Source organism: Rhea pennata, chromosome 9 (genome assembly GCF_028389875.1).
Source record: "Rhea pennata isolate bPtePen1 chromosome 9, bPtePen1.pri, whole genome shotgun sequence".
NCBI classification, from domain to species: domain Eukaryota; kingdom Metazoa; phylum Chordata; class Aves; order Rheiformes; family Rheidae; genus Rhea; species Rhea pennata.
Genome location: NC_084671.1, coordinates 9,248,737 through 9,320,825, shown reverse-complemented (window position 1 = coordinate 9,320,825; position 72,089 = coordinate 9,248,737). Strand labels below are relative to the sequence as shown.

At 37.1% G+C, this 72,089-nt stretch overlaps 2 protein-coding genes across 3 annotated transcripts; one reads left to right on the top strand and one right to left on the bottom strand.

Annotated features, from left to right (window-relative positions):
• The first annotated feature begins 32,082 nt into the window (after nt 1–32,082).
• CCDC39 (coiled-coil domain 39 molecular ruler complex subunit) lies at nt 32,083–55,974 on the top strand. The gene is made up of 20 exons (XM_062583029.1): nt 32,083–32,193; nt 32,609–32,728; nt 33,690–33,836; nt 34,888–35,046; nt 35,679–35,771; nt 35,863–35,991; nt 37,707–37,898; nt 39,625–39,728; nt 40,047–40,179; nt 43,498–43,692; nt 44,403–44,567; nt 45,897–46,034; nt 47,499–47,707; nt 49,251–49,374; nt 51,018–51,177; nt 52,917–53,023; nt 54,434–54,574; nt 54,713–54,892; nt 55,135–55,223; nt 55,854–55,974. The coding sequence occupies exons 1-20, from the start codon at nt 32,083–32,085 to the stop codon at nt 55,972–55,974; spliced, it is 2,817 nt and encodes a 938-aa protein (XP_062439013.1).
• A 1,211-nt stretch (nt 55,975–57,185) lies between these two features.
• TTC14 (tetratricopeptide repeat domain 14) lies at nt 57,186–67,105 on the bottom strand. Of its 2 annotated transcripts, XM_062582528.1 has the most exons (12): nt 66,925–67,105; nt 66,700–66,821; nt 66,233–66,432; nt 65,571–65,655; nt 65,352–65,481; nt 64,552–64,704; nt 63,781–63,852; nt 62,727–62,846; nt 62,532–62,654; nt 61,743–61,860; nt 59,464–59,573; nt 57,186–58,662 (listed from the first exon to the last, which is right to left on the bottom strand). In XM_062582528.1, exons 1-12 carry the CDS (start codon nt 67,086–67,088, stop codon nt 57,699–57,701), a joined length of 2,361 nt encoding a protein of 786 aa, XP_062438512.1. In that variant the 5' UTR covers nt 67,089–67,105; the 3' UTR covers nt 57,186–57,698. The 2 variants fall into 2 exon arrangements, 1 of the variants encoding a protein (XP_062438512.1); XR_009959258.1 differs by lacking the exon at nt 57,186–58,662 and having other exon boundaries at nt 59,496–59,573; nt 59,737–61,860.
• Nucleotides 67,106–72,089: the final 4,984 nt, after the last annotated feature.

Here is a 72,089-nt window from a genome sequence, read left to right as displayed (position 1 = left end):
CACCATTAAATTTTCATCATGTTAAGAGTAAATTTAGATGAAAGTGGCAATCATAGCATACATTCTTGCTTCTCTAGAAGAAACCACAAAACCTCTAAATATTTATCAGAATTAAGCTTGGATGCCCCTATGGGGCAACTGCTGAGGGCAGCTTTATGGCTGGTACATTCAGGTATCAAAGGCTTAGACAAAAATCTACACTGAATGTAAACCAATGATCATTTTGCAGACAGCAAGAGACAAACAGACCACGATGTTGGCTGTCCCAGGTTTCAGAGCAGATAGTAAGGGATCTAAAGAAAAGGCAGTGAAAAATGCTCAAATTACTGAAGAAGAGAATTTTGCAGGTAGTGAGAACTGTTTGATATTGTTCGAATAAGAAATTGTTTTATGAAAATACAGCTCTACGTGTATGTATACATTATGAATTTTTAAGAATGGCCATCAGCTGGATCAAAAGTCTCTTCTGTAATTTTGTGTCCTGACAGTGGCCAGCAGCAAATACTTAGGGAAACAGTAATGGGGCAAATACAAACAAAGGCAAATTTCCCTAAGAATGTGTTTGGTGACCTATAAAATACACTTGAGAACTTGGAAGAGGGAGGAAATGCACACTCTGCTTACTCATCAAATGCCTGCTCAAAAGAAGGTACTGGAGTGCACACAATTGTCTGTTTACACATCAATGTTAAAGGTAGTAAGATGCCAATGGTAAGTTCATGATAGTAAATCAACAGCCCAATAAGGGTAAACCTTTGCAGATCAGACCTTTAAACTGTAAATTCTTCCAGGTGTCTTGGCTGGAGGATCAGAGTCATCTCTATACAGCAGTCTCTGCACTACATCTCTTTTCCCTCTACCCTGCTTCAGCTACCACCCTCCACTATCCCACAGCATGCTTCACTGGAGCCTTGTGAGCATACACTCAGCCATATCTATGTCTGTCTCAGGGAATAACTGCAACGACACCTTATGGAACAGGTAACATACCTCCCAGCTATTGTCTTCCATAGGATCTCCATGCGATAAAAGCCAGGGACAGCACCTATTCTCTGGGCCACATATTCACCCTGTTTAGAGCCCTTCACTCTCAATACTGTGTTGTCTCATTCTCAATACTGAAACCCAAGTACCACGTTATTGGCAGCATCTGTTTGTGAGAAATAAGAGCTCCTAAAGTTGATGAACTATTACTTAGTCATTTGGGAACAGCTGTCAGTTTCAAGCTTCTACTGAAAGTTATTGCTATAGTAACAATTAGTTGAACCTCATTTTTAAAAATGCAGTAAATAACTGTGTTGTTATTTCAACTATTCACCACTTGACCACTACTTACCTCATTCTTCTCATACCTGAAGAACAACTTCCTCCAAATCTCCTCAGTTAGGGGAATTTTCCATGGAGATTTGTACTTTCCACATATGCAAAGATCTATCTTACTTTCTTTCAATACTCTTTAAAGATTCTTGAATTTGTTTAATATATATGTGCATCATGGGCATTATATTCATGTATCTATGTATATATATATAGACACACATATTGATGCACATGTATACATACGTACATATAAATGCACACAGATTGCCTGAGATGCTCACAAGGGCCATGCACAGTAGCTTGTGTTGATGTATAATGAAGCACCACTAGACAGAACAGTCACTTGTGGCAGGTAGCTAAGAAATTTCAATAAAGTAAACTCTCAGTATTATCAAAATTATACATTTGGGGCTGTTAGCATGGCCTAGAAAAAGATGAGGACAGGCTCATCTCATTAAATGAGAAGAAATAGTGGAATTAGCTTGAATCTAATTACAAGCCACACTATCTAATGTAAAAACATGACTGTTTTTTCACTCCCATTCATTTTGGCTAGTAATTAGTTTTGGCCTCTAAAATGCCACCCTTTAATCATCCAAACACAGATGTGATTTGCCGTGCAATTTAATCTTGCTTTAATGAAGAACTAATGGACGCATCGCAAATTACTTTCCCTGTTGGAGAAAAATTCTATTTCCTGCTTTTCAAAAGATCAAGAGTATCTTGTGATAATAGCCCAAGCGGCCCTGGCAGCCTCGTCGCACAGAGCAAACAAGCTCTTTTACTCAACTCCCAATTCAATGGAGAAAAAGAGGCTACAATTAGCAACAAAGCAGGGGAAACGCGGCATTACAGCCGAATCACTTTCTGCAGCTCAACCCCCAGCAACCACTGCCTTGTTAGAGCCAGGTCTAAAGTGTCAGGAGCGAACAATGTGCTGTGATAAATTACTCTCTTCAAACAGCTGCACTGCTAATTTTCAATTATACACACAAATGGCTCTCAGATTGGAAGAAAATGGAGTGCATGGGGAGAACAGTAGTAGATTTCTATGTTTGTTTGGTGGTGAGTGTGGAGGCGGGAGAGTGACATCCTGAAAAGAAAGCTGTAGCGTGTGGAGTCCGTATTTCAACACCAGATGATGAGCCCTCCCAAATCTTACAGAACCTGGTGGTTTCCTTTTCAAATCTCTGCTAGGCTGATGGAGAAAATGAAACAGAACCTGTCATATCCATTTTTAGCATAAAAAGCTTTGACCGTTAGCCTTAGCATCGGATGCAAAATAGCTGAACAACTTGGACAAGGGTTTAAATCCCAGAAGTGTTGACTCACTTTCTCATCTTTTCACCAGAAAGGCAGTGAGTTTCACATGTTTCTCTAAATGGGAGAAGTACTAAAGTATGTGAACCCAAGACCCTGTGTGGATGCTGGTGTCATTTGGTGGCAGCACAAATTTGTCCCTTGATGAAGGTAAAACTCTTCACTACACAATCAACAGCTGCTGTAGGATTCAGGTAACGACCAATTCTGCAGAGCTTATCCATGGAAAGGTATTAGTGAAAATAATTAGAAGTTTTGTTTAAGTTATGATCCCTATTTTTAAGTGTTTGGGTGAAAAAGCAATATGGAGGTACAACTGGTATTACTGCAAACAAGATACGGCTCAGCTTCAATAAATTTCAAGGAATTAATACAGTCAGTCATTTGTTTTTTTTTTTTTTTTTTTTTACCTAAAGCAACTCCAGTTCCATTGAAGTCAACAGGTATGCCTAAATTTGGCCCAGTATAATGAAGTTTAGATTAACGTATGATCATGATTTTTCTAAAGGATTGGAAAAAAAATATTATAACTCTGCCAAATCAAACAGGTTGCACTAAGTAGAACAATCACTTTAGCACAACATTCACATAAAGGGAAAATGCATTTTCTTTTTACATTATTTTGTTTGACCTTAATTTTGACAAATAGTAGGATTTCGAGAGGTTATAATTCTTACCTGCCCAACCAGAGATAACTTTAAAAATCAGCTTTCTTTAAGATTTGAAACTCAAATATCATGATTTTATATTTGATATCAAATTTGATGCCCACAAAGTAAACATTTCAAATCCTCTTGAAAATTTTGGCCAATTTTTACATTTTGATGAGAGCAGAGAAAAGAAGAAAAAATTGGCTGATGGGAGCTGGGAAACTGTAATTTGAAAACTGCAATATGTTGCCTGAGCCAATGGCAAGGTTGCTAGAATTTTTATTTCCAGTATAATGTTGGCCATTTGCCAAAAATGGCTACTCAGCACAGCTCTCATGAAGGCATAGGAAAGAGAAGAGCACAGTGTACAAAGAGAAACAGGCAAGGCTAGATTCTCAGCAAATTTAAGTTATCGCAGTACCTTTGACTTTATTATGAAACAAAAGCATCACTATGATTTACATCCACCAAATTTCTGGTTCATAATGTCTTCTCTTTGCACATCTTCATTAGCATCATACTAACCTTAAGTTCAGAGTGAGTTTTGAAACAGATTTTATGGTAATTGCGGCCCACACTGTCCCTGAAATAGTCAAATATGATTTCCATTATTAAAATGTTTATGGAAAGGGTTGGCAAAGTCATCAGATTTGTTATATAAATAGCTATCATTTCAAATGAAATGGGCAAAAAAAATCTAGTTGATTTTAATACTTTTCAGCCTAGCTTTTTTTCTACATCCAATAAATGCTAACATTGTGTCTCCTAATTATAAAGCACATTACCATACAAAAAGGATTATTTTTAAATTTAAAAATGCCAGTCACAATTTAAAATTACTTTTCTCAAATATGGCTCCTCAGAGAAGCTAAAGAGAGAAGAGAAAGTAAGGGGGGGTGGAATGAGAGGGGGAGAGAGAGAAGATGCAATATTGAATTGTAACAAGACACTTTTATTTTTTTGCTGAAGTGGGATTTCACTCCCTCTAGTTTATAATCGTTACAGAAATTTAAACCTCAAACCATTTCAGTCCAAGCTTATACTAAGCTTGTTAGTGGTTTCTGATGCTGCATATGATAGTGCTAAAGCATTACCATAAATCAGCAGAATTAACTATGATCTTCAGAAGCATGCCTGAAAGTGGGTGACAGAAGTCTGCAATTTGGTGCTCTGAATATTATGATAACATTCTATATTAAATGTTTATAATCTACTTAGAGCTGAGCTTCAAGTATATTTTATATTTGTGCTTTACCCAATATTAGAAATCATGGGCTATTATGGCCCTCCATGGTTATGTTGTTTGTAACGTCCAAAATTAAAGAAAATACAAAAACACAAGGTGAGCAAGAGTTTGTTTTCTTACCAATGCTATGTTATTAATATTAAGAAGTTAAAGTTCACCTACTGTGGTTTTAAAATTTAGATGTACTTTGGAATAAATATACTTTACTCCTTTCCATTCATATATAAAATAATCTACAGCACTGACCGGATTTTAGAAACTCCAGCCTAATACAATTTACAAACTCTCTGCTGGTGTTGGAGATACAGAGTCAATTTTCCTTCCAGTCTTCATAAAAGTAACATATCTAAATTATTCATCTAAGAGTAAATAATGATGATGATTTGCAGAGAATAAAATCACAAACTCAACAGTTTTGATAGCCAGTACAAAAATCAAGGTTGTCATATTACATACATAAATGTTCTGATCCTAAGCAAGCATGATCCAAAATTTAAAAAATAACATTGCCTGTATTAGGTAGGGGATCCTATTTCTTCCCTGTTCCAATTGCTATCCTCCCAACCTGAAAAAAAAAATAATGGAGTAGCTTGTATTTTCCTATGTATATAGGCATATAACTGTCTGCAGGATAGCAGAAGTAGATGCTCTTTTATCAGAATGACTACTGCTGAATACAATAGTCCCGGTGCATAAACCATCTTGAGAGACAACAAATTATCCTTCACTGATATAAATCAATATATCTTTAAGTATTCTAGCAAAAGTAGGTTGAATTTGCACCAGCTGATCACCTATAGTCACAACTTTTCACGTAATATGAAAATAATGCTATTTTTATTGTGGAAAGCTATGTTTAAGAGCAGCTTGCTTCAGATTTGAAGCACCAGTAACATAGCTGAAATATTAACTAAGCAGGTGAACCAATGTCACCTAAGGATGCCTGACAAATTTTATTGTGTAACAGGATGAGTTAATCCCAATTTCATAAAAGTGTTATAATTAACAGACAAAAAAAAGAGCAGCTAACAAGCCCTTTCCTATTTCTTAGCAAAGGCTCCAAATTGTCTACCATCTACGCAGACAAATGGGCAGCAGAACCAAAACGCAACCTCCACAGCATGCGAGTCCCACGCTCTCGTGTACGCCCGGATTATCAGCACCCTGCCAAGCACACTCTGACCGGCAGCTCTTGGGCAGCTGCACAGACCAAAGGTGACACAAGGACTATGCAATGCTTGGGGCTGCTCCAGAGGTTTCTCCTTCAGAGCAGCACAGACACTGCAACCATAATTCTCAGTGACTCAGTTTCCCTGTAACTGAGCATATTCACTTAACTTACTTCTGTTCAGTGTGCATAGAGATTTTTATGATCTCAGACATGACCTTACATTACTGCTGAAAACATAGAAAGAATTCCAAACACCAAGCAATATTCATATTTGTTGAAATATAGAAAAACAGGAAATAAAAGCAAATATGTCAGAAAATTAAAAAGTAATATTCAATATTTCACATTGATAATTGCAGGAAAGGAAATGATCTTTTGCGAAGACTGCTTCGTAAATTCTAACAAGGCCCCAAGACCTATTGATCTGCTACATAAGTGCCGGTCATGCAAGTTAGAGCTGCCTAGAGACAGCAAAGCAAGCTTGTCCGTCTGTTTCACTTCCCCCCCTTTTTTTTCCCCACACACGAACATCCCACACTTGCCTCTAATGGCTGTGAAATTTTGTTTCAGCTTTTCTGTTACTTGTGCATTTAAGTTCCCCATTCAGTTTCAACTCTGTAATCAAAATATCTAAAGCAGAATAAATCTGTATATCCAGCTGGTACACAAATCTCCGAGGTGCATGGACTATACCTGAAAATAAGGACAAACTGACATAGCAACAGGTACGGGTGAAATTTTCACACAAACATATCAGGAAGTGAAAAAGCAGTGTGCCTAGTCCATCTCCCACAAGAGTGGGGTTTGTAAACACTGTATTTCATATTTTAATTTACTCTGCATGCTCTGTTCCTCTTCCAGCCAAGACTTTTCTTCCCCACTGGAAACCACGCACAGATGCCTATGGGTTCTGCCAAACTGAGCTGACTTTTCTCTTTTTAGATCCAAGCACAGTTAAACTGTGTTGATTCATCCATGGTTCAGAACTTTTATGACTTTTGAGGTGGCAGCACTGTCACAGTTTGAGATGAACCAAACCAACTGGAAGACCACTACACACTCTAAAATATAGCCAGTAAAAGAGAAAGAAAATACAACCTGTTCTTTTATTACTTTTGTTCCCATCCTAGCCTACTTCGAAGGTTCAGTTACATCTTTTTTTCTGTTCAGAATACACTGAAGTCTAGATGAACACTCTAGCAAGCTAGTTGGCTGTAAGTTTTATTAGAGCTTTCAAGTTTCTTTAAGCTGTAGCATTTTCCAAAGTGAAGGATGAGAGCAGGGATTTACCCTCACAACATCCACTGAAATATATTTTTATGCTAGTATGAAGACTATGAATTTGCATTTTGTGATGTTCCTGAAATTAGAAGCCCCATGAACTAACCATTTTATGATATTTATGCTTTGCTTCATAATGCATTTTCCACAGATGAATCAAAGGGCCAAATGCAATTGCCGTTGTGAGATAATAAAGCATGAAGTGGTGTGTTTGGAATTAAATTTACATAAGACGAAGGATGGTGGGAAAGTTTATGATGATAGTAGCAATCAGTGAGCATACCACGGTTCTGGCTTCTCAGAAACTGCTGAACAAAATACCGCATCATCAGCATGAATAATTAAAGCAGTATCTGGGAATTCAATTAATTTAAAAGGCGAGAAGAAAAGTTTTCTTGTATTTTCCTGGGGTTTATGATCAGAGTGATGCCCAGGATCCATAACAGAGTTATTTTCCCCAACAGCCTCATAATATTGTGCAGCTTGCTGCTTCTGCATCTGCTTCTCTCACTGAGATGTGTTTTATACTGAGTAGAAGGTTTCTTCCAGCAAGGCAGAATCCCACATAGTGCTCCTGGATTCGGGTAAGTCTACAGATTCAGCTTTTCATGTTTCACCTCTCTCCCCCACTGGTGAAGCAGCCTCACATCCCTGACCTTTCCCTGCTGCTCCAGGAAGTCACTGGAAGGGAGCAGCCCTCACCCTAAAGAAGGAAGAAACTGCGAGTGTGTCACAGGGCTGCACCGGGACTTCTGCCCCTCCAAACGCCCGGCCCTTTGAGAGCCCACAGAACGGCACAGCACACAGCAGGAATTAGTGCCGTTCACGTACGCAAAGCACCTCACAGATATTAATAAATCAATATCCCTCTCACCCTTGTATCATAGGGTCCATCTCATCCTGCTAGCAGCTGGAGAAAACTGAGGCATGAAGAAGTGAAAATGAAATGTTTCAAAAACAGCTTTTGATTTCCGGAATACAACATGAGATGACTGGTTTCAAAGACTCTGCATGTCTGCAGTTTTAAGCAGAAGTTGTTTTCAGGGCATGTGAATACTCAGGCTCTTTAAAGGCTTCTCTATCTGGGCACAGAAAATCAGACATCACTTTATAAAAAAGGTCCAGATACCTTGCTTGGAGTCTGATGACTCCTTTGTGGCCAAGGCAAGATTGGAATTCTGAACTCTTAAATGTGTTCAGCCACAAAACTTACTTAAAATAGTCACTTTCATCTTACCTAGAAATAATACTTTTCAGTTCTATTCCTGATCACAATATAGTCACATAACAAAAACTGAAAACAGTTTAATGGTGATGCTAGCCATCAGTGGAGGTCAGACCTGACAGTCATTGATTTTTATCTAGTGCATCTACTCCTAAACTGCAGTGTTGCAGATTCTGTAATGTACATTTCTGAATCCAGTAACAAGAGGAGACATCTTGGCAAGCAGTGGCTTCGTCAGCCAATAACAAATTTAAAAGAGTAGGACCAGCAACACTTAACTTTGCAGCAGGACCAAGATGTCATTTGTGGGGTTAGCTCCCAAAGCAGATAGAACCATAAATACCATTGTAAAATATTCCCACAAAGAGAAGTCACCACTATGCAGTGGCCAGTGCAAGGTCAACTCTGTCCCAGAATTTATCAACCTGAAGGGAGTAGCTGGTGACAGTTGTAGAAATCATGAAAAAAATTCAGAAGAAGAAATTCTGAAAAGTTTGAGATAGTACTGGTTAGAACATGCTCAGTTTTGTTTAAGCAAGCAGCACTAAGTTTCTCTAGAAGAGAAGAGCAGGAAAGCAAATGCAAGTACTTGAGACAGTAAGATAACCTTTCTCCCCTCCCTTGAAGGAACTAAACCATGCTGAATCGGGAGAGCATGCAAAGACAGATGAGAAAAGGGGAAGGAGAGAAATTCATACTTCCAAGAAGTCTGAAAATACCACTGTATTCACATCACATATGTGCTCAGTTGTGAGAGGGTTTGTTGCCTGAATGTTATCAACTATTACTTAGTGAGTATTCTCACTGGATGGATGACACCATGAAAGTTGATCAAGACACAACTGATGAAACCTGTAATTATTTAAACAAGAAAGGGAATGGTTTCCTTTGGCTCGTGACAAGGGTTTTTACCATGTCCTGGTTATACAACCTTTAAGACAATGAGAAATCCTCACATTTTATTCAGTGAGGTCTCACTCAGTTTCAGAAAACTCTGAAGTTGGGAAATATCTTCAAATGTGTGTTTCTTAAAGAGATTAGAAAGCAGAACTCTAGTTAGCTTTTGTCTGTCTGTTTTGCTGAGGGTGTTATACTAAGAGCATGCAGGAGATGAATGATCAACACTGAAAACCTTGACGCTTCTTTAAAAGCCTTATTTTAATTTTTTAAAAAATATGACAGCAAGAATTAGTACTGGCTCTTCTATTTCAATAATGGTAGTCATGTTGAAATGACAACAAACATCATTACATTTACAAGCACATTTATGTAGACAAAAATTGTCATTCCTTATTTTGGTGGAACATTTTATAATTTGCCCTATAAACAAATAAAATCAGTTTAAGCTGTTTTTAGCCTTCAGCAGTATGTCAATACAAGCAACTCAGAGCTAGTCTTACTGGTACTTATTGGAAAGTATCTCTTTCCATTTCAAAATGCTTAAGATTAAAAATACAGTATTTATTTTTCAGTTTGTAAGAATACAGTGAAAATACTTAATTTGACTGCTGGCTGTGAATAGAAAGCAGAAGATAAAATACCATAAATGTTGCAAACTTAAATGAAAATGGATGAAAAATAAAGACATATCTGTTTTCCTATTTGACTTTAATGTTTTAAGTAGGAAATAAAATATGACAAAAATAAGATACAAACTTAGAAAAAAGTACACCCTTTTTCGTCCATTTGCAACAAAAAAAAAATTCCAATTTGTTTTCATCCTATGGAAATACACTTTCTCTGTTCTCAATTCCCTCCTTTGTTTACACTTGATCATGGTTAAAATCAACTTAGATATTTTTAGTATCCTACAAAAGATTTACGGTTATGGCTGGAGCACTCAGTATAAATATCTGGTAAGCATCAGTGTAAATACGAATGTTGTACAGGAAAAAGTGTTTCCTAGCACTGAAGGAACTGAACTAACTTTTCGGTTTGAATGTACAGTTAGATAACGCTAGAAGACACAGGAAGTATCTGGGCAGATTATGGAATAGCAGGACAGATCTCCATACTGACTACGCAGGTCTTCAATAACTAAAATTGGATTTTTTTAAAAAAGGAAAAAAGAAGATGGAAATCAGCTGATTAAGACATAGAATAGCATTATTAGTACAAGAACAAACTTGTTGTTACATTCGTTTTGCCATGAAAATTTTCTATAGTTAAGGAAAAAGGTCTTGGAACAGCTTTCCAGTAGAGAAAGTGGGGGAAAAGAACCTAACTGGCTTTAATACGGAATCTGAGGCGTTTATGTTCAGAATTATATGACACATCTGTGACTGCAGGAAACAGATTTAGTGATCTATAAAGGTCCAGAAAGTTTTGTCCTCCTAGGCTTCTATGCCTGGCTATTGGCATTGTATAAAACAGCACTGGTCAAATCATTTGATATACAGAAGTACAAGACAACAGAGAATGGAAAAGAGCTGATCTGGAATGAGAACTTTTTTCCTTATCTCATAGTTGAAATTTCTCCTGTAAGCAAAGGTCAGATCACAGCAGATTTGGTGGCAAAATATCTATGTACCTCCATACTAAAGTTTCAGATTTTGGTATTTCTTCAGTCATTTCCTCTCTCTGTTTTATACATTCACTAACAGTGGCAAGTGATTGCAACGGGGAAGGAGTTTATGAAACAGCACATAGAGTTCTGCAACCTATCTGCTTGACTACTACCATGTGAGTTCTAATCATTAACATTTAATATATTAGCTAAGTCCACATAACAATAGAGACAAATCCTACTCCTGTTTATGCTGAGCAAAGCCTGAAAAAAAAATCTATCAACTCGAGCAAAACTGCTCTGTATTTGCCTCGGCATGGTGTGGACAGCAGCATTTTCAGCTGATGTTACATAGGGTTCTCTTTAATACCAAGTCTGTTTTTAATATTGGTTATACTGGGCCAAAATCTGCTTTTGAAGTAGAACATTATATACTTGGATTAACTTCACTGAATTAAATACAGTCATTTTATATTTATATCCATGCAGTTTACCTACTTCTTACAGCATTTGTAGGAAAGATAGCTCTGTGGAAGTGCTGAATATGGAGGACAATGTAAACTTTGCTATCAGAGTAAACCAAGAAAAAGGTCTTGTAATCCAAGTGTGACACACATGAGTGCTGATCTAAGAAACCGAACAAACAGCTGGAGAACAGCTGGAGCCAGCCACCTTACACGGGTCAGGGTTACAAAAGACTACTATCCCAGTCACATGGCTTGGGTCAGTATTATTGGTTCCAACAACACACTCGTATCTTCCCTCTCTTTTTGAAATTCAAATGTGAACAAAATATATTTGCAACTACAAAGACTCACTACAAGCTAATACAGCCCATTAAAGGGCTAGTTACTACTAACTCCTGGTGGCTGTTATTGCTTCTTGAATTAGAAAGTAAAATAGAATTGAAAGTTTCACTTTCCAACAAACTACATGGCTGTTCTTTCATCCTCATCATGAAATATTAGATAATATTATAAGAGCTATGCATTTATCATAATCTTTTATTCCTTCTCCTTGCCTTAGAGAAAAACTTTGTGTATTACATGCCATTTATTGTTAAGCAAGATGTAACAACGGAAGAAAGTCTTACGTCGGATGTACCTTTGGGTATGAGAATTAACAGAAACTAACCTGTAACACTGAATGTTATGAGTAAAGAAAATGAAAGCTTCATTTGATTAATTCAAAGTGATGTAGTACACTTGTTACTGTCTTAAAAGACATTTGAACAATATGTGCATAAATCACAAATATATTCGTGTTGATGAATAGTGAAAACAAAGCAAGTAGAGAAATATATGGTTTGCTCCTCTTTTCTCATACAGATTAGAATAATGTTTGCATTGCATTATTCAGTTGTTTTCTTCATAAAGATCTAGTCTCTGTCTAGGTGATACAGATGACATAAGACATATACAATAGATCTAGTATCAGTGGGTGAAACAACATGAGAAATAATTTAGATACGAGCTGTTTTAAATCTTGCAGAAGGGTGAGGGAAGTCTAAAACTAGAACACATTCTCATGATGAGAAAAAAATATATACAAAAGCTTGTTATAAATGAAAACAATTTACTTGTGCCAGTATCCTTAAGTGCCACAAACTCTTCTGCTTCTGCTGCTACATTCTCTAATGATATTACTGCATATAGCACATCTCATCTAATCTGTTAGTAAAATCCTAAAGTCACTTATGTCAGTCTCTAATGCAAGCCAAATGAGTCTTCCCAGTAATAAGAAGCTTCACAGAATTAGTTTTCGTTTTGCAGAAAATTGCCATTGGGGCTGGCACTTTTATCTAAAAATTTCACTCGTGCATAAGCAAAAAACTCATATATTATTTGGTTACATTCCATCAGTATGAGAAATAACATTGTGAGAATTCTATGCATGTTAATGATATATAGAAATCCACCTGCTTTCAGATAAAATGAGTTTAATTTTCTGTTGCCCACTGCCTGGTTGGCCTTTCATAAATTACTTATGCACAGCTATTATTAAAATAGAGGGAAAGCAAATTAGAAAGTCCTCATATCTCTCCACTGGATTTAACCAAGGCAGGGCTGTGACAGCTAGAGTCAGCGTTTTTGAAAAAATTCTGCTCTCTTGAAAAATTTTGCATCTCTATACAATTCTATGCCACTGTTGTAAACGTTCTGACCTGCCTTCTTACCAAATTAACCTAAATCCTTTCTATTTTTCAACATTAATGGAATCCTCTAGAGTCCTGCTGATATATATTAAAATATATTTATTGGTTAATTTGAATTCCAGCATTTTGTACCTCATTTCCCAGTACTTCTGTTATATCTGAACAGCTTGGAGCTTTAGCATTAGAAACTTACAAATTAAGATAAATACATCTGACAATTATCAGATCAAAACAACTTAACTTTCATTGGAATATATGATTGCAAATTTCTCTTCCTGATGAAAGAGAAAATGAGGACTGTCTGCTTGAAACAGTTAATTGGATTTGAAAGTACTGTACATTTCAGCAATCGGTGCAGCTTTTGGTTGGTCAATGACTACTTGACCTCCTGGTTTTCCAACAGACAATTGGCTTTCATTTCTTGAGGGTGTTTTAAGTCCATAGTTCATGGTGACTTTAAGTTTAATTTTCTGTTAATGATATTATTTTGCTCTTTTAAGATAAAACTTTCTTGTGATGTGCTGAGCAGCAGTGGCAATCCCATTACAGTGTGAGGAAGGACACCTTCACAAATTGCATTATTTTAATATTGTCTCTACTGGTATGTCACTTTCAAATGTCACTTTAATATTTTAGGTTTATAATTCATGTGTATCTAACCTGGCAACTATTCTGCTCCTTAAAAAATATATACATAATTATCAAAAAATCACAGCCACATTGTGGTCTTCCGCCTAGTCAAAGCTCCCTTTTCAGTAAGTGTGCCCTGATTGTAATCAGCTGCTAGTTTAACGCCTTCCACTTCAGTAGGCTGACTCCTGATTTATAGCGGTACAGGTTAGTTTGGGCCAAGGACATGCCCTACAGGTTTCAGACTCAATCTCTCCATTTTCAAGCCCATTAAATTTGCATCCATACCATATAATAGTGCATTAAGCCCATCCACACAGCAGGCAATTTTCTAATGCTAACAATTTTGTGCAGAGCTGACATCCACAGCGCTTTGCTAAGCCCACCCAATCAATGCTGGCTCTACTAAGAAGCAAGGGGATGCCTCTGCTGCTGTTTTGCAAAATCAGCTTTCCTAACCACTTGAAGCAATTATTTCTGAGGACTTTTTTGACTTAATTTACATAACATGCATATTTCTTTATTGTCTGCTGTAGGTATTATTATTTTATATTGCATTCTCAGAGATGACTACTGATACACAATGCTGGCAAGCTCTTAGGCTGCTCTTTGACATATGAGCTGTACAGATCTAATACCTACCTCCACCAAGAGGGGCAGTCCTGCTCTCCCCTCTACCTCCACTGCACCAGCTCCCACTGAGTCAGTTCACAGGTGTAAACCAGCAGAAAACTAAGCTTTTTTTTTTTTTTTGGGGGGGGGGGTAAGGCTGGTTTCCTGATAGTTTCGCTTCCTTAACTGCCTTAGGAGGGAACTGAATGAACGCCAGAGCTGGGTAGCAGGAACAGAGGGAGCATATGGCTGGGAAAAGGAAGGACAGCAGACAGCTCTGTTAGGCAGCAGGAAGCCATTACACTGTCTTAGGTGTAATGTGAAACCAGTTTTCCTGGTTCTCCTCAACAGATTTAAATTCCAGTGAAGAAAAAATGGTTTGTCATTGGGTATTTTAAGAATCTATCCTTGGAAAGAAGGCTTGGAACAGGTAGGAGACTGAAATATTTTCAGTAGGTGTAAAACTAGACATAGATTGCAAAGAAACTGTAGAGCTCTTAAGAACTGCTGGAACAAAAGATATAAATCTGGAGCTGAGTAAAGCAACAGACAGTTGGTAGAATAGTTTGTTTATGTAAATCTGGTTTCTAGATTTTAATTTCATGTGAACAAAAATGAGTAGGAGTCAAGTCATGGCTCTTTACATGGCTGGGAGGCACAGGTTGTAGTGCCCTGGCTTTGGCAGCTTTCCAGGCTTGACAAACCCACCCTCTGGTGCAGTATCCCCACGGGCCATCGATCAAGATCTTAGCTCAGATTTAAAACCGCTTTTATGCATGTCCACCAGAAGTACTAAGTCTGAGAAGAATGAGAGTGGATTCACCTTTGCAGGCAGATGAAAAAAAAGTGTGACTATATAACCTTAGCTGTAACTGCTACATCACTCGGCTAATCATGTAAGAAACACCAGAGTGCTTGGGATTAGTATGCTCATGAGCAACTTCTCACCTACAGAAATGTATGTGTTTATCATCCCTAAAGAAATTCAGAAATTTTTAATTCTGAAGAATGCTTTCTAAAGCTCAGTAGTTGCTAATGTGGACACTGGTTTTATCCAATAATTCCTCATCCTATGTATGCAGTTTCCATAAATTCAATAGGACTACTTAGGTGATAAGGCAGAGCTCTGTGGACCAGGCTGTAAGAGGATGAAAATCTGTACAGCTAGGCCAGAATTAAGGGAATCCTCCTGACTTACAAACTCTAAACTCTAAAAGGCAAAATGTAGAATTCAAGCTAGGAACTAAGAGTAACAACTTCCGGAGTGCAGTCCTCATTTTCTCACTAAAGAACCTTGTCCCAGTATCTACCCACCATTTCCCACAGTTCTGCTAGCTGTAGAAATGGGTTAGGGCAAACATATTTTGTGCAAGGTATACTACAAATCTTACAAAGTTATTACTTGGATAGAACAGGCAAAACAAATGCAAATTATCAAACATTTTTCCACTGGTTTCCTAGCAAAAAGTTTGGGTTTTTTTTAAACTGCTTGAAATGTTTATAAAATTGGTTTGTATGTACACATCCAAATAACATAGTATACTATAAAAATTTTACAAGTCTTAGAATGCCTCACATAAAATTTTAAAGCCTTTGCAATATGGAATATCCTAAAACTTCTTTCTCCACAGACTATAGAACATACACATTTTGTCTCATTTTTTGCAGTTCTGCTATCCAACCAAGACAACTACGGCTAACTAACACCAGTTTTTAACAATAACAAAAACATTTTAAAAGTCATTATTCATGCTCTCCAAAATCATCCATAGTTATAAATATTGCTAATAGCTATAAATATTATTTCCTTAAATTTGTCTCTGGTTTTCAGACTCTTAGACTGCACTTGTATCAGCACCTCTAGGCTTAAAGCTTTGTATCCATCTGCATTCCACAGTTCAATGAAAACTGAAAATCTCATAAATTCATACAAATCCAGGAATTTTCCTTAATGGAAAAATATGTTGCAAATTTTGTAAGAAAATCATATAAGAATTAGCAAGTAGAGTATAATATCGAGTTTCACGCAGAAAAATGCCAGGATGATATGGTTATATGCCTAAAAAATAATGCAACGCACTAAACATTACAAAACACAGTAAACTTACTCCCATCCAGAGTATCCGATTATTCCCTACAGTTTACTATTCCTCTTGACAATTCAGTACCTGCAATCAGACCATACATTTTGACAGAACTATTACTGCATGCAGTCAAGGCCTCAACAGTTAAATTTTATCTTAAAGTCTTAAATTGAACACACATAATGTAAAGGCATTAAACACAGTTGTAAAAGTCATCTGTGCTGAATTACTATAATTTATTGTTTATAGAATGGGAGCACATAGGAATCCTGATCAGGACTCTGCTATGATAGATGTTAGACAGAGAACAAAAGGTGATCCTTTCTGCCAAAAGTTTGTGATTTAAGTATAAGATATAGACATAAATGTGAGCATAAAGCAAAAAGGTACATGAGTAGCCTGTGAGAAATCCATGCACTGAAATACACTCTAAAACAGCAGCACATAATTTTGAACAGTGACTGATTACCTAAAAATCAATCTCTGTTTGCAAATTATTCTTGAACAAAACAATTAAAATATTCACCTTGTATAACTTACCTAGATGTAGCAAGGAATGAATAAAGGCCTGTCATGATTTTTAAAATGTTCTAAACATAAAGAACTCCAAAAACTATAACTTTTTTCTGTACCCTCTCAAATACAGAATGTCCTGTGCACTAGTAGAGGACATCTTACACTATTAGACTGTTGAAATGTTATAATTAAAGGTCTGTCAGAGTTTCCATTAAATCCCTGATTTTCAGGGTTTAATTAATAACAACAGTGAAAATTAATGTGAGTAGAATTACAGCCACTGTCACAGCCCTACTGCATATTAATTCCTGATTTTAAGTCTGTAAAACATGTGGGACTGATCCAACTTTCCCTCTTCAGGAAAAACTCCCATCAAAGGGGAAAACTGTTTGAAGACAAAATTCTTCATCATAGTCAGTGGGTATCTGTCTGAACATAGACAGTGCAACTGGTCTTGAAAACACCTATACATGTTTATACAGTAAGTTAAATGAACATTTCAGAAAGTCAAGTATTACTGACTTGCAAAGAGTTATTGAGAGAAATTCAAGCCATGAGAGTCAATGTATCGAGCACAGCTCAAACTTGTACGCTTTAAAACCCATGACTAATCATATTTCCTCAATCTTTCCATCAGCCAACTAAGTATAAGAGTATGCATTTATTTTTCCTCAGAATTCCTAGTTACTATCGATTTTCCCCAAGTAAAACCTATGGGATTAGTTCCATAATGGAAGATGTAGAATACAGGTAAATATTGCGAAATGTGCTTTTCCTGGAAGCCTGAGAGCAAATCAGATGTTGCATTACTGAAACAAAGGCAGGTGGCATCATGGATTTGGGTTCAAATAATTTGGAACACAGAACTTGCCATAAGACTATTGCCTGAAAATAGGTACTAGTCTCTCACCATATGACACAAGGAAATTCAATCTTTGGCATAAAACGATCAAATAAAACTATATCATTGTGGAAATCCAGAGGAGGACCTAGTGGAATACTACAGGATATTCCGTTCTCTTAGGGGCAGATAATATTACAGATGAAAATGTGTAAGCATGAAATTTTTCTCAACCCTGCTGTGAGAAACAGATTGAGAGATATCATGGATATGCAAAATATTACAATAAAAGTTGGAAAGAGTGTACTCAGAATTTGCTAAAAATGTTAAGAATACATCGTTTCATATAAAAGTATTTATTGTAAAATGTTCAGTTTTGTCCAGATTCCAAACTAATAGCTGCCATCATTTTCTTCTACATTGCAAATCTATACAATAAATTTATATCACACACATGAAAGCTTTATAGCAAAATAAATAAATAAATAAATAAAAATAAGAGTTCAAAACTATTTGCTGTTAGGACCTGCTAAGCTGGTCGAGTAAGTTCTCAAGCAAGTAAAAAACTTCATGTTATAAAGACGAGTGGTTACTTGTCTGCTTAGTGAAAGCTATGCTGTCTCAGGAAGCAGCATTACTAAAAACAAAGCCCACTCAATTAAAAATTCATATTACATCATAAGCAATAAGCTGAAAGCAAACAGCAGAGAACTTGATCTGTTTTAGTAAAGCTAGATATGTTGGCAGCACAACACAAAAAGGGTGATGGAAGGTACAAGACCAGAAGAACACTACTTCTACTGTGATCTTATATCAGTACTGTCTTGATATCTATATTTGGGGATCCACTGTGCTTGTTACTGTGCAATTCATCATAAGACAGTCTTTGATCTGGAGAGTTTTAAAGCTCAACAGATAATGCAGACAAAAGGTTGGAAAGAAAAGTATTATCGTAGTTTTATCAACCTAGAATTGAGGTTATGGCTCCACAGCAAACTAAACTGCAAATGGAACCGCAAGGCCCTGCTTCCTCCTCCCCACTCCACTGTGCTTGTCAGTCTCTCTGCTGAGCTGTTGCAGTGCACTATTCCAGTATAAATTTATCCTTTCAAAAATGAGTATAATTTTGCCAGACTAATCTACTGACACATCTCAGTGAGGAATTCAGAAGTACCTGAGGTAGCAGGGGACACAAATGTGACTGGGTGGAAGAGGATAGAGGGGAAGGACTACTGATTAGGCCTACAGTCAGGCCTACAGATTAACCGATTTATCCAAATTCACTCAGGAATTCTATGACGTGCATCATATCATTTTCTAGTTTCAATATAAGTAGCTACAAAGAGATCCAAAATAAATTTAGGATGGACACTAAAAAAGACTTTTTAACCACTAGAGCACCAAAGTTCTGCAACACTCATCCTACAGCAATAATAACAGCAAAAACCTAAGGAGATTTTAGATGAAGCTTTGCATTACATGAGATGATTGACAGAGATGATAAAGGATTGGGACTTGATAACACAGAAGTATCCTTTCAATTCCATGCATTCAAACAGCTCAACTAATTCAGAAGAGAAGCTGAAAAAACTTCCTTCAAGTACGCTACATTGGAGGAAGTTAAATCAAAGGAATGTTAATGCTAAAACCAAGAAAAAAAATATTACTCCAATTCTGGAACTCTTATGAGCAGAGAATAGTACTCTTTACAATTTACGCATGTCATTATAAACCAGTAGACAAAGAACAGTTAGGGTTTTGACAGAGACAAATCACCTGTCAAAACAAGGAAATCGATACTGTTAATCTAGAGCACCTGTCTTGCCTTGTACCCATAATCTTTCAATTTAATAAACAAAAAATAAAACAAAATCTTTGCAGAAGGACATAGTTTGCCCTAATCCATGTTACAATAAAATAAGGAATAGCCCAATAAAAACTGATAAAGCTAATAATTATTTGTATGTATCTATTGCTGAGCTATAAATTCTTCTTTAGATTTAAGCCCAGCACAACACCATTCCCTTTCTCTTCTCATTCTGTAATGCTTAAGTCACGTAACAAACATCCGGTGATCAAAGCAAAATCACGAACTGGATAATTTCTATTTGGACATTACTTTTTGGCTCCGCTTGTTCTTGCAGCTGGAACATTTCTTTACAACAGCTCTATGCTGTTTCGCGAGTAAAGCTGGCAAAATACCACAAATTTACAATAAACTTTGAAGGGGCTTAACATTAAAAAGTTCCACTTTCAAATCAGTACAGTTTGACTCAATAACACTGCCACCAAACATAAACAGCCATAATGGCAATTTTACAAAGCAAAATCATTCATACACATCAAAAAAGGAGAAGGTCCTCTTTGTATAAGAGTGCAAAATACATTTAGAGTAAGGCCATAGAAAAAGGCAACATTGCTTTTTGATGATTTGCTGAAAAGCTTACCACACTGTATTTGCTTGATAATGAATTTCAGTCATATTATCATGTACTTCAGACTTCATCAACAGGAGTGCTTCACTGCAAAGAAATATGATTTTAACACATTTAAACATAGGCGAAACAAGGAAAAACAGTACCTAGGATGTTACTTTCTTTTCTGCAAATAATAGTTCAAAAAAATTTAAGATTTTACTATAACTAAATCAATGCTTCAAATGCATATTGAATATGGAATAAGAATTCCTTTATTGGATTGAAGTACTTAACTTTCAAATTTTTATATTAATTGCAGCATTTTTTGTTTTGTCTTTATTTCATTTCCATACCGATAGAGAAAACATAGTATGCATTTATGGGAAGAATAATAACCAAAGGATGTGTAAGACTGTCTTTTTATGCAGGGCAAAAAATGCCTCATTATTTACTCTACAAATTCAAAAAAGGGAGGAAGAGACAAAAAATGAAGAATGCTCCTGAAGGAATGAACATGGATGGAGGCATGAAATATTGGCTAATTCTATGGTAGAAGTTTGCTTCCAACAGGAAAAATAAATGGGACCAGATTGTTAATTAAATTTCCACCACAAAGGGAAGAAAGCAAATTACAAATTTACGGTACGCTGCACTTGCAGCAATTTTTCTGAACTTTTTTGGACTACCATAATCTACAGCATTTTATTTACATCAGTAATAAATAAGATAAACAGCATCTTCTACTGCCTCTCAAGTGATTTTCTGATGTGCTCTCAAAACCAGACAAGCAATCCATACAAGCAGAAAAAGTCCTATGATCAATGGCATCCAGTGACTTCTCATGCTGCAAGGCCTTCTAAACATGACGTGCACAAGTTGCCTACATGCAGTTCAGAAGGCAGCGAACGTGGATGGGAGACGAAAAGCTCAGAAAGCACGTCACACCCATGCTCGCTCCAAATATATTTTTTAAGAGCCATATACAGTAACCACAACTGGTGAGCGGGTACAGGCAGTCTTCTCCTGGCTTTTCAAATGTGTGAAGGCAGAAGTGCAAATCAGAAAGGATTTACCAGGTGAGAGGTTACCTGAGTCTCAGGTTACAGAGACTGTAGCACACAAGAGGGGATAGCTAGGTTTTGTGGCTTAAATTCCCACATGATATAACACGGTAATAGAGCTCCACAGGTCTCAGTCCCTCTCCTCTCACGTGTAGCCTGGGGCTGCTTCCACTCATGCAGCCGCTCTTCTCAAGTCTATGGCTCTGCTTTGGAATTAGCAGAACAGCATGTGGCAGCAGAGAACAGCTGTCTTCTACTACAGGTCTCAGAGAACGTGCCGGGAATTTTTACAAGAAAACTATTTCTTGTACTTATTGCAATATCTACATTTTCCAGACTGTTACCAAACTAAATGTTAAAGTTACTTAGATGCATGAGACCCCCATACACCATGGTCCTGGATGTTGGCTCAAGTTAAGGCCTTTACAACATTACAGCCATTCATAGAGTGCCATCTTCCCTAAGAAAGTCAGAAGTACGCTCTGGTTCAGCGCGGCACGTGCCACGAACCTCAGCCATAGGGAAAATGGAAATAGGAGCTTATCACAAGCCTAGAGAAGCAGCAAGTGGAAAGTTGTCTAAGGACTGTGAAAGTGTTCTCACAGCATCCATTTAACAGTGAAGTAACTCCAGGAAGTTCAGTGAAATTATTCTTACTTTATACAGAGGTCAGAAAAATGAAGCTACTCAAACCGTAAAAAACTACCTCGCACATCTTACCATGCAAAATTAAATAATAATAATAAAAAAAATCATGGAAATAGCCCAAAGAACTTTCTCTGCATGGGGCTGTAAGTCATTTAAGTCATTCAGTGAGATGGGATAATGGCCATTACTTTTCACTTGGCCAGTTCATATTGTGACACCAGGAGAAAGACAGTCTATCAAGTTTTTGTCTGCAATGTCTATTTTTTCATTACACTGCTCTTGCCCTCCTTCCACTGTGTCAGGAGTGCATTAGGTGTTGGAAGGGCAGTGAGACCAGTGGGTAGAGAGGCTGGAGAAGGGGGAATGAATTATAGGCAGCCTGTGGAATCTATCCGAAAGACTGTGCTGTTTTCCTTTATGGATGATATGTATCTATGTCCCCATGTTGTACTACATAGAAGGGATCAGAAATAGGATTTCTAATATTTCATCTGACATGTCAGAAGACATCATTTCATGAAACTCTGTTGCAACTTAAATTCTCATATTCCACTTTTTAAAAGGATTGTATATATTTTAATCTGTGCTCCTAGGCTCAGAACCTTATGCATATGACTGATAGTGCAATAAAACACACTTCAAAGACCTTAACTCATAGGTAATCTTTTATATCTGTAGGTGTACCTTACTCATCCCCCAGTGACATAAACGACTTCACAAAATGGGAATAAATGTTACATTAGGTTCAAAGCTAGGTGTATCACAATTTGTAATAGTTTGGAAGTTCTTTTGTAAATTGAACAACAGTGTTTTTTAACCAAGAAAAGGCTGAGAAAATAAAAATATCTCAACTTAACTTAAATGCAAAGGTATCAGGGTCACTGCCTATAAATTGTGAATAATGTTGCCCCATGTAAATCTTAAAAATAAGCAAATACTCCTACTACTAATATAACTTTACAGTACTTACAAGATAAATCTTTTTAAGGAAAGTTGTGGAATCCTATCAAACGGGACTATGCTATGTCCAATACAGTATTTTTCTATGCATGTAGCAGTAACACGGCAGCAAATGTGAGCTTTGGAGATACCAAGTTAACTATTGCACAAGGTGAAGATAGGTATCACTTCATACCAAAAACTAAGCACAATTAGAGGTCTTAGGACTGTCTGACCTCCCTACTTAAAACACGTTATTAAACTCTTGATAGTCTTGCTGTATTTCTAATGGAAACCGGATCATTTATTATGCCTCTGCAAGAACACACATTGAGCATTCTAATTACAACATAAAAATATAAGATTGGCTAATAGTTGGCTGTTCAGGCAGTGAAATTTCAGAAATATTACCATGTAGAAAGAAACCTTGGATCCTACCCTTGTCACAGACCACAGTTACTTTTGCCAGGTTATGCACATTTCTAACACTTTGTGAGCAAATTTTTCCACACTGAATTCATGCAGTCCACATCAGCCACAATTTAGCACATCTGAAACAACTGAGCTATGCTATGTGCTTTATACCAGCTAAGGATCAGGTTCACTGTTCTTAAAAAGTTTGTGCAGCAGGAATAACAAATTGCCTTGTGAAGGCAAACAGTATAATTCAGTGGGTAATGTAGACCAACAGAGGTCCTTCTTCTGCAGCTCTGAATAATGATAAAAATATTAAGTAGGAAGGTCTGCCTCCTATATACTAAAGGAAATAAACACCCCCCCCCCCCTTTTCCTCCCAGAAGGCTAAATGCATTTGATTTATGACAGTACTTTCGTATGGGCATATACCAACCTTGCACAACAGAACAAGCACTTTGAAGAGAAGCCCAGTCTGGGCACTGCAGTCACATACCTGCATATACATTAGAATGCTGCTGTTAGAAACATAAACTTCATCTCGTTATGTTGAACTGTGTATAACTTCTACTTTTACTAACCTATAAATAGATGTTGTTCACAGTGAACAGACCACGCACATGTTTATATGACTTATGACAAAAGACCTTGGTTCTCTGGAGGACATTCCTGTCACTTTTTCTTCTGCTGCTCCCCAAGCAAAAGCTATTGCCTTGACAACAACGGGGCATTCTCTGCTTCCATGGATGCTGGTAGGAAGAAGGCCAATTTTCTTCCACAAAACGACAGAACTGCTAATAAATAAGCAATTAACAACTGTTTTGATTCCTTCAATACTTCCAAAATCAAGAAGAAAATGAAGAATCCTATTAAAGACACAGGATTTGATAAGCCAGATGCAGAAGGATTTATGCACAGAGGATTCACAGACACAAGTGTGAGCAGAAGAAGCTGCTGTCACTCAAGAATTCAGTAGCACTGGGAATGGCTATGGCTAAAGCTGGGGCCTGATTCTTTGCTCACATCAGTTTCCTAGAACTGTAATGCCACTAGACCTCCATGGCATTGCCCTTGCTTTACAATTCCACTGTTTATAAGGAAATGTTGAAAAGCAATATAGAAAGGATCCATTTGTAATTACAACTACTTTTGCATATAACTTTTGATATCTAAAGAGTTTCTAACTTTCTCTATCTTGAATTTTGTGCCCTAATTTTTCTTTTCTGAGTGGAACTCTTCTTCCAGAAAATGTATTTCAGAAGTCAAAACGAGGACACAGGAAAAATTGATGATCAGGAAAAAGATCACAGTATCTGCATTTCACTAGAAAGAACAGTAAACACAGACACTAATTATACATAACACAGAGAAAGCTATGAGCGTGCTATGCTGCCTTGAAGTTTCAGAGTCTTTTCCATATCCTGTAACTGAGTCAGGGACCATTCAGGCCTATATATATATGTATACAGCTGCTTGGTCCTTCTGTACCAAAGGTCTCACCACATCCTTGAGGAAAATCACATTCACTGAAAGCCAAAGCTTCAACAGAGAAACCTAGATATACTGTCCTAATCTTCAAATTCTTTATTAACGTAATCACATAACACGGCTTTGGGCATCTCTCTCCTGAGTTAGTCAAGCTTGCACCTCCTCTAAGGGTTATTTAAAGTAGAAGCAAATATCTGATCACAACTGGTTGTATGTCCTTTAACTACAGCAAATTATTTTGGAATGTATTCATTAGTAATTAGAAGCGGGATGTTCAGAGTCAATAGAAGCTAAAAGTACACATTAGAAACCAGCCACAATTTCATGACGCCAATAGAATCTGTTATAAAAAGCAATGCACTCTGTATTCTGAGGAGATTACATTATCTAAATAGACACGTGTGCAAAAAGCACATGACTGATCCCTGCAGCTCTAACACATTTTATTTGCTTATTGTATTTTATTAAAGAAAAAGAGACACACAGCCTATCACAGCAACAATTCTGATGGCAGTGTAAATTTAACATGCAGGCATCTATGGCAAGGCTTCATGATACACCAGCCTGCTAGTCAAAATAACAGCATTTCTATTTTAAGTTAAATGGAGGGAGATTAGGGGAAGAATACTCCCTCTCCTATCGACCACTGAACCCATAGCATTGTTTATTACATAAAAGGTAATTGCTTAGAGAAGATTCCCTCTGTTTTTGCTACAGAAAATGGCTTGGTTTGCTATTAACCCTTCTCCCATTACCATGTAGCCACATATCTTCCACTGCTCACAGAAGTGTACAGAGCCTTCTGCATGATTGAGGGCAGGAACTTTGTAATGCACTAGCTCTATCTATCATATTTTTGGCCTACAGCAGTAAATTTTGTATGCTTTTACTCACTACTCCCTGGAAATATGGTAAAGATATGGCTTTTTATACAAAGATAAAGTACACAGAAATGATACCCAGAGAAAATATGGTAATAGAAAAGAACAGGCTCAAACAACAATGAATGGCTCACAGTCAAATCCAAAAGCATTAGAAGATTTCAGGCTGAGTTGGTAGAAGTACAAATCCGTCTTGGATCAAATTATTCACCCATTTAGTCTGGAACCTCGCCTGGCCTCGCAATTAGTTCAACTGTGCAACGCTACTTAGGGGTACATTCACAATCCCTACATATTCTCTACAGCACAAATAGACTTTAGAATGGAAGAACTGGATATAGGATACCCCAGATAAACAGTATAGCAATTACTCTCCTATAGGGCTTTACACTTGTTTTTGAAAATAAAATACAAGCAAAAAATTTTCATCTCCTGCTTTGTATTCTGTGCAATTTGAGGCATATTTCTTAACCTCTTTGTGCCTCTGTTTCCTCATCTATGAATCAAGGATCATATTACAGCCTTCATGGGGCTCTCTGCCTATTTTAGTATCTGAGAGGGTTATGAATTTTCTTGTTATATTTAACATACATATATAATGGAGTTTGAGAATTTTAGGCTCTCTCACGGGACAATGCTCTCTCTCTATGCCATCCTAAAGTGGAGAAACTGTTCTGCCAAGCAAAAGGTTGCTTTAGCAGAACTCACTGAGGCTAAACAATATCCATGAACACCAAAAAGCAGACCTGATCTTTCACACCTCCTTGAGGAACTCACCTGAGCAGACTGAGAGTGGAAATGCATGTCACTGGATAGGTCTGATCTGCAGAAAGAGGTTTTTTGATTCTATTAAAGAAATAAAGAGAAAGCAATTACTATTTTTACAATTATGATTTGAAATGCTGGATTTAGAAAAAGTAAAAGTATATTATACTCCCTTTTTCCCTTACCAGTTGATTCACCATTGCACATCATTTTTACAACAATTTACAGTGAAATACTGTAATTAGTCTAATTCTGTAAGCAACTTTGTACTTATGTAAGTAGAGCTGCTTTATGCTAAGCAGTAAGTCTCAGTCTCTTCCCAAACACTGTTTGAAGTAATTTTGGTTATAATTAGCAATCCCTTAGAATATCATTATTCTATGACTTGTAATTTTTCAGCAAAGACTCCCTTCCTGTCAGAGAAGGTTTTAATCAGAAGTCATTTTGGCTAATAATATGTATGATCTTATCTCTCCTTGAGTTAATACATGATGTCTTTAAGAGAAAGGAACATGTTTTCTCCTACTGTTTTAGAAATGTATTATAACCTTGACCTACAAAAATAACTTCTAGAGGCAAAAGTGCAATTTGGTCTCCTAAAGTAAATCCTTAGCTTAGCTTCCAAATTCCTCAGAAGGCTGCTAATCATAGTGTCAAACAAAAGAGTGACTTTTAACAAGTTTTATGCTCGAGTCTGTAGGATGTGCTCATCTAAAGCAGATTGCTGTTTATTCCTTTGCATTTGCCTGCTGCCACGCAATGTAAGCAGGTCTGCAGTTACCTTTCAGTTGACTAGTGTCAATGATAATAACAATACATTTTTATTTTTAGAACACTCAGATCTAAAGGCAAGTTATCTCTGCACATGTATGCATGCACACACAAATGTAAGTAATATCTGAACATTTCCAAAGGGCAACAAGTCCTTTTGGAATAGTAATGAATAGAGAAATCATCTTGTGCCCTGCATGAGATAGGTGCATTTCAAGATTTTTCTGTATAGCTTCCATGAAAATTGGCCCCTAAGCAAAGGTGTGAGTCATTGATGAATACAGCTCTAAGGCTTCATGCTGTGCAGCAAGAGCTGTAAAAGGCATTAGAGGAACACAGGGGAGGAGGAGGAGAGAGAGAGGGGGTTAGAAGGTTATTAAATAAAACCTAGTAATGGTTTTACATGAACATTTTCTGAACAGTGTTTTGAAAACGTACATCCTAACCCACTGGGCACGGATCAGACTGCTGGCTGCAGTGCCCTCTATTGGCTAATGCTCAAAGGGGTTGCACAGACACTTCACTGTCCAGCAAAATAAGCTTTTGTCTACATCTAAAAGGATTTGCTGTTACAGCTATCCTAGCAGATTCTGGTAATGAAAACTCAGATTGTACTTGTAAAATAAATTACCCTACGCCGGTATAGGCTTACAGTAATTTTTTCAGATGAAATAATTTACTCCAGCAAAAGGTGGTTTTCTCCTCTGTATTCACATCCACTACACAAAAGCCTGTGCCCACAGAACCGTATCAACAAAAATCACAGCCTTTACCAACACAGCTGTGCAAAAGTACAGAACAGGCCAAAGAGAATCTACTGGGGACTGTGATAGACAAAATGTGGAAGTGAGTTATGAATTTTATTTGCAATTCTAAATTTCCTCAAACTTCACAAGTATTTGATTTTGTTTTACATTTGTCTGTTACTTTAACAGACTAAAAATTAAACATAGTGCCAATTTATATCATTCACTTGTTTGCAACAGATCATCTGTAACTGACACACATCAGTGTTGAATTATGAGCAACCCATCTTCCTATGCAATGTTTTCTTCCCTATATTGGGAGATCCAGGTTTCAATAAAGACATCAGATTTTAGTCAAGACATAAACCATTATCAGATTCTTCATCCTTCATACTTCCTGCATAGTCCGTCTCTTATTCAGTTCAACTGTCCCGTTGATCTCTCGTCCCAGTTTTGCTTCTTTCATTGTTAACTTAATTTACCCATCTGAAAGAAAAGCTACAATATGCCCCATTACATCCCATCATCAACATTATGAAACACCCTAAGAATGCAGATGAAAAAAAGAACTGCACATAGATTTTATTATATCTATTGATTAAATGTATATTAACTTGCTACATTGGCTTAATTACAGATAATCCAATAACCCATTAAAAAAGTCTTTTTTCAGTAATAAAACTTGATAGTTTAGATCAACTTTGGCAAAAATATGCTTTTCTGCATTTTAGAGAGCAAAATTATTTTTTAGAAACCAAATCATAATTAAAATCTTCATTTTCCCACAGATCAACTAGTTAAAGAGCTTGGGCATAAACAAACAAAAAACAATCAAAAGCTTTTTTTAAAAAATAGGTGCAAGAGGAGCACAAGTCTTTATAAAGGTGAGGAACAGTGGTTTTGTATTTATATATTTTGAACAAATGAGCATAGTAGTCTACACAACTGAAAGTTCAACTATTACAATTCTCTTTTAAATAGGAGGAAAATACTTTGTCATGTTAGTGATATTCTGTCCAAAATAACTTTTGTTTCTCTAGTACAGCTTTAAAAATAACACCCATAAATTTTACTAGAAGATAACCTCTGCATCTTTGGGGTTTTTTTTCAGAATGGAAATGATATTCTCCCGTTTAACTGAGGAACTTGATAATTGTTGTTGTTTAAAAAAAATGAAATACACAGACATGCAGCACCATCTACTGGATTAGCATGTCTGTCAAACACCTATGCACTTATTTACAGAGTATATTACCACAGGCAGAAGGAAAAAGCCATACAAACAAAAGCATATCATGGAGATTTATTTGGTGTATGTCAGGCAAAAAGAATCAATGGGTATGGAATTTCCATGAAAAATTGTGAAACAACACTCTATTTACATAAGACTTTTTAAGGCACTGTAGATTTTTAAGGCACTGTGTAAACACTGCACTCACAAAACCTATGAATAGAACTCTTATGATTACAAAAATGACCATTCAGAAGTCAGGTAACTGCCTTAACAAACTGCATTAAGAAGATTTTAATTTGGTTTCTTGTTTGTACGCACTATGGTACATGATCATAACTCACCACTTTTCCTGGGATGACTGATCACGTTCACCTGATGGTAAAACAACTACTCAGTAACTTGCTTTCTTCTTATCAGACACTATGCGGTCTCACGTGCTATTTAAAACACAAGCTCTGCTTGGAAAACAAGAACCAGCATCTTTCCAAGGTCTTTATACTGCAATGTCACATTGCATTACAGATAAGAATTTAAAATCGCTACAGGGTGAGTAAAAGGAGGTTCTTATTTTGCATAGGGGAAGTGGTTACCAATACTATATGCCAGCACGCCACTGCAGTCTCCGGTGTACCTCTAGCAGCTTCTAGTGTCTTTGGAGTTCAACCTCATCATTCTGGCAGATCACCTAGCTACACTCCACTATATCTATATCTTGGCGCGCTACCTGCTAGCGGGTCAAAAAGCATAGTACTTAGCAGGCAGCCCTTTCACCAGATACCCTGCAAACAGCTGCAGCTTCTGCCTTGCTATCACACCAATGCATGACCTCTACAACCACCCATTTTCTGATTAGCCCCATTTCTGATACAGTACTGACAATTGCTGATCCTAACAATTTAGTCTGAAAAGCCAGCTGCCTGTCAGCAGTCTTTCAGAAGTCTCCTCTGCACAGACTACAGTGGAGAATACACATATCTTAAGGAGCCTGATTTTTGCACTTACAGAAATTTCCTTTTCTCTCCTTTATGGCCATAGGTCTCAGCTATCTTTTTATCTTACTGCAGAAGATCGCCATCTTTGCCTTGTCCAGACTGCTAACACAAGCCAAATCATTCAATATTCCTCTGCAAGGAATTAACCCTTGTCTGCAAATTATTCTCGACGTCAGACTGACATCATCACTGAGCAGCAGACTGTAAAAGTGTATGACAAGAAAGCCAGAGCTGAGAACTCTGGCCATCAGTACTACATATGCCTCAGAAGGCAAACGGTCAGGTTATAGGAGACTGCTTGTTGCCAAATACTGTCTGGAACTACTACATTTTCCTGCTCTTTATCATGACTGATAAGCTTGCTTCTTCAAAAATATTATTCAGCAAGACTTAAAACCATTCATAGCCTACTGTGCCATTTAAGACAACAAAGAAGGTAAAGACCTTCCTGTTGACCTCTGTATTCATTTTACAGTTAACTTGAGGCACTAGATTTGCTGCCATTCCTCCATTTCTAAGAAACTAGGTTGCCTCTTTGCACTGATGTTGTTCTTTTTGCTTTCAATGTTTTTAAGAATAAAGAGAGAGACATTTCACAGGGGGATGGATCGATGAAGAGACTCATAATCAAAGACCAACAATAGTCTGCAAAACACTGCAGGTTGCATTTTGGCATATTCTCATCCGCACTAATGTTCACAGCTCCTCAGTGATCTTTTCTTCTCTTAAAATACTGTTCCACAGCATATGCAGATGTTTAATAAGATCACTGTCTCCTGCTATGATCAATGTTGCTACTATGCTATATGCTCACAGGCCCATGTTTTATATCAAACTCCTCACTACATCCTTCACCTCCTCCTACCATCTGTCAATCCTCCTTGCTGTTTTGCTCAGGCAAATATTGATTATGCTTTGATTCATTGTCTTTTCATCTGCATCCCTTTAAAGGCCTGGCAATATTCATTCAACCTTTTCAGGATGCACTTTCCTGAGGGCATGAAGCTAGCCTTCTTCATACTGGAGTCTAAGAGGATACTTCTTCCTCATCCCCTCCTTTCTCCTTTTTGAAGGTAGACTTTGGGCTGATGGGGAAAGAAAGCTGATCAGCCATTTCAAGCCCACAGTCTCACTACAGAAACCCTCTGTGAGTGACTGTTCACTGAGCACACTGTTCTGCCTTTCATCACTCATGAATGATGGAAGTCACTGGCACAGGATGATTTGCAAGCCAGGAGTATCAATGGCTTCAAAAATGTATTAACCAACAGCTAAATGCAATCTCTAGCTCAAGGAACCTACCTGCTAATTTTGGAAGATGTGCTAGAGGTCTGTTCAAAAACTGGGCAAGAACCATACACCTTCCTAGAAATCTGTTGTTAGGCCTTATCAGCAGCAGGTGAGCTATTCTAGCGCTGGTTTGATCCCCGATTTCAGGCAGCTGTGACACAGCTCCACGCTCTGGCAGAAAGCAGGGAATCTGGTGGGATTCTGAAGAGCTGGGAACAGCCTGTCAGCCCAAGATGGAAATCTGCGTTTCCGTCCGAACAGTGCAAGCGCAGAAGAGTTGCAAACTGCTGCAGACAAGGTCGTTGCCTGAAAAAACACAGATAGCCTTAGTAACCTTGCTGCTAATGGCCCGGCTCACGAGTTGGTGCAAGCACCTGGGAGGAGGCACGCGCTTGCTCTGCGGCTCAGGCCCGCAGGCTCAGGGCCCCAGGTGGAGCGAGGGGGCCTGACAGCGGGTGTCTCCTCGAGGTCTAGAAAAGCAAGAATAAAAATTTGCAGGAAGGAGGGAAAGGGAGATACGAGACATAACAAGGGGACAAATCACATAGGGCTTGATAGAGAGGTACAGATTTGATGTGCTTTTAGCGGGAACAGATCTGAGACTTGGTGAAAGGCAGAGTTGGTGTGTAAGGGGCAGGTAAATGGGTGACTGCCCATGGGTGACTCCCCCGGAGGAGGAGCGGGGGGGGCCGCCGCCGTCCTCACCTGCCCTCCGCGGGGAGCGGCGGGGCTCTGCGGCGCCAAGGCGAGCGCCGCCATCGCCCTCCGCCTCCGCGGGGAGCGGCGGGGCCCGGCGGTGCCTGAGGCGGCGCCTGAGGCGGCGCCGCGCGCTCCGTCGCCAAGGCCCCGCCGTTGCTAGGGGCGCCGCGGCCCTTCGCCATGGAGGGCGGCAGCGGCGGCTCCTCCGCCTCGGTGCTGGCCGAGCTGCGCTGGGACGATGGCTACGCCGTCCCCGTGGCCAACGCGGAGAACAGGGCGCTGGAGGAAGAAGTGAGCGCGGGGCGGGCGGGGGCGGAGGGCGCAGCAGCCCTGCGCGCCGGGGGCTCGAGGCCTTTCCGCGCGCTGCCGCGTTGGTAGGTGGCGGCGCGGCGCTGCCCGCCCCTCGCCTCAGGGGCGAGCTGAGGGGAAGCGCGGGGTGCCCGGGGACTGCCCGCCCAGCAAGCCGAGCCCGGGGCGGTTCTGGTGATCCTTACAAGCGAAAGTACGGCAAAAGTGCTTTTGCCACGTTTAATCTAAAATCTCTTTTCCTCCCGTTCCTGTGGAGGAACATGCAGCGCCTATATTTTTTATTTTATATATATATATATATATATATAAAATATATAATTCTAATTATATTTTAAGTAGTTGCAGGTAACAAACGTCCAACTAAAAGAGTTAATTGATAACTGTGACTTTAAAATAGCTGCAGAAGATGCAAAAAGAAAAAGTAAACCTGCAAAATCAACTGACTGACTTTGAAGAGCGTATAGGAGCAATGACATCGCATTTAAAAAATGTAAGACAAGAGTTCAGCTTCACTCAGGTAAACTGCTTGTCTAGTACATCCATTTTATCAGACAGATTTGTGATCTGAAGATTTTTCTGTGGCTTGGATCCCTATGTATTGTTGCTTTTGCTAGTGAGATTTTTCAGGACTTCCACAGGAAACAGAAGTTAAATCTTGTGTCTTCATGATATTATTTGGTCATTAAAAAAGCCCATCCAAGATGCGTTTTAGAATTATTTATGAATGAGCACTTTCATAGATGATAACAAAAATTTAGTCAAAGAAAAAAGAGTTAATTTTTGGACTTGGACTGTCATTGAAAAATGAAATGAGACAGTTAAGGTGTTAAAACACCTACACTTAGATTCTGAGTTTATTGACTAGAATGGGCAGCTTAGACTTTCAAAAAACTGTCAAAATCAAAGCTGCAACCATTTCAGGTAAAATACTCTATGTGAAAAAGCCTTAAACTTCCCCGCAACTGAAGAGCCTCTTCAGTTTTACTGTGCTGGATTCAAGTTCTAGTTTGCACATGAAAAAAAGAAGCACTAGCTATTCCCCATTTAAGAGAAGCCTCTACTAAGTAACAGATTAATTGTTATAAAGATCTATCAAATCACTTTTTTTTCAGAAGATTAGACGGTAGAGAGATGCTGCCAGAGGCCAGCCTCGTGCACAGTTCAAAACAATAAAATTATTTCTCTTGAAGAGAATCTCTCCCAAATCTGACAGAAAGCCATGAGTGATTAAGAGACTAAGATGTTGATTTATTTAAGCGATTAAGATTCTGTAATATTTTTTAATGGGGTAATTAAGACATGTATGCAAATATGTATTTGAGATACTAAAATCTAAACACTAAAGTTACTACGAAAATTTCTGTATTTAAATTAAAATCAGGCCATTTCTGAGTTCTGATTCAGCTGTACATAAAATGCTTTTGGGGTGATAAAGGTCTGTTATTCACTGTAAAATGCTGAACTGTATTATCCTCTAGTCTCTTTACAAAGCCAAAGAGAATGAAATTGAAACTGAACAACACTTTAAAGCCCTTGCTGAGAGAGAATGTGGACGTCTCAAAAGTGAGATGAAACGACTGGAAGATGAGATAGTTTCTCTAAGAGAAAAGAAAAACAGTCAAGAAGTAAGGTTTAAACGTTTTTAAGAACTTTCATATTGCAATTATTTTTTACGATCTTTTTTTGGTGCTCACAGAAGTGAAAAAGTTATTTGTAAGTAAAACTTACAAACTAAAAGTGATCTAGATACAGTTTTCACTGTGTGCGTAGAATGAGATTGAGGAACTTCTTGCATATATTAACTATATCTGAAAGACTTCAGTCTTTCAGGACAGTTATCACAATCCAGAACTCAAGAACTTAGTATGATGAATACTGGTAAGAATCGCTCTCAAAGTGATGAAGGTGAGTTATCAACAGAGATATTCTTAATGCCAGATGCACAGCCATATTTCCATATCACCATCTTGTTAGTTCTTGCAGGTATTTTATTTTATACTTTAAAAATTAAGTTGTTGGTGGCAAATCCTTTTTCCTCCATAAAAAACTTGTTGCATGATTTCAAGAATTAAAAACTTAGGTTATTAGGTAACATTATCTAATTACAGTTCTTACCTATTTTACAGAACTGTCTTTTTTTTCCTTTTTTTGAATCATTTTAAATTGTGTTTGTTCATTTTTCATGCTTCCTTTGTTTTCTCATTAAGTCTGTTTACAGTCTCCTGTCTCCTAAAAGGTAGGCAGGACTAAGATGGCCTTACTCTTCAGCTGGATCCAGATTCTATCATATTCATATCAGGAAGTCTCTTAAGTCATGTGAGACCATTTGCAAAGTGATTTGCGGGATAAGGATGTTAAAATTGGGCCTTAGTTTGTGAGGGAGAAGTTTACCATATGATGTCTCAGTTTCTTCTGTGGAATGAATATCGCACATATTAATAAAATAGGTTCATCTTGCCAGAGGGTGAATTTTCTGTTTAAAGTAATTTGTATTTTTGATCTGTAGTAACTTACTGAATTAAAAAAAAAGAAAGCAGAACTTACCAACTCTGTTGATAGTAAGATCCCTGTAAACTTAAGTTCTTAGGGAAGTTTGAACAGGTTGTTTCAATTAATATTCACAGAATTTATTAGATATTTAATGTTAACCCTTTAATTTATCTCAAATTTTATTAGAATTATATAAACAAAACCACTAAGAAGCTGGAAGACTTAAGACAACAGATGAACTGTGATGAGGAAGTTTTGGAGAGTTGGATAGAAGAATCAAATCGTAAAGATAATGATGCTGCCACAATCCAGAAGTATGCACAACAAGACGAAGGGAAACTAGGAGTAAGTAGATCTGACAGCAATTTTGTAGAAACAAAAACAGAGACCTATTTTTAGCATCTAAAGACTTAGTTATATTGTCAAGTCAAATAAGACTGAGACAAGATTTTGTACAACAACACTTTTAAAATATGATGGTTTCCACTTAGCACAACAGTGGAATTCCATATAAGGCTCATTTTAAAGGTCAGAGAGATTAAGTTTTACAAGGGTGAAAGGTGTTAATTGCTTTGTTCTTCTGGGTAAAATTAAAGTCTTATTTTTACCTGCATAAGAAAGTGTAAAAATATTAGTAATTTCTAGCAGTCATTAGAAAACTGTGCCACTAGTTGTAAACACAACTTCACACTGAATTAAGGGTGGAGTTTGTTTAAAAAATGCGTGCCATATATGTACAGGTAGTGTATATTTTTCCTATTAGAACTGAATTTATTAATATTACTGAGGATAAAGTAAAGCCTTTTGAGTAAAACTGTCTAGAGTAATGAAAGACAGTATAAACAGACACTCCAGTCACAAGTTCAGATTTCATAAGGGTTGTTTTCCAGTCTTAATTGTAGCAGGGCTTTAAAAATGTATAAGACATTACATATTCATTATTAAATACATTATGCTTTCGTATCACTTCACTTCAGGCGCTGATGCTCCAAGTAGAAAAGCTGACCATGCAAGCAAATCAGAAACACAGAGCTCTTGATAATGAGCTTACAGAAACCATAACAGCTCAGGTTTGTGCTTAAGGTCTTGAAGATTTATTGCTATTTATGATTTTTTTTTTTCCTTAAATCAGAAGTCATAGCAGTCTTTCCTTTTAAACAGATAGAGCTTGACAAGACAGCTGAAGATTTTCGCAGAGTTCATCAGGAAAGGCAAGAAGTCATCAGGCAGTGGGAGAACGCAATAGAACAGATGCAAAAAAGAGATCAACAGATTGACCATTGTGCTATGGTAAAGCTGTGGTGATTGATCTATATGTATTGGGCCTATTTTTATATCTACAAAATTGGTTAGAATTTTGCCACTTTTACATGTAGATCAACAGAGTCTTTTAGACGTAACCATTCTTCTTGTGGTGACCTCTATTTTATTTAGCTGTTTCAGAGTTCAGGTATTACAGAAAGATATGCAAAAGCAGAGCACTGTTTTGATGAATTTCATTGTCAGATATTACATTTATTATGAAAGAAGTATCTCTACGTGTAAGTAATGGTGCTCTGCTTGAGCACCATATTAGGTTTAATTTTCATTCTCAGGTTCATTAGGAGATGCAAAGTGTGGCAGTTCTAGTAGTGCTTTTTCTGTCTGATCTAGGAAACGACAAGACGGAGTACTGTTTCTTAGCACATAATGACAAATAAGTTGCAATGAGGGAATTGTTTCTGAGCTGTGATACAAAAAACAAAATAAAATAGCGACCTTTAGAACCAGGAGGAATTAAAAATTCTACCTCCATGAATAAATACATGGCTACAATTTATGTCAGAATTATGGTGAACAATAATATTAAAATTTAAAATCGATCCCAAAGTATGTCCTGTAAATCCAGAAAGGCAACAGCAAATCCTGTTGGGTATTACAAGTTAGTATTAATTTCTAAAAGATACAGTCTTCATCTTTTTTCCTCACTGTCTTAAGCATAGGTATGAAAGAGGAAAGAGGAACAAATAAAATCATTTTATCCTGACTTTGTTAGGAGAGGTATGAACTCCTCAGAAAGTTTTGAAGGGCACTAGAACAGATGCAACAGAAAACGCTACATGGATCAGCATGCACAGAAACGTTATAAATGTGGGTTCCAAACAATGGCTTTTTTTCGGGGGGGAGGGGGGGAGGAGGAGGAGGGAAGCATAAATGCATCTACAGGAAGTTTCTATCTTAAATCTTCACTCTGATAGTACGACACTTTCCTGCTGAAAGATGAGAACTTCTTTTGATGTTGTCCATATGAGTATTAGGCATACCCTGAGTAGAAATATGGTTTGAACATGCTTAAGGTGTAACCCTTAAAAATCTAGTAATAGAAAATAACATGTTAGGAGGAATACTGAACAGAGAATGGAATGGTCTAATTTAGCTGGAATATGTTGTATTTTTATGGTATCTCAGGTTATAAGATTCCTGTAACAGACCAAAAAAAAAAAAAAAAAACTGTCCCCCCCGCCATAAATCAGTAGTCCAATACTTTTGTAAATATACTTTGTTTCACATTAAAGCTACAGTATAGTTTTCCCAGTAATTAATCTTTTACTCAACCTTTTAAAATACACAATTTCCACTAAACAGCTATAAATATATCTGCTTAGGTAAGCATCCCATTGTAATTTCACTCTTATTTTTCTGTTGTTTCAAGTCCATCTGAAGTTTCATTCACATAGTTCTTTTTTTAGGCAGTTAATCAAAATTATTTTTATTTCATGGAGATGTATGCAATCACGTTTTAATAAAAAAAATCACTGCAATAACATTTTGGAAATAACAAATACAAAAAATGTACAAAAGATGTTTTTGTTTTATGATATACCAGTGGAATAAAGTAATCTAAGAATGGCATGACAACTAGGCTGTTTCATGGAAAGAAAAGCCTTAATAGCAATCTGTCTTCTGGTTGTACCCTTTATTAATGCAAAGCATCTTAACTAATGCAAATGTTTTTATTCTGCTAGTTAACAACAGAGATAAAACAGGAGATGCGAGAAAAAGAAATTGTGCTCAAAGAGAAAACCTCCTTTTTGGTAAATGAAACTGTTAATAATCTGGAATATGAAAAGAAAATTTCTTCTGTTGAGCGGGAAGTTATTAGCCTCCGAAACGAGTATCAAACCCAGGATACTTACAGAGTTCAGCTGCAGGATGAGGTAATGATGACCAAATAGTTTAGAAAACAAGACTGAAAAAAAATTTTTAACCTCCAACTAGATAGAGGAAATGTAGGAATAAAAACTACTTTTCTGTTTTTTATATTACACTCCTAATTATATAACAAAAAATCTATTCCTTCCAGTCTACTCTTGATTATTGGAATCTGGATCCTGAACTCAGTCCCTTCACTGATAGCACTGAAGAACAACAAAAGCACAGCCACTGAGATCACCTTGTATTCTCTACTGTATTGGCATAAGATAGACGAATTTTCTCTTGAATTATGTAACAGATGCTTCAGAAAGTGCGTCTTGCTGTTAGCATATGTAGACTGCAGTATTGTATAAAGATGAGAGAAATCTCTTCTGGATTCCAAACAATTGTTATCCTGTGTTTTGAGAAATAAGTGTTGATAGTCCTTGTAGATAGGTTAAAGTTACTGGGGGTGGGGAAGAGACATTTTCCATGTAGCTTTCTAATCAAGAAGTAGTATGAGCGGGCTGTCCTAATGAACAAGCTGTGCTTGATTCTGTTAGTTATACTTAATCTGTACTTAGCATTAGGAATGAGGTGCATTGCTACATTTCTTAAATGCTTCTATTAGTAGTTTTCAGAGGTAATTTAAATCTCCTGAGTCTGCTAAGGATACACTTGTATTACTCAAGTTTTCTGTTACAGGAAAACAGTAACGCTGTCTGGGCTCTCAGCAAGCTCAGTGATTCAAAAATATCTCTGTGCCTCTATTGTGGCATTAAATTTGGATAACTTGTCTGAAATAGCTAGTTCATAAGCTGATATTCTAATTAAATTATCCATATTCTAAATGACCCCCCAAAAAATCCCCCTCAATCAGAGGTTGCAATCTGGGGGAAAACGGCAGTGGGCTTTCGCGGCCAGATGCCTCAGGCAGTTCACAAGCTGCAGACGACTAGACTACCCTATACTTATGCAAACTTAAGGGTTCACAGAATTGGTAGGTTTTTCTTTCTAAGCTAGGAGGTCCTGCAAGATGTTCACAATTAATACTATGTAACGTGCTAATGAGAATAGTCTCCCGCTGTTGGGCGTCAGAGCCTCTGTGGGATGTAACTGAGAAAATAGAAAGAATCTGAGACTTGCAGTTCATTTTGATACAGTGAAAAACCTGCTATACACTTTGGAATAGGTTATGAGTTTTCTTCATCCGTGAAAGTGAAGACAATTCCACTTACACTGTTAAATGATACTGTGAAGACTAACAAGTTACTTTTAAAGTACAAGTATTCCTGTCCTATTTATGTTGTCATGTATTATTTACCAAATTAGATGTCTGCTTATTCTTTTTCCAAATAGCTTTCCCATATCGTAATCGAAGTTTGGACTAGAAATAGTAATTAGATTTGTGAGGGTATCCATGGTTACAAAGAACCGCATCAAAATCACATATGCTCCATAAAAGTCTGTTTCCACTCAGGCAGATGCTGTTGGACAAGGGTTGCAGCCTACAGCTACTTCATAGTTCATCCTGTAACCTTCATAATCAAGTATTTCTGGCCTAGCAGTCTGATGATATGAATTAGTTTACTGACTCTACTAGCTTGTGCTAATCTACACCAGTTCAGAATTTGCAGCATTTCTCATTTAGAAAACTGTTAAAAGAAATGGATTACTTTTTATTGAATAGAACACTTACAATTTTAAGCAGCCTAACACTATCACTCACTATCTTATTTAATTTATTAGCTGAACACTTTGAAATGCACTGTGGCAAGAACTACTTCTGATCTAGAGTCCTTGAGAATACAAGTAGCCAATCTGAAGAAAGAAATTCAGAAAAAAAAATCCAGGTAAGAAATAAACCTTCAGAAACATAATTGTAAGAGTTAATGATGTAATCAAATCCTTGATTGAGCAAAGAACTTTAAATAATGTTTTTTATTAAAACAGCCAAATTTCTGGTTGTTTCATGTCCTGTATAGTTTCTGGCACTGTGCAACTTGGAAATACTCCTGGTAATCCTTGTTTGCAAAATCTGAGCAAGCCCTTGGTTATCAAGTTTGGCCTGATCAATTATGCAACTGCTCAGTAAGATATGCTGTTTAGTTTTAGCAATGCTGTACGTGCAACCTTTAGTTTAACTTGGTATTTCATGTAATTTTGTTTAGATTAACCTCTCTTGAAGAACAAAATGCAAGTCTTTCCAATAAACTGAAGCTTGTGACTGAGAAAACACTGACTTCAGAAGAGAAAGCTTTGAGAATGGAAGAAATACTAAAGGAAGAAGAGAAAATTGTCAAGGTAAGATATTTTAAATAGTTTCTGCAAATGAGGATTCATTTAACTTTGCAAGTTCTATATAGAAAACAAATGCTTATTTATGGATTAGAATAGGATGCAGATGTTAATATGACAAGTAGCTACTTCATCTCAAACAGTGAAGTAATCAGGATATAGATAGGTCAGTATGTGTATTAGGAAAACTCTGGAGAAAAATAAGTGGTCCTAGTAATCTGGAAAATGTGTCCCCATGTATTAACATAGGATAAACATAATACTGTAGGAAGGGTTATAGAATCATCTTTTTACCTATCATATATAAAACCAGTATTCATACTGCATATTCTTACTGAACAGTACACTTATTCTGCTCCATCAGTTGCTGCAGCTTCTTGGTTTGATTAAAATGAAGGGGTTTTTTGTTTGTTTATATATATATATATATATATATATATATTTTTTTTTTAACTGAAACATGGCCATGTGGCCAGCTTGGATGAGGTAATGTTGTTCTGCTTTGTAACAATATTGGAAAACACTTTATCTTGTATTCTGCTTAGCTCTCTCAGGCATTCCTGTCTCCAAACAATCTGCTTTATGTGTTGCTGAGGAGCTGGTGCCTTACACTTCAAAGCTATCAGTCTCCTAACAAGATCGCTAAGGAGCGAGAAACTTGTCAGGATTACTTCTCAGTAATGTTATTGCTGAACACTTCTTTTTTTAGTAAAACACCACCAAATTTTTGAACCCTGCAGTTACGATTTTGGCAAATCTGGATTCAAAATTTTTTGAAATATTTCAAATCAGATTTAGCTAGTCCAGTCTCCCATTTTTTCAAATTTTACTACATGATACTCTGATAATGTCTAACTTGTTTTCTAAGGTTGTGCACTACTAAATAATTACAGGCTAACATCAGATTCCATTTTCACAATGGATGAAGATTTGCAGTTACGATTTTGGCAAATCTGGATTCAAAATTTTTTGAAATATTTCAAATCAGATTTAGCTAGTCCAGTCTCCCATTTTTTCAAATTTTACTACATGATACTCTGATAATGTCTAACTTGTTTTCTAAGGTTGTGCACTACTAAATAATTACAGGCTAACATCAGATTCCATTTTCACAATGGATGAAGATTTTGATTTGGGAAGTAGCATGTACAATCTGTAAAAATGTCTTTTTTTCTTGTAATATGTCTAATCATAACTCTGCTCTTTTCCAATTTGCTACTAATTCTTTTGGAGTATTTTACTGTTTAGCTTCTGACTGATTTGATACAAACTTTTCATTTTGCTGGATGACTAGCTATAGATATGTTGAAGCTTTCTCTAGTGTAAGATGAGTAAGTTACACGAATATGACACATCAGATGTTCTTCCACAAGTGACGACAAAATTATATCTGCAGCACACCATGGTACTCCTTTTTTTTTTTTTCCTTTTTGTATTGTTTCTGCAGCATCTATGTGAAACAAGCCCTTGTAGTGGATTCCGAGTCTTACTTTTCAAACTTACTGCCTTACATATATATTAACTATGCATTTTAAATATATGTATGTAAACTAGAGAGGGGACACTTTTTTTTTTTAAGAGACAGTTTCTTAAAGTAGAAGCCTTACTCTAAATGGTTTATTTATTTTTTTTTCTGAGAATATAAAAACAAACTGGAATGATATAACATTTCATTAAACTGAAATCCTTATTTGCTTCCCCTTAAGACTTTTACCAGGGTGGCGAAACCATTAGCAGTTTCTTTACTTGCATCTGTGGTAGATAACCTAAGCTTTTGGTTATTGAGCTATGCAGTTCTACAGCTTTAGGGTAATATTTTAACCAGGATGAACTGTTCTTGAACAGCGTCTGTAATGCACTCGCCAAAAGCATGCTTTCCATCAACATTGGACACACATCTATTTCCTACATCTATTACCTTACTGTGAAGAGATATTTACAGGAACAATGTGGATGAAATCTCACCATTTTTTGCTTTAGTCCTGATACTTCCCCTTCTTAAATCTTTTGTGGTAGAGCATTATTGCACAGTGAAGGTTATTCAGCGTGTCCTTATATTGACAACTTCACTTAAGCAAACAAAAAAAAAATCTATTAAATAAATGCATTTAAATCTGCAGGTGGGATTACTAAATGAAGGTCAAATCTTGATTGAAATCTAGTAAATGAATTCATCATTTAGTCAGAAATATAGCTCAAAATTGGTCATATGGATAGACAGGAAATGCAGCTAGCTTTAACATAGGCTTAATAGGAACTAAAAAAGGAGATATTTCATGAGTTTTGGATTTTGTCTTGCACTTACAGCAAGCACCAAAAAAAAAAAAAAAAAGGAAAGAAAAAAAGAAAAAAAATCTGAGGGAATGCATATACTCATCTGTATACTTCTCAAATAAAGAATGAGCACACTTACTCATCTTGAGGAGTGAACTCTAAGGCATTTTGATGCGTTAACTTTGCAGTGCATATTCAAACTCTTGACCAGGCTTGTGCTCAACGTAATTAAGTCTTTCACCCTGGGATTATCAAAGGGAGTAGAAGCTGATGCCATATCACTCATTTTTAGTATTGTACCTTACACAAAGCTAGCATGCTAAACTGCCTCAGCTTTGGAGGGCCTTTTGTCATTTGGATAGGAGGAGGAAGGAAGGAAGGAGAAAAGGGAACAGTTTTTCTTGTTAAGGTTATAAAAAAAAAAAATCTCAATTTTGTTTTCAGTACACTTAGGTTACCTGCAGTGTTCAGCATTGTCTTAACTGCCATAGACACTACTAAAATATAATTTCCTGAACTGATTTAGGTGTTATCTCAACTTAAGTCTGAGAATAGAAGGAAAACATTAAGATATGTAAATTCTTTTTCAAACAAAATTACTACCTGAAAATGGTGTGTGTGTGTACACACACACACAGTTACAAGTTTTAATAAACCATTGGAAAGCTTTGTATTAGTCATTCAGAAGAAATCAATCAGTAGGATTTCCCTACTTAAATATACTAGAGAACAAAGGGTTGGTTGGTTTTTAAAGGAGGCCAGGAATTGAGTTTCCTGAAAGGACAGAAGCAGCATTCCTTGAATGATGAAAAGAGTCATGTAATAACAGAGTATGGTTCAAGGAAAAACAAAAAGCAAAAAAGCCCACTGCACACAACAACAAAACCCCCAAGTAAATAAGTCAAAGATTTTTCTAACCAACCATTTTGGAGATCTATGAAATTCCACATTCCTATTAGGAACTTTTTAAAAATCTCCCTATATATGGTTAATGAAGGCAAATCATTTCTCAGAACTTATTTATGTATTCAATCATTAATTTGTCATCAGGAAAAAGAAACAGAAATGAACCACTTGAAAAACCTACATTTCAAGAAAACTCAAGAATTAAAGGTGCAGAAGGATAAAGAGAAATGCGTTGTGGCAGAAGTTGAGGGAAGTCGAACATCTCTTAAAAATCTTAAGAGTCGTCTGCGTAGACTTGATGCAGACGCATTAAGACAACAGGAAATAATGTATAACCAGGTAAAATGTTAACAAGCCCTCACTTTGTTATTGTTCCTTGGGGCTAATGAGAGTAAATAGCTTGAGTTCTGTAACCTTTACCACTACGTTACTCTTTCAGAAATTCTGTGTAGCATTAATTTGGATTCTGCCTTTCTGTCTCTATATGTGTGAATAAAATTGAAAGTTGCTCTGTATCACCTACATTGTCTGCATGTGTATTTCATTATTTTGGGCTCTTTTCCTTTTCCCACTAATTTCTCAAATCAGTTCTTTACTTTGATCCCTCTGAACCACAGACACCTCAGGGTAAATTTTTAAAGCGATACAAGAGGTACAAGCCAAAATCCTGTTATTTACTAATTGGATTTTGTGCACATTTCCTATGCACCACTTTGAAAATTCACCCTTTTACATCAACATCCACTGGTAACAGCAAGATGGCAACCACATGGTAAGCCTCCCTACAGCAGGAAGAATATGCTTTGTTACTCTTCTAGAGGATTACTTCTGAACTATCGTTGCACATCAGTCATTAAGAACATTTTTGCTACTGTTTCACATTAATGAGGTTTATAAGCCATAAATTATTGTAAAACAATAGCTTAATTAGGTGACTGTCCTAAAGCCAACATCTAGTTCCAAGTTCATATCTCATGTTTTAGCTTTATGGAAAGGCTATAATTGCTTATCTCAGATCATTAACTTATTCTTTTAAATTACTTTAACAGGATTTTTATATTCAGCAAGTAGAGAGACGGCTGTCACGGTTAGAAGGGGAGGTTAATGCAGATGAAAAACAAGCCCTGGAAGCAAAAGTTGCTGAACTTAAGAAAACCTTAGAAGAAAAGAAAAATACATATACTGTTTTACATGCACAACACAAGAAACTTCAGGTAACTTCCTAGAACACCAGATTTTCTGTGCAAGTTTTAAAAACCTCAGTGAATTAAGTAAATTTCTTATTAATAACTTGGTACTACATTTAAATATATGTAAGCTATATGGAAAACTTCTTATCTCACACTTTCCATGCACCTTCCAGAAAGTACATCATTAACATCATTACTGTATAACTGAGACGTGTTAGTATAAAGACAGGTGTTAAAATGTTGGGAAGATAAGTTTGACTTTCATTTCAAGATATGACTGACTGCTTGCAAATGTCTGAATTTAACATCTCTAAATCTCAGTCATTCTAAAGATATTCTGTGACACTACTCCATGTTTTTGTATATTTTTCATAAAATAGGCACAGTTGCATTTAGAATTTTACAAGGTAGCACTACTAAATTGAAGGGACAGGACTTCAGTTAGCTGACCCCTCTGTTGACATGTAATTTGGAAATATTTTTATCTTTAACGTATCTCCATGGGAGGATATTGCCCATACGTGCTTGTTCTCAAATTCTCCACTCCGCAGTATCCATCATTAATTCTCTACAAATGCAGTTACCTTTCTTGCAGAAGTGAACCCATCAGTTATTCTGTAGCTAAGTTATAGTTTTTTAATGTATATGAAGCAACTGTATTTATCAGTCAGCTACATTTTAGTCTATGTTTTAAAAACCCTTTTAAAGAGAAACTATACAGATTTCTTCTTTACATAAGAAAAGCCAGGTTTTTATTAAAATAGTCATGACTGCCTTCTCAAAGCAAAAGTTAAAAAATTACATCAATTTAGTGAGGAAGGGAAAAAAGTGCTCATAGGCAAGCCCTTTAACTAGAAATCAATGCTGTAGCAAAATCTGATGTCTGGAAACTGGTGTCCTCAGTTTTGAAGAGATGCAAAATTTGAGCAGTGAGTATAATCAAACATTGGAAAAGACTTCCAGGAATTTATTAATACTCTGGAGTCTTAAAGTCTGATGGTTTTATGAAGATAAACTAAGAATCTAAAAGCTAGGGTCAGAAATGTGAGGTTTTGTTTTGGTTATTTACTTATTTTTAAATCAAGACTAAAATGCACAATCATTTTATTAGCCAGAAGATCTATTTAGTTGTTTTATCTGAATTATTATTATACTAATGAGTGTCATTAACGTTATAACAACAGTCTTCATCAGGACTGCAAGGCATAAGGCACTGTCTACACAACAGCATATAGACACAAGATGATGATGATGATCCCTGGTTCCAAGACTTAAATATTTCATTTAAAACTAAGTGGTAGCTTTTGTTGTAATTTGCATTAAATGAATTAAATATAACTTATTTGGAAACAGAGTGATGTCCATTTCATCAAGAGAGCAATGGATAAGACAGGAGAAGAAACAAGTGATGTGATCATCAAGATAAATGAACTAAATCTTTTCAATGATAAATCAGATCAGGAGTTAAAAAAAGCTAAAGCTGTTAAGCAGGTACAGTATTATTTTCCAACTTTACTAACGCAGGGTATGTTTTTTGTTTTTAAATGCACAAACTCACAAGTGATCTGATCCGAAGGCTGTTGTCTATCTCCCGCAGAGCAACATAAAAAACCCTATCATAGTTTCTTGGCTCACATCTTCCTTCCCAAACTTTGTTTTGAAGTCACCTTCATGGTATTATCTTAGTAGGCAACATATTGCTTCTCTGTATGCAGCACAAAGTTCATTTGGGAATGGAATTACCAATTTAATCAGATACTGCTTATACCATAATAATCATCTTGTGAGTGCTTTTTTCCTGAAAACATTGCTTTTAAAATAGAGTATTTAGTTATTGCTCAAGCATTTTGACTAGACGAAATAGCATGTTACGGTTCCGCTCCCCTTTCCCACCTGCATATTTCCATAGCTGCCTATTAAACAGCTCAGTTAAATGTTTCTTCTAGCCAGCATGTCTTCTTCCAGGAGCACCAAAGGTCAAGATTGAAAATAACTGATTAGTTAGACTTATTAAATTTTGGGGATTTTTCAGGAGAGAGTTTTGATCTATCCAATTTCATTATGGGATTAGAAAACAACAGAAATCCTCCTTATATTTTGAGAATCAGAAAACGGGAAAATGGAATCATGTTCCCAAACCTCTGATGACTGCACATTTTTCCTGCAATAAGCTCTACCCCTCCTCAGGGGCAGCAGAACTCTACAACATCTAATTAGCAGTGACAACACAGAATAACACCCCAATAAAAGCAAGAAGAGTTTTGCTGTCAGCCTCCTTGCTCCACTTGCTCCTCAGAACCATCTCTTTCCCTAACCTCAAACTTTTTTTTTTTTAAGAGTGTGAAATTCAAGTGATCAAGGGAAGGAAGCTGATGGCATAAGAGAAGTCAGAAGAAAAATAGTTACAGAGTTCAGGATCCATAAGAGGTTTCTTATTCGCATGCTAACGAGATTCACCACTGACTGCTTTTCATGAGCTTTGATATATATAAATTTGCTCATAACACAATGTGACTTGTAGATAGACAGAATCGAGAATATTTTCCAAGGCAGCTATAATAATAGCTCAAGTAAGATATTAAGAGCTTGATAAAGTTCTTTGTAAGGTCTGCTTCATTTCTTTAAAATCATCTTTATCTATCTTCTCACAATTCATAACGCTAAATTAGAAGTTTTACATGAAGATGTCTAAAGACATATAACTCAGTCTGAATAGTGGTTCTGAAGAATTTCTAGAAAAACATTCAGGAAACAGCTTACCCATATAGCACTCCCCATATAAACTGTTAGCAAAGGAGAAACTAAGAACATTCCTAAATGAAGAGCAGAATGAATCTTACAGTTGTATATACAGAGGTAAAACAATGGATGCTTTATATTTTCATTAACTTTAAGGTATTTATAATTACCTTAATAAAAAGGATAATTTATTTTGATTTTTTTGACATTTGTTAGGAGATGATGGTTGAAGATAATCTCTTAAAACTAGAATTGAAACGTCTTCAAGATACTCTGTCTAGTAAGGCAGAGAAAGTTCTCACATTGGAAAAACAAAAACTGAAGTTAAAGACAGCAATAGCAGAAAGAACTGAAGAAATTAAGATTCATAAGGCAATGATAGATTCACAGATAAGACTTGTGGATCAGGAACGGCAACGCATAAGGTAATTACTTTTTATTTTCAAAATCTCCTTCACAGGAAGTCAAGAACCGCAATACAACTTACAACACACAAAAAGATGTTTCCCTAAAAATCCTAACTAATCATTCTCTTTTTTTCCCCACCTTCAGCATAATTAAAAAAAAAAAAAAAAAAGTAGTTTTCCCTGTTCTTAAATTGTGTTAATGGCTGAAATGTAGAACTTTAATTGAGATCAAATGAAACTTCCACCTCTAACATCTTCCTGACAGAGAGATGAGCATTTTACTCTATTTCACCTATACAGAAATTGAGAATGAAGTAAATCTTGCTCAAAGTCATACACTGAACCAGCTGAGGATCTTTTTTGCGAGCCTTTCTCTCAAAACAAGCCTGCAGTTTTAAGCCTTTGACAACGTCTCAGTCTCTGCTGTTGTCTAGTAACATGGGTGGACAAGGATTATTGTTTAACCTGCTAGCAAAGATCCTCTCTAGTACTGACAGGAAACTGCAGATGTGCTGCTACTTTAACTTTACAATGTCAGACATGAGCTTTTCAAAGGTCACATATGTGACCCTGCATTTTTCAGAATCGTCAGGAACTGTGAAAACCATTTCTGGAGCTCTGACAAATTACTTTGAAGAGTTGCTTTTGAAGAGGGCTTAGTCACAAGTATTTGATAAAACTAATTTCTTTAGCTCATCTAATAAGTGTGTGGGGGTTATTATTATTAAATAAATGAGCTCTCCATTACCTCTCCTATATAACAAAATTCTTAAGCCTCCTGCAGTACATACTTGTCTCACTTCTTGCCCACCTATTATGATACAGAAGACATCTTACAAAGCAGTCACATTTAAAGCAACTTTTCCTTTCTGTAATATACAATGTATTTGTCACAGTCTTAGCTCTGAACTCCCAATATCTACATTGTAGTTAGTGGTTAAATCCAGCCGAAATTCAAATCTTCAGCAGCTGAGCTGCTGAAATCTGGCAGGCTTTGTATTCACTCCTCAGCTAACCACACCCCACACAATAGGGAATTAAGAGTGATTTAGTGTGAGTAAAGCTTAACTGCTCACCAAGAGTTGCTGACTGTGTGTTTTTTTCTTTTGATAATTACACAGCTAATTGGTACTTCCACGTAATTTGATTTGGGGTTGTTGCCTGCTGTTGCTTATGTTCATCTAGCAGTGGCAATATTAAGATAGTATCAGCAGGGGCCAGTTTGTGCAGCTGTAGGATTTAAATGCCAAACATTTAAATGTTTTCTGGGGAGGACTGTGGCACAGCTTCCTATAATGCAGTGATTTGGAGTATGATAATAAGTTTGACTCATTTTAGAACTGAGAGATAAGAATTCTAGATAGCCAGAAAAACTAAAGACTATGGCTAAGAAAGCAACCAAACCAGTATCAGCTCAACTGCCACCATACCTGCCTCCTACCATGTGGTAGGAATGCTTGAGTAAAACCAGCAATTTAAACTGCTATAGCAAGAACTGCCTGCAAAACACTACAAGATGAACATGTTCTCAACCCATTTATTTTTCCTCAAAATAAATTAGTGCTGAATTCCAAGATCGCCTAAACAAAATCGATAAACTGAGACGCAGATATGAAATTCTTACTGTTGTCATGATGCCACCTGAAGGAGAAGAGGAGAAAACTCAGGCCTACTATGTAATTAAGGTATTTTACTAGCATTATAATTTATGACTGAGGTAGTAGAGTATTAAGCTATAGATTTCCCTGGGCTCTGTTACAGTAACTAAGACAACCTCTTACCTACCATTTATTTTCAGTCTAATTTTTTTACATTATCTGACAGCATTGGTTACTTAAATAGTACAGAGATTTCAAATTAATCTCTGTGGTTAGTCCTGATGTAAGTAGAGACTTAATTTGGCACAGTTTGAAAATCTTGACAAGTACTTCGGTGCTCATTAATTTTCTACAAAGTCACACAAAGTACTACTGGCTCAGTATAGTCCATCCACAAGCGAAAACGAGTTTATCACAGTGTTTGATATAATCTTAAATTCTTCTAGCCTTCAGAGAGTGTTATTTGGAGGTATTTATTTCACCATATGGCTTTTAAACCTTGAAAAATGCAAACTTTGTCCATTAACTTATCATTCATCTGTGCACACTTCAGCTTTTAATTGAAAAAAAATTCATTTGTGTTCTACTTTCAAATAAGGAAACCTGTTTGTTAATTCCCAACTCCATAGCAAAGAGGGTGAAAAGTGCATAACATCAAAAGGTGATTGTCCAAGCCTACTTAGAAATTGTAAACCTTCACCAGGAAATAAGAGCACTTCATTGTATGCATTATCGGCAAAAGCAAGACTGTCTGCATTACTGACATCTTCAGTGTAGCCACTTGACATTACATTCAGTTTACTAGACATCACATTACCTCTGAAAAGCATACAGAACATTGTTCAGTCACCACTTTCCTTGACAAGATGATAGAATTTCACCTCTCCGCACTCCAGCGGGTAAACACAAAGATAATTAATTCAAGGGGAAAGAAAAGTTACTTAAGAGTTCTCTGAGATGCTTTGCTAATATACATGTTTCACTGTATCCCCCCCCCTTTCCCTATAGCTTCTAATTTGATTGCCTCTGGCAGATGATTTTTAGCTATAGCAAAGTGTTAGGGCGATGACAGCTTTCCTGCCTCTCAAACATTTGTCTCTTTCCTCCAGCTCCCACAACTGTATGTGCACATCGCGCTGCAGTCCTCGTGCCTCTTTAGGTGGGGCAACTGATCACAATCCAGAAAATGCATCTTTTATACAAGGGCTATAGGAAATACTTCCCTTTTCCAGCCGGCTGGGTTTCTTACCAGTGTTACAGATCAGATTAATTAGGCCTTTCAAATGGATAATTCCCAGAAAAACTGAAAGGCTTTTAACACTTTCTTGGTGGGCTTGTATAATGAACAAACTCAATTTTTACTTGGATATTGCAGTTAAAGGAAACTTGGGGTGGGCATGTGCTGCAGTTCATGCCAGCAGGACAAAGCATGAGACTGTGCTTTGTATGTACTATGGGTACTGTTAAGCAGGACTTTGTAAGCTTAGGAGCAGAAGCAGATGAAACTACAGTGAAATGCACACTTTAAAGAACTTCAGTTACTGTAAATAACTACTCTTTCCAGTTACCTAGTAGCTGGTATCTCAGTCCAATTCTAACCACGTGGATGAGTCCCCATATCTACCTAGGATTTTAACTACTAAATATTCCTAGTTTTTTTTTTTTCTTTATAATTATCCTAATGTTTTTAATATCTGTTCAGTCACCTAAAATACCAGTTTTATTTTCAGGCTGCACAGGAAAAGGAAACACTTCAACGTGAAGGTGATGATTTAGATGCAAAGATCTGCAAAGCTGAAAAAGAAATCGTAGCTCTGGAAAATACTCTGCACGTACTTAATAACTGCAACAGCAATTACCGAAACTCTTTCAAGGAAGTCACTGAGACAAGTATGTAAAATGGAAATTGCTATTTGCTGTGCAAGTTACGGATGATGGTATAAAGCTGGTATATTGGTATATATTGGGGAAAATTCAACGACATGAATGAATCAGCCCGAGACTAAATGAACAGTAGCAAAAGGGAGTGTAATTCACACGTTGCTATAATTTGTGCAGCAAGGCAGAACAGAATAACGAAGCACAGAAAAAAGGGCAGTAAGACAGAATTAACTAATGTTCACATTCTATCATCTGATTTATGTAAACATCTCTAAGCCTATGTAAATATTATGAAAAATTGTTAATAGGAAGAGTAAAGAGGGGGCAAAGCATATAGACCATTACTGGGGAAAAAAATCATTACTGGGAGAAGGAGTGCCAGCTAAGTACATAGCTCTAATGGCTAAGCTGGGCACACGTACCCAGCCCAGTGCAAAAAGCACTTCCTTATCTGCAGTGCTCCATCATGCATATCTACTAATTCAAACCACAGAAGAACAGCTGTGCCACTGGCAGCCTTCACTTAGTAGACTGAGCTGGTCTGAACACAAGACTACTCGAAGCAACTGTGCCCCTTCCAGTGCTAGCTCAATTATAGCCAGCTTAGGTATAATCACTTTAGTGATGAAGGCAAATTATTTAGCTACATTATCATCATCCGACTTTCACATAAGAGGGGAGAGAGAAAAAGCAAGCTGTCATCAGGGAAAATTAAGTTTTATTGAAGAATAAAATGTAATGTCATCAACATTTGAAATATTGACTAGCCAACTAAAAGGGCTGGGCTTTTCACAGAATTCTGGAAAATACCTTGAGCATTTAAGTATTTCTGTACTTGCTCTCCTTTCTCACTGGAACCTTCTTTGTTTATCCTTACAAAAAGCATCAGTATGAGCAATTATATAAACTTAACTCTTTACAAAGAGTTTGATCATCTAACTTCTGCGCCCTCTGCTGGCTCTGGAAACAGTGGCTCTTAAATCATTATCTTTCATGAAGCCAGCTACCTTTTCGCAGTCATCTAGGACAAGTGATAGAGTTAAAAGAAAAAATATATATACACATGTATATGTATGTATATATCCTACACCTTGAGGTATTTGTAAGAGATAACAAGGAAAAGCATCACTATGGGTATCTTTACAGCAAATTCTGTTATTGTGTGGGTTTATTTGAAACAACCATTTCTTTCAAAAAAAGGTTTCTAGCTACCTTTTAATATTTCATATACGCAGCTTACAACATAGTACTCACATTATATGTATTTTAATCAATTGAATTACATATGTGTTGAAAATACACACGGTGTAATTGATGGAAGTAGCCTAAAACTTCTTTGAAATAGTAGTTATCATAGCAGCTTTCATCAGTGCATTGCTAAAACGAAAGTGATGAAGAGGGTTCTTTCTCCTATACCTAGTTGCATGGTTTGACTTTATGACTCAAAAACAGAAATGTAACCAAATATATCATCTTGAGTGCAGCAATGAATAACTCCAAACTAAACTACATAATCTGTCCAAAAGACTGCCATTCAGCATAAATTCAGAGCTGCAAAATGTCAAGCCAAGCCTTGGAAAATGCTGCTTTCTTTGGTTTAGCCATAAATGATGCAGAGCATATTAGTACTCTTTGACACAGTTAAAGTGCAACTTACTTTAAAATGAAAATTGAACATCTTAACCTTGAGTTAGGTTGTACATATTGCTTGATCAGCATTTATCCTGAGTCATTGTTTGGGATCACAGGTGAGGAGTACAATGAAAAATTGAAACTAGAAGAGGAAAAAAGAGCTGCTGATGAAAAATACAGATACAAACGAAGGCAGATCAAAGAACTTCAGGAAAATCTCCAGGTAAAGCACAAGCAAGAGTTACAGCTGAACAGACAAGGCCAGAAAATATAGTTTAACCCACGGAAACCATCTCATTCAAAGAACAGGAAATTCTGTGACAACTTTTTCCTCCATTCCTTTTTACATCCCATACTACGCGTAATGGATAAAATTTTTAGAAGGCTCTATGTCTCCTGACAGAATAATTTCAAAGCTTGTGAATCTGAATTCCCTGAGTTATAATGCAACTTCAGGCTTTTTAGTAACATACAACTATAAGGTTAAAAATCCCACAGGCGCATGGGCAAAATTCTGCTCTGTGCTGGCATCCATCTGCAAAAGTGCTTATAAATTTTCACATACTCATCTGATAAAGTAGCTGTAATCCTGCATAGTATATTGTACTACACTGTCTCGTATTGCAGGAATTAAAACTCACATGTCCCAGAAGTGTCCCCTGGTTCCTGGGTCCCCAAATTTCATAGGACAGTATTTTCTGTTTTGTGTGTGTTAAAGGTGCTCCAGTCTGTGGAAACAGTACAGCTAGAGAAAGCTAGCTGACTAAATTAGTGGGCTGAGGATTAACATAAGAAAAGCATAATCTGCGTTCAGCCCCCACATGGAGTATTTACTCTTGGGTTCTTTTGCAATCAAGACAGACAGACAGACAGACACACACCCCTTAAGAAAGGGCAACATGGATGTCTGAGGTGGGACATTTCAGTTAAAATTTCCTTAGACAGAAGGAATCAAAAGGCACCTTATTATATCCCAGGTCTTTGTTCTAAGCCTGGAGTTATTAGATAAAGGTAGGCAAACATTCCTATTGCCTATTCTAAACAAAGGACATGCACCTCACTCAATAAACAATTTACATCTGAGTCTGGAACAAGGACACATCTCCATCATGATGGAGTAAGTTCTAGGATATCATGAGGTTTTAAGATACATCCTTTCCTGTTTTTTTTTTTTTCTTAAAAAAAAAACAAACAGCTCATTTTATTCACTGAAGTCTAAGGTACCTGTCTCTTCCTACAGGAGATAAAACAAAACATATGTTATTTTTAAAAGCACAGCGTGCACTCATCATTTAAGCAATGCAATATTCAAGATGTTACAATATATATCCCTTACTGACACAGCACACAGACACTTCTGAAAGCATATACCTCTAATTTCATTGTTTGTACTCTGACAGTCTATTTTTAATATATGCAGATCACCTAGTGATCTCTTAACCCGGGTATTCAGCTATTAAGCAATTAAATCTGATAGTCAGGAAAGTCCAAGTTGCCTAACTGTGAACACTAACTGTTCGAGCTACATTTGAAAGCAAGTAGCAGCAATAAGAAATCCTACCACAGTGATATAAAATTTGAAAGGATATCAGAACTGCTTTGTAAACTAAAACTGTTTGATACGCATTTGCAGAGCATGGAAAAAAGTCTTGATATGGTACTGAAGCAGGAGGCCCTCTACCAAGAGCAAAAAAAGGAAAAACAAGCTATTGTTTTGCAGCTGAATAAAGACATGGAAGAACAGAAGCCAAAGCTAGAACGGGTTATAAAACAGGTTGGTATATCATTAATGACAACTTCTAACTTTAATAGTGATAGACAGCAGTATAGTTAAAACTGCAGAATTTATACTTAGTAGGTTTCTTAAGTATACTATTTTCACAATAGCACGCTTTAAAATATTTTTTGAAAGTGTTCCAGACTATCTAGAGAAATTCAGTCTCTAAAGAAAACTAACACAGAAACACAAGAAGAAAGAGACATTGATCTTCGTGAATTAAAAAACTTCAATAGAACCATTGACAAGGTGTTAGCTGACGTTCTAAAAGCAAATCCTGATTTAACTGCACCCTTTCAAATGTACTTTCACCAGGTAAGCTTTCTAGTTGACTGCTGCTAAAATCTTGATAGATAGTTCAGATCTACTGATGAGCATCTTTCAAAGACAACTCCTCGATTCCATCATGAAGTATGCTTACAGTAAAATAGGATAAAACCATTCACCTGCTTTTAACATGTCTTGAAATACAAAGAAGAATTATATACTTTCCTGAAATATTGAGTTCTATCACACATTCCTAATGTCAACAGAATCTGTTCTTTTAAATTTTCTAGTCCAATTTAGAACTTCCTACGATTTCCTCTGATGGTGGTAGTCAAAGTTCTAGTTCACCATCTTCACAAAGCTCACTGACCTCTAGCAGGTAAGTACTGGCTTAACCTAAAGCTTAAACTAGCAAAATCATTCCCTAAACAACAAAATTCCTCATTCTTCCAGATTCTCTTAGTCTTATACCTACCTATCAAACCATCTATGAAAAATGTCTCTTAATATGTTCCCCTCTGTCAGGTATACTAGATTTTACTACCACATAGTTAACAGTTTATGTCAGCATCCATCACAGTAATTGCAAAATAATTACATTTTTTTCTAATTGTACTAATTAAAAAGTGGTTTCCCATTATAAAAGTACAAGTTAGTGTGCTCCAGCCAGATTTTGCACTTGTAGTTGCTCATGTGGGCTCTTTCCTAGTTAAATAGGAAAGCTAGACATATGCTTTTCTTGATGACTGCCAAGAGTAAGTACCTAGAATCTTTTTTCCCCTGTCCAAAGTACATTCTGCTTACAGTATTGTTTTTAACATGTTGATGATTGAATCAATTATGATATGACAAGATTCCCGTAGATCTGCTACATAAATCTATCATTTATCTAGAATAAACACTGCTGTCAAGTGGCTTTATGGGTAAGCAACCTTTAGGAGAAGCTCTACTTTACATGTAGGGATTTCAGTATTCTGATGAGTAAGTTTTTGTCTTTCAGATCCTCCAGAAGTGTAAGTTCAGCTTCTAGTCAGACTTCAGCACTTAAAGTCATAGATCTGAGCTTGTCTCTCAACAATTCTGCAGAAGCAGCTGCCGTTGGTACCCAGCTACCCAGAAAAAAATCTTAAATAATCTTTGGAATGTCATACATAGTAAAGGCCTTATACTAGTTAAAGCTTCTAAATTGGTTAAGTTACACCTTAATTTACTTGGCAAGATCTTGTGGCAATTGAACACCTCTTAGCACTAATTTCTACCAGAAATATATTTTAACTTCTTACTAAAATATGCAATAAATTACAGTATCAATGTTATTAAGTGTATGTTTTACATAATAAATTAACTTTAAAATTACCTTCTCAAGTTCTGCTGTTGGAGAACTAAAGATCTGGGAAATCCTTCAGAAACCAATAATTCATGTTCTTACAATGAAAATGGTAGTTATGCTAAAAGAATTAATTTTAGTAAACTGGTATCTTACGATTGCTACTGTTTCAAGACAAGTGTAAAACTGACTAGGTCCTCACTCCAGGGAATCGGCCAACTACATTGTATCTATTACATATTTGCAAAGCCTGCAAAAACCAGCAGCAATGTTGTCCAAAGGGACCAAAGGCTGAACCTTCATAACAAAGATTTGACCATGCAAATATCCTCCCTCCTTAAAAGCGATTCAGAGCACTTATCCTGAAAACAATTTTAGGTTAGAATTGCAACAGCCTGGGCAACAAAACTTACAGTTTGTTTCAAGATCATTCTTGACCATAAATCAAATACTTGGAGATCATATCTTAACGGAGAGAGGGTAGTACAGGATTAAAGTCAGTAGAATTATACTCTTCCTAGTCAACATCACATAGTACTTTTTTGGCAACTGGACTATATGTTAGGAGTTACTTTAAAAACTTGCAGATGAAAGTACAATCAGTATTGCATAATCAGCCAGACATTCAATTCAGTGTGCTCTCTGGAGAACTCTAAATAGGGAAAACTTCTTTTATAGCGATGCAACCAGTGCCTTCAAGCTACTGTAACACAAATCCTTAACAAGAAGAAGAAAAGATCAAAGTCCCACACTGGAATGTTTCAGGAGAATAAGCACTGTTTTAGAGCACCCTCTGCTTCTACCTCAACTTTATTAAATACATTACTTAAAGAATGTATTTGATAGATTTAATGAACAGAATGCACTTGCCTTCTCACAGGCACTGGCAAGTGGAATTCACTGAAATTATAAAGCATACTGAAGTCTCTCTACAGAAGGTAGTATGAGCAGTCTATGTCACCAATGCATCAGTTCAGTATCAGTCAAACACACCAGTGACTTTAAAACAAAAACTACGACACAAAACTAATAAAATTTAATGATGAAATAAACCATATACATTGACGGCACATCAGCTCCATTCAGTTATCTCCTTTGAATAGCTAGAGGTTAGGTTTAATACAAAAATAGTTAACAGTCAACAGTACCCTAGAAGAAGAAAAATCACCTGTCATTAAAGTGCATATTTGGTGTGAGTTACACAACTAACTACAGTTTAAGGGCAAAGGATTAAGATTTCATCCAGTCACACCAAGAATATTGTACAGGAACATCCCAAATTAAGAGTACAAGGAACTTTGATTTTAAATAGCAACTGATATTTGAGATATCCTTGCATATCTTGTTTTTTCTGCCATACAATCTCTTTACATTGAAGAGTATTTGCCACACATTCTGCACAACAGAACAGTTTCTGCTTTACTATAATTTTTCATATGCTTTTAAAGGGCATATATTTTTCCTTAATAGATACCTGAAAATAATTAATTTACCTACAACCAGCATGATAGCATTATCTTAGGTACTTTACTGGTTCTTCTGCTTACTTCCTTTTTCCCTCTCAAATTCAGCAATTTGATTGAATATGTTAAGTAAGTTCTGGGGCAGGTTTCTTTTAATGCCACTTTCTGATTGTTCTTTACCATTTAGAGTAGTTTCCTCATCAACTTCCTTTGTTGTACTAGTCTCCTTAGTCTCTTCATAAGCTCCTTCTCTAAGTTTACACTCTCTTCTTTCATTTTTATACTGACCTAATAGATGCCTATCACTTTCATAACTTCTTTCACTTTCCTGTAAGTAAGTGCTAGAATATGACTTGTACTTTCCCACTGATGTGCCAGAATGATCAGACCCTGCTGGAGATGCGTAATACCTGTTTTGACCTGAGCTGTATCTTTTAAACTGTTCTCTTTTCCCCTCTACTTCCCTGTCTAATTTCCTAAAATAATGCATCTTCGTTTTGTCATATGACTTATAACACGAACCTGATGAAATCCTCCTACTGGGAAAAAATCTGTCGGTTTTACCGTATTTTTCAAATTTGCTACTACTTGCCTGAGTTCTGAAGCTACTGTAAGAATCTCTTGAATCTTCAGACCTACCTCCAAAAGTGTCTTCATCCTCAGCTGAAGTCCTCGATAGAGAACAGTGTCTGTCTTTCTCTCTTACCTCTGTTTTTGGATACGCTAAGCTGTCCTGCCTTTCCAGCAGTTTTTCCACTTCAAACTTTTGGTTAAGAAAGGAAGCAGAGGTATCAGCTGGAGGTGAATACCATTCATCTTTCCTAATCTGATCTTTATAATGCAAAGATCTAGATGAGTGCTTTTTGGAGCTGCGGGAAGACTCGGATTTATTCCGATGCTTTTTCTTGTGTTTTTTGTGATCAGAAGAAGAGGAGGAGGAAGAAATTGATACATCTGATGAAGAGTCACTTGAGGACGAGGAGGAAGATGAGGAGGAGGAAGTTGATCTTTTCCTTTTCTTCTTCAACCTAAAAATGTAATTAACCTATGAAATCTTCAGTATCAGGGAAAGATTATATGTTCAAGGCAAAAGTGTACTCTCCAGAGTTTGGCTGAAATTGGACATAAAAGGAAACTGGGCCTGACCTGCCAAGACATGATTTCAAAAGTTGTGTTTTTATAAAGAGAATTCATATTAAATCCACAGAGCACTTCTATTATAACAAGTCATCTTTCCCAGTTTAATAGCTCATTGCATTTGCTAAATATTTTTAGTCAATATATCTGCCACATATTTTTCTCCTAGAGGCTATATACATTAAAGAACATTGCTCAGGAAAAATGCTGGAGCAGAAACCTACATTTCTACCTAGCTTACTCTTACACAATCTTTTTGGAAATGAATTGTTCACAGTCTTATCTACACTTACTGCTGTTTCCTCTTTGAAACCATACGACTTCTTCCATGGTTATAGGAAAAACAATACAATTATAAATTCAGATTTAGTAGCAGAAATTCGTAAGTCCTTGATATTATAGCTTCTGTTTGTAACCAACTTAGGTAAAAAGGATGGAGCCAAGAAAACAGCAGTCAGTCATTAAATGGTGTTGCTTTGAGAATCATGCTTTGGCTGTTCTTAATTACTGTCTAATCTGTGCTTTAACTGTCAAAAAACTCCAGCATTTGCAATGGGTCCTTTATCTTAAAATATCAGGTCTTATACTTACCGTTCTAGGGTGGGTTTGTAGAGTTTTTTTCTTATTAAAAAAAATATCATGCTCTGGCACAACAGGCTCAAGAATCAGAATACTGAATATAACAAGGTTACCTTTTCTCTTCTTTTAAGAGCTTACGCAATTTTTCTGCACTTGTTTCTATTTTCTTTTCTTTCTGTCTCTCTTCTTTTGCAGCTTGTTTCTCCCTCATTTCCAAAGATTTCTTTTTTGAACCCAAATACCAAAAAAAAAAAAAAAATAAAAAAATAAAGAAAGAAAAAAAAAAGAAAACACCAAAACACATTAAAAGTAAAAATGTTACCATAGGTATATTCCCCATGTCCCCAACCCCATTCAAATGTATAATTACACCAAAGATGTTTTACCAGGATTCCCAGATCAAGAATTAATATTGTTCAGGAGTTTGTCATTGGCCGTTGTGATAATCAGGTTTACATTAAGGACCATATTGCAGTTTTTATCCCATTAAAAGATAAGTTTTTCCAGCCATTGCAGTGGTACCCGTGATCCAGCACACCATGAAGCACGCAGTCCAAAAGATACAGATGGCAAATGCAAGAAAAACAATGTTAGCAGGTTGAGGGGGGAAAGGGGAAGGAGAGAAAGAACAAGAGAAAGAGAGAGGAAGAGAGAGAAGGGTTTGAGGGAAAGCATCATTATTGTTGTTTACAAATAAGCCATGGTAGAACCCATTTTGTAGTGTAGTCAAATTGGCCACGTTTGAATACAAACCATTTTGAGATAATTTCACAGACCAGTTTGATGCATAGTTTACATAAGAAATCATGTTCCAAGGGTTTGTTGGTGATGAGCAGCACCAGATGTCAGATACAGCAACAACGGTCCAATTCAGAAGAAAATGCATTGGAGAAAAACACATAATCAGTATTACAGGAAAACATTTTTAATTATGTTTTAGCCATTCTTGCACAACAGTATGAAAGTACTGCATGTGCATATTAAAATACATGCAAGTGCCATAGATCATCTGATTAACAGATAAATAATTCTTAAAGATACATTATTTAAGTCCTTTTAAGTCCTTTAAAGATCACAGACTTCTGTGATCTACAGCCCTAAACAGCAGCTCTATTCATATTCAGAGCAGAAAGTCTGATTATGGTTTTCAATACTTAGCAAGTGTCATAACAGATAAAGTAAAGGAAATCCTTAATTGCAGATAAGGCTATGCAAACAAATGAACAATAGTTCAGTCGATGGTGTTTTGTAGCTGCTGCATGAATGACCATTATACCAGAATAATTCTAAAGGAGAGTAAACTCTTAACTCCTACTTGCTGAGAATATTCATCATTTTAACCACGGCTTTGAGACCTCTTTCTAAAACAGTCATACTTCTTTCTTTATATTGCCAAATAGGGATAGCGCTCCAATAGCATGCAGTGCAGTATTTACAGAGTGTAGTTCTGTTTCATTAAGGATTGTCATACATCTCCTCTTCCCCCTTCTTTCAACACAACCCGTGAGCATTATGGCTTCACCAACTAAAGAAGTGTTGATTAAGTCCTGTTAATATCTACCTAGGTCTATTTCCTTAAACACAGAAGCATAAAGCAAAACAACCCTGTGCTTCAGACCTTGAACTTACTCCTCGATCCTCAGAAGACGATACAAATAAGGGAGATAAATGAAAGAAAAAAAACAACAGACAAAGTTTAGCATAGTGACCCACCATGGCTCACTTGGGAAATACGCTGTGTGGAAGTGAAGACACAGTGACATAGTCACGAAAGTACAGTTAGTTCAGAAGTACACATACAAGTGAAAACTCTCGTACCACAGAAGAAAACAAGACACTCTTTTGAGTGTCTCCACCTCTTCCACTTACTGTTTTCCTTTAAATCTTAAATACTGATCAGCTATTAATTTTCCCTCTCATGTGATCTTCCTGTAAGTTAGCTTTGGCTCATGTTATTGTACCTTTTTCCTGATTATTCCAAATTACAACCATCTTGCAGCTGATAGGGCTTGCAATGTTTATTCGGCTTGCCCAAGAGTTTATACTTTGCATGTTTATATTCACCAAATATTTTCATTCAACATTATTAAGCATGCTTAGGTGGTGGAGTATTCTCATTCCAGGGTTGGCTGATAGGGTTTAATTGCTTTTGTTTTTTCACTGCTGGGCATTTCTTTACTATCCTGTTCAGAACAATAAAGTCATCAATAGGTACGTTACTTCTGGTAGGTATAGCCATAATGCTTACTATAGAAGATTTACTGTGGAGGGGGGAAGCAGAGAATAAGACTAATCAGCGACTTATTACTCTCCATTTAAAAGATTTAGTATGATTTTTGATGGTCATTTATTGTAACTGAGAGAATCAAATGAAGAGAAAGTAAAGAATCACCTGCATGTGCTTACGGAGTTTCGTTAAGGCCTCTTCTGCTTCCTGAAAAGTCTCATCCAAACTTAAAGCTTTTTTATAGTAACTTTCAGCATTTAGTAGTTTGTCCTCCTCTTCCAACCTAACATTCAAATTGTATGTTTTATATACAGGTAAGCCACAGAATTTATTTTGACTTTTTTTTTTTTTTTTTTTTTTTTTTTTAATTTTTAGGACTACCTTTCTTACTTGTACTGTGACACTGCATCTCTCCGAGACCCAATCTATCATCTTCGCCCACCTCAGTAAAGAAATAACACGACCAACACATTATCATCTCCTAATCATCATCAAGAATTTAGAATTTCAGTTCCAGATTCAAAAATACTGCATCTCTTCTTAACACAGGTCTCAAAAGAAGTCTGTTCCCTAAATATTAGTTAAAAAAGCATTTTTTTTGTTATAGTAGTTACCACAAGTATTTCTGAGAAGTAACAGAATATAATTTAGTTACAAATACTTTCTAAAAATAATCTCTTAATATTGCCAAATATTTCACAAAACTGTACAAAAGCCTGATATCCTACAAGTGAAAGCATATCAAGAATTAAATCTTCATTGTTTTGCAAGGATTTTAATTAGGACAGAGGTGGCTTATGCCACCTGCATAAGCAGTTTTATTTCCAAGGCAGGCTTTATTTTTTACCAATAGTCAGAAGGAAAGAAGCCATTCTGTTCCCTAACTAGAACTATATAATGAAAGTACTATGAGAAAAATTGTTAGTAACTGATTAAAAACAGTTTAACACTTACTGCCCGCCTCTTTCCACAAGTGTCTGACAGAGGTATTTTCTTGCATTTCTGTGGGTGGGACAGTTTTCTAATGCAATCTCAAAATCATCTATGGCTTTGTTTAGACTTCCTTTTGTTGCATACCTACAGAAGAATTAGAGTTTAACAAAGTTAATCTTTCACAAAGCAAAAAACCAATGAAACAAGGATACTTACAGAGCTCCCCGGGCTACCAAAGCTTCAACATTCTGTGGGTCTATTTCCAAGGCCTTGTTGTACTCATTCATAGCTTCCACGTGGCGCCCAACCTTAAAATAATCAACTCCAGTCTTCACACTGGAAAAAAAAATTTTAGGAAATACTATGTACAGTTAGCCTAAGCAGATTCTATACCATTAGTAACTTGGAAACTATGGTTCTGTGCTTAAGCTCAGCTCGTTACATCAATACCACATTCACATCATTGCACACCAACATACTGTGCTTAATCTGAAAATTTAAGGCATTTGAGAGCACTTCCTCAGACAGTACTATAGGACTATATGACACTTTTCATTTGCAGAATGAATGTTTAAGTACTTTTGTGCATAGAATTCTATATATGACTATCATACTAACACTGGAACAGTTTTAATAACATAGAGCTAAATCTACTATTGGACCAAGGACATAAGATGATATCGGTAGAGGCACTGAAGCCAGTTCATCTTAACCTGAAATATTTTGGAGGTTTTAAATTTCACATTCATTATCTGAATCTTTCTTCTACATTTGCCAAAAGATTAACTTCCTGGAAGGCAACTGACATGAGTTGAATATTTAGAGACTTCATTTTTTTATTAAAAAAAAAAAAACATATTAAATAACTTGTTAGATATATTACTACTTACAACTCCAGTAACGTAACTGATCTACTATGTTAAAATTGGTATCATAGTTGTCACCAGCCTATATTACATCTTACTCTTTTCCTAGCAGGCCACACAATTTTTCAAAGGGAAACTATAAATTTTCTCTTTGGAAACTGAGAAACAATGTCCAGAAGAGAATGACAAGGACACTTTTCAACCTGTCTGGACAGGACAGCAGCTTCTCTATCGTATATCTACCTGGCAGTTAGGGCTACTTGCAAGCAAGCCTTCCTGGTTACATTCAGAGTATGCAAGCACTGCGGAAAAACTCATTCAGAATACATTTTTAAGAAATATAACCTGTAACCTGATCCTGATCTTGGAACGAGTGCTGACAAGAAAAATCAAGTATTACATACCATTTCAAGGCCCAAGATGCAGACTGCCTTTTCCTCAATGCAGGAGCAAAGTCTTCATCACTGAAATTTTTGCTTGGGGGTGGGGGGAGGGAGGAGAACAAAAAAGAACAAAAACTCACATTGTCTTCTAAATCTATAAAACCAAACTTAAAAGCTGTAATGAAATCTAGCATAAGCTGAAATATTATTGGTATGATGCCTTCCCGTTCTCCAGCCAGGAATATTCTTTTACATTTCCAAAACAGTTCTACCTGACCCATTCTAAGGTGCTGAACTGAACTAATATGGCTAGAGTACACCTAACAATATACCATATACGCCTCCTTGGGAGCCCAGTATTTCAGGGCTCATAATATCAACAGCCACATGTGTTTGGAGCTGTATTCCCCAAAACTTGATATCTATTACTGAAATATACATTATGAATTAATCATGTGACAAAACACATTAGAACCTAAACATCTCACATTTCAATCCAAAGATATTAACAAGATTTAAGCAATATTTTCCTCAAGTAATTGGTATCAAATGTAGTTTGCTTGATAAGGCATCTTGGTTTTTCAAAATAAAAGAATTCCAAATTTAAATTTCTTACTCTAGAATAATTAGCTTTAAATATATAAAGACATGTAGGTTGCAGTCATGCAAAACAGAATGACTAGGTATCAGCAGTCTAGGAAGTTGTTGTACATAGTCTTCCAACCACAAGTCTATTTCAGTGGATTAGAATAACCTCCATAAACCTGTAAGATCAATGTAAAAATCACTTACATTTGAAGACCTCTCATCAAAGACGGTGGGTTTGATTCACTTAGCCCTAGCTTTTCTGCTAAATATTCAACGACTGATGGATTAGCAAATCCTGGAGAACGATGCAAAACTTCTTCGTACGTATCTAACGTATTGGCAACTTCCATGCTTCGCCTTAAAGAAAGCACCGATGCACACAAACACAACCTCATTTTACTGTTGTAAATTCAATTCATTCAATTTTATGATTTTTCTGTTTAAAGCAAGTATGTATGTACTGATGCTTATTATTGGCAAACAAGCAAATTATGGAATGGTAACACCTAGTTTCCTTTCACTGCATAAATTTTTGTACTGTTTAGCAAATCTCTTGTCCTACAGCCTAAGAGTTTTTTTGGAATTCATTTCAGCACCTATCCTCTAGTGCACATAAAAAGCCTTACGAAACTGCAGAGACAGCTGTGTTCTGCAAGTTGTTAAGAGTCATTTTAAGAGTTTAACATTTCCGTCTCCCAAGTCAATAGATTTTGGTCAGACTCTCTTAACAGAGTCTCACAATGACAGATATTTCAAGTTCTAAATTTATAGGATACAACCTCACTATTTTTTGCTTCTGTTACTTTTTGGGAAAGAGTCTAAAAGAAAATCTCATCTGTAATATCCAGAAACACATATATTTAAGAGATGAAAAATGCACATAGTATGTCCCCATCTAATGAAATCACACGCAACCCTAACAAATTTAAAAGACAGTCAGGCAAAGACACTCTTCAGACACACTGAATATACCTAGTAAGTACAGCTGAACAGTAAATTCTTACCTGTAATGTAATGGAAATTCATCAGAGGTAATTACTCCAAGTTTTGTACTACAAAGATTGGGTGGAAGAGCTGAGCTGTAAAGCGATACTGTGAGTTTTTCGTGATAACGATCAACATCCTTGACTGCAGCTATAAAAACAGTGAAAATTAAAACAAAATGGCAGAATTCTCTCAAAAATGAAACAAAGATTCCTGAAACAATTTCTGTGGCTGCTTGCCTCGAATAATGTCTCCAGTCTGATAATAAGATAAAGGATCTCCATGGTTGCTATGAGAAGGCACATCTCTCAATGGACAAAGAGCCTGCAATGGAAAAGAGTAAAACTACGATAAAGAACACAAGTAGTTATAAAACCAAACAGGTTGCATTACAAAACTTGCCCCTTTCTTCCCCTCCACTCAGAATTCATCTGCACAACAACCTTTTAGCATGCAAAGTCACTGTAAAACATATACATATACAAATTTTTAAATACAGAAGCACTTATTCCATTGATGTAAAATATGCAATAACACTGTTGAAGCCAACAAGACTAGCCAATTTCCATCAGTCTTTATAGCTAAATGGTCAAAATCATTTAAATAAACTCAAGAGGTTTTTTCTTCATCTAGGATTAAATTAGAGGAACACCAGTTTTACCTATTCCATAAATAGACGAACTTTTTGATGCACAGTTAACACATTTTGAGGATAGAGGAGAAGAAAGAAGGGTAAAAGGACTCAGAGCATCACATGCTGTCAAATCATACTACTACTCACTGTCCCAGGGCTCAGTTCTACCTTTACCCACACCATTCCACAAGAAGATGCAAGACGCAGCCAAACATTAAAAAACACTACTGTTCTAGAGCAAAATACTGTTAATCGTAGCCATCTTACAGTGATTTCTAAATCCGAGATCTCCCGTATGACACCACTTCCCAGACAAATCAACACCATGAAAAAGCCAAATTCACGAATAGAAGTAATCCTCCCAATCACAATGTCGCCACGTTCAATGTCTTGAAAGAACAGTTCTCTCCTGTCTTCCCTGGGAACTTCCATGAACTGCTCCAGGGGAGGCATAACAGCATAATACTCTGCAACACAGGAGTCATTCACAGTTAGGTAATGACTGAGCTACATCCTGAAATTACAGGCTAGTTCATTGCAGCAAAATATTTTAAAGTTTGATTAATTTGTGATAACAAAGCCTATGCACGAATTAGAAAAAGCACCACACCAAAACCTCTGTAACTTTGCTTTAAACATGCACCGAGCTCTCTGCATCCCTAGGATGTCCAGCAGACACTTCACAACCACGTTTTTTCGCAGGAAAGGCTCGGTTCACCTCCCAGCTTGTTTACCTTCATTTTCTTCGAGCGTGTCGCAAAGAGGGCCGTTGGGTTTCCACGACTGAGCAAAAAGGAGATCCGCCTTCCTGGCGATGAGCCGCTGTATCTCGGTGTCGGTGTTTGTCCGCTCTTTCCTTGGGGAAGAGGAACCCGTCAGAGCGGCCCCGGGCCCCCTCCCCTAAATCGCTGCCTCCCGCCCCGCTCGCGGCGCGGCCCAGCGGCCCCGCAGCCCCTCACCAGGCGGGCGGCGGGGGCGGGGCCCCGCGGGGCGGCTCGGCGGCGGCGCCCGGCGGCGGCAGCAGCCCGCGGAAGTCGGGGTTGTCGTGCTGCTCGGCGCGGAGCAGCGAGAGCAGCGTGGGGCCGTGGTAGCTCAGCGCCTGCCGCAGCAGCTCCCGGTCCATCCCGCCGCGTCGCCCGCCGCCACCGCCGAGGCCACGGCCGGAACCGGAACCGCCGTCCCGAGGCCCCCGCCGCGCATGCGCCGCGCCGCCGGGGCGGAGCCGCCGGGGCGGGGCAGGGCGGGGCCCGCCCGCAGCGCCGCCCGCAGCGCCCCCTGGGGCACCGGAGGACGCGGCGGAGCCGGCGCGCGCAGGGCGCCTCGGGAGGGGGCGCGGGGTGCCGGCCGCCACCTAGGGCTTGGCGACACCTTTTCAGGTCTCCGGTGCTAATATGAAAAAGGTGATACGAGCATAACTCAAAATAAACACCGAAACGAAAAAAAAAAACCCCACAAAACCCGTAGGGTTCTTCGCCAGGAGCTGCAGAAACACCTGCGGCTCGGGGCAGCTGAGGGGACCCAACGGCTCTAACGGTCGCCAACGGCTCTCGCGGCGCGGCGGCTGCAGCGGCTGCTTCCCGCGCCCTGCAGAGGGCGCTGCGCCACCGCGGGCTCTGGCCGCCTCCCGCCCGCAGCGAGCCTGTCCCGGCGCCACCGGGAGGTAGAGAGATTTATATATATATATATGTGTGTGTGTATATATATATATGTATGTATATATATGTATATATATATGTATGTCTTCAGAAGATAGATATTTGATTGTTTAGCTGTGAGGAAATACCTCACTCAGGGAGTTGTTGATTAGTTTGCAATCAGTTCCTAAATGTATGAACTAAGTTATTAGAAGGTGAATAAATGAAAGCATTACAAAGACGACTGCTGTGTGGGACTTAACTATGCAGATGAACTGGGTTTTTTTCCAGCTTTGAAGTAAACACCTGCAATGTTTATAACATTGCTTTTTAAATGTAGCCCTTTGTCAGGCTTCTTATCATAAATTCATAAAGTGAATAGAAAGAAGTATGCTGGTGAGAAAACGTATGTTTTTCAGAATAGCTATATTGAAACAATGGGAAAACTGAGCAATTATCTCAGGAAAACAATCGTACACTGGGATAGTTGAACAGTTAAAATAAGCCTAGTGCTGGAGTCTGTGGTTTAGTTTACCAAGCTTAGAACCTAAAAAGACACTTGATTCAGGAGGCTCTTCACGCTGATCTCCTCTTCCAGCTAATGGAGAAACATGCTTAAAACAGCAGGAATTAATCCAGGCCTGCTGGAGTGATCCCAGTTCTTGAATCTCCTGGAAAAAAATTGTCTCTGGCATCACACTTAGTAATTAATTTTTAAAAGAAAAGAAGTAAGAAAACCCACTGCAAACAGCATAATGTCACTTCTATCCTCAATACAATGTTGAGGAAGAAAAAATAGCAATCTGACTGTCAGCAGATCAGTTACACAAACTCCTCTAGGAAGCAGCATGACTAAGAGGGCAAGGATCATATCAAAGACACTGCTCTCAGAAGCTCAGTTCAAAGCCAGCAGGCATATCGCTGGTAGAACAGACTCGGGGAAGACACTAGAAGGGCACATTTATATTTTCTTTTAATTGTATGTCCTCCTCTTTTAAGATTATAACAGAAGATAAAGACATAACACAACTACAGCTGCTAGTGTTTGGATTTAAAGTCTTCCTGATTTACGTAAGACCAGGTGTGTACTTACATTTCTGATTATTGTGGTAGAAAAAAAAGTGAACACTAGAAGGAAATTTCTACACATTAAGACTTATTAGGCATAGCTCCACATGGAAAGGTTAATGCACCTGCACAGATCCAGATGTAGACTGGCAGCCTTTCCTGGATGAATCGCTCTGCCAGTGCCCTGTCCTGAACTGCACTGTATGATAGCAGATACTGACAGTTTTATTTGAGGGAACAGTATTTTGAGGAAGAGTTAATTTGTGTGGCTTAGCAAATTAAAAAATGCTGGCAATAAAATTTGTTTGAAGCACAAACTCTTTTTTGCAAGCATTTTTCCAGCCTACTATGCACACACACACAGAAAGCACATGAAGTAAGACATTGTAAGTAAATATTTTAAGTACCTTGTGGCTTCCAGACATGCCAGACCAGAAAAAATGCATGGCTAAAGCTGAATTACCTTTAATTATTGACTTCTCTAACAGACATTTCCTTCTGTGAGTAGAAATCAATTGTATTATAGGAAATTCACTAATTTAAACATTGGGCTATCACGCAGAATGTGGCATAGCTGCTCCCGAACATGAGGGTTAATTTGAGATTGCAAGTGATTGTTTTCCTCGCAAGCTATCACTGCCACTGGACAGGGACACCTGACTTAAGAGACAGCATGTGAATAAAAGAAAACAGTAAAGAACAAGATTCTAGAAAGCTCTTTGGAACAGAAAACAAAAGCTTAGCTTTCTCCAAGCATTACTTGGCTATGCTAGATTTTAACTGGGGCCACCAAATTCTGAAGTTATCTTAATCACAAATACTAAAATACACTCACAGTACTCCGTTTTCAAAAATAGCTTTGCCCAACCAGGCTGTATATGAATGAGTTCGTAATTTTCTTTCCTAGCTTTTATAAGGAACCCAGAAGCAAAACATGGCTACTAAATATGAATCGTTCATGCTTTGCCCCACTTCACTAAGGGCACACACAAGCCTTTGCTATCCTTGCTTCTCTTGGGACACTGTGTAGGTATGTTCTGTGCTCTTAGAAGTCTCCCTGTATGTTTTCAATGGTGTATTTTTCATGCCTCAAGCTTTGGTTGTTTGACTCCAATTAGCCAACATGGAATATTTTAGATAGAAGGATATAGCAGCCACCACAGTTCAAGCAGGGATAATACTAAATGGGACAGTATGTAGGAAACCCATAGCATAAAACCCAGTAATTCACAGGTTACATACTAAACCCTGTAAGTACACAGTCTCTTAAGAGACTGCAGGGACTGAGGTGGGAGAGTGCTGCATATACAGCACTAGGCTGTCATTAGTTCTCTATACAATAGACTTCTGGGACTGCATGGATAAAAAGTGATTGGCAGCGTATATTATGTATGGAAAGATGGTGTGCAGAAGTCTGCTGCTTCTTGAGGAAAAACTGATGAAAGTTAACATATCACACTACTCGAAGAGGAACATTCCAGGTCCATTGAAACCAGACATGTCTGAGTGAGTATGATGCAGGTTTTGTGAGAGTTCAGGTCATACATGTTAAAAGGCAGCTCCCAAGATCCATCATGTACGCTGTAACTCTCCCAATACCAAGCTTTATGAATTTATAACAAGCTAGCTTTGAACCCGGAGTCTCACTTACTGTAAATTCCTCATGGTCTCAGAACATCACTGACAGTGACAGGGCCCCTGACAGTGACAACCCCAAACCTGACAGCTATGATAAGGTTTTAAAGGAGAGATGTGAAATACTAAGTAGATTTTCATCAAACTCCAGTAAGCACAGCTTGAATGCAACAAGGTCAAGCTGCTTTTCAAATGTTCCCAGGTATCCAGTATCAGCAGTAAAGCTTCTAAGAAAATTGAAAGGGGAGAAAGGGTTTTATGTTACGAGCCACATTTTATCACTGACAAAAAGATTAGATCCTCCAAGATCATGCTTGTCAAAGTACTATTTCTGCAAAGTTGGACATATTTGAGACAGTTAGGACTCAAAGTTTTAGCTCAGTGCAAATGGGAGCAAAATATTCAACCAAGTATGTTTTGGGGGGGGCAAAGGAAGACGAAACTAATGGTGTTACTGAGAATTAACATAAAGAGCTATACTTACAGCTGTTTGTCAGTGTTGTCTTAGCAAATTGCCAAGAGCAGTCCTACTGCCCATTTTTCTCGACAATTTATAAAGCAGCAAAGGGATTGTTCAAAGATGACATGATATCTAAGATACCATTATAGTTCAAGAGCGATGAGAAGAAGTTAAGGGCAAAATGACTGGAAGCCAATTAGTAGCCCTGCTTTGAGGAAAACATTACACTTGCAAACAAAATCGCCAAATACGATGAAGAATGTGTGAAAACAATACAACTGCAGAATGACATCACAGGTCGTGTCTATTTAAGCACTTCCCCCTTTAATAAGTTCATCATAAATCCAACTTTGACATGGTCTCTAAGAGAGATTAAGGTTTAGGTGACATGCAGACTCACCTGGAGATATATAGAGCACATGTCATGGACCTTTGTACTTCACAGATTTCTGGAAATGCATAGACAGAGAATACTTTGTCTCCTGTAATAAATAAGCAAAGATGGACTGTGGAAACTGCTCTGAATCAACAATGAGATGCTGCTGCAATACAACAGAATTAATGTTTAAGAAATGTCCACTGAGAACCCCCCCCGGACTTTCAGTGATTTCTGTCAAACTCTGCAGGCAGTGGCGCTGCTGAGCCTTTGTGCGGCTTTAGGGATAACTGCTTGGGCACTTGGTATAGCATTTTGTGCCAGCAAATTAGTGAGAAGAGTTTGAAGATTTCAAAAGTATCATTGAAGGAGACACTGGCATTGACATTTTGTATTCTACTTGTGAAAAATCAGGTTCTAAACCGGCTCTAATGAATAAAGGTTTGCTTATTTTGACAAGAACACTAGTCACACAACAGTGATTAACTATGACACAGACTACGGGTATACATCCACCTATACACAATGCAGTATCTAGGAATCTACTAAGTATCTAGTATCTAAGTATCTAGGAATACTAACACAAGGCAGTAATCTAGGAATACTGCCTATAGAAGAAATATCTATGATACACGAGGGACTCGGTGGGAGGTAGAAATTATATTTACAGTGTACAGCAAAATGTAGTAACAATATTGTATCTCAAGTCTGCAAACATTTGTGTAGATTTTTAAATTTAAGCCTAGCACTAATCTCAATTTATTAAGTGTTCTCATCCTTAGTAGAAAAATAACAATGCTTTCATTGTAAAGCTTTTCCCCCAGTAATTCTCATCCTTCTGAATTGTTATGTGACATACATGAACTTTCCAGAGAGATTCAAAGAAGTCACTAAAAGATTTTGAAGATTTAATCCTGTTGGAGTTCTGTTTCTGATAAGAACAATCTATTT

Bases quoted from the DNA above. Each gene is read 5' to 3' on its own strand.
- CCDC39 (XM_062583029.1), top strand. From the start codon at position 32,083: ATGGAGGGCGGCAGCGGCGGCTCCTCCGCCTCGGTGCTGGCCGAGCTG. The intron at 35,047-35,678 runs GTAAGTAGATCT...ACTTCACTTCAG, and splicing joins AAGACGAAGGGAAACTAGGA to GCGCTGATGCTCCAAGTAGA. The intron at 54,575-54,712 runs GTTGGTATATCA...ATTTTTTGAAAG, and splicing joins TAGAACGGGTTATAAAACAG to TGTTCCAGACTATCTAGAGA.
- TTC14 (XM_062582528.1), bottom strand. From the start codon at position 67,088: ATGGACCGGGAGCTGCTGCGGCAGGCGCTGAGCTACCACGGCCCCACG. The intron at 66,433-66,699 runs GTAAACAAGCTG...CCTGTGTTGCAG, and splicing joins CACGCTCGAAGAAAATGAAG to AGTATTATGCTGTTATGCCT. The intron at 63,853-64,551 runs GTAAGTGATTTT...CCCACCCCCAAG, and splicing joins TTGATGAGAGGTCTTCAAAT to CAAAAATTTCAGTGATGAAG.